Below are 72,089 nucleotides of genomic sequence, written 5' to 3' on the forward strand. Positions count from 1 at the left end.
TAAATGCCTAAACTGATTGCTGTTATAAAGTGCAGTGCAAATCCTTTGGTGACTTCCCTGGAGATCAATGCATAAAAACTGTCAGCTCATCCAAGTGGGTCGCAAGGTCTATTCGGAGTGAGTTGATATCCCTTGTACATGGCACAGAGTTCATGAAAGCATCTGTTTTCTCAAGAGATTTCTGGCATTCAGTTAGATGTTTGATTTGGAAGGGTTTACAAGTAAGAAAGCCTTAACTGAACATCTACTATGCTGTCAGGACAGTGCTAGAACCTTTGGGAGGTGCAAAAGATCAACCCTTTGGGAAGCACCGGTCGAAGAAGACAAAACACATATGGTATGAAAACAGTTATAAGTTTCTGGGGGAATTCTGAAGAGAGGGAGGAGGTTAATGAGAACAGGAATTATGAGGAAAGCCTTCTTGAAGGAGGTAGGAATTGAGGTAGGTCTAGAAGGTTGTATAAGATTTAGGGAAATAAAGATTAAAAACAGTGCATCTTAGGCAAGAGGAATCCTGTGTCTGCAGAAGTAGTGGCAAGGATGTGTGGGGCCCACAAGAATGATGAAGCAGGCCTCTGTGTGACCCTGAGCTCATTACATAACCACTCTGATCCTGTCTGATCATGTGTTTGATGGAGACAATAAGAATAAGCCGGCTGGGCGCAGTGGCTCACGCCTGTAATCCCAGCACTTTGGGAGGCCCAAGCAGGCGGATCACGAGGTCAGGAGTTCCAGACCAGCCTGACCAACGTGGTGAAACCCCGTCTCTACTAAAAATATAAAAATTAGCTGGGCGTGGTGGCACATACCTGTAATCCCAGCTACTCAAGAGGCTGAGGCAGGAGAATCGCTTGAACTGGGGAGGCTGAGGTTGCAGTGAGCCAAGATTGTGCCACTACATTCCAGCCTGGGTGACAGAGCAAGACTCTCAGAATAGTGTGTAAAACAGGGGCCAGGCACGTTGGCTTATGCCTGTAATTCCAGCACTTTGGGAGGCCAAGGCAGGCAGATCATCTGAGGTCAGGAATCCAAGACCAACCTGGCCAACAGGGTGAAACCCCATCTCTACTAAAAATACAAAAAAATTAGCTGGGCATTGTGGTGCGTGCCTTTAGTCCCAGCTTCTCGGGAGGCTGAGGCAGGATAATCGCTTGTGCCTGGAAGTGGAGATTTCAGTGAGCTGAGATTGCGCCACTGTACTCCAGCCTACGTGACAGAGGAAGACTGTCTCAAAAAAAAAAAAAAAAGAACAGTGTGTATCCAAGATAAGTATCCAAGAAAAAAGTGGAAATAACCATTGACTGTAGAATGTGGCTAGATTATAGAATGTTATAAATTTGAGAAGATGAAATCGTAAGGAATAGTAATGATAAGTTTTTGAACAGAGGGGCAGGTTAATGAAATGGAATAGTCAAGGAGGATCAGCCCTGGCAGTATGTTTGGGCTGTATTATGGGACAGGAAGGGATATTCTGACATTCTGTTACTGACCAAGTCATTCACGTAAATTCACCCTTTCATGAAGGCATCACCAACTGCAATGCCATCATGCACCCAGAAAGGGATTTGGGCAGAAATCCATGACTTTTCTCACCTCACGTGTTAAAAGTCATAAAAGTCCCTTCTGAGTTATTCTTAGAAAGAAAAATACATTTGCTAACAACATACTCATTAGGAACTGACAGTGCCTTCCCTGAACACCCGTTTTAGCAAGGAAGTTACAGTATTATGACATGCTGATATATCTATTTCTAGAGTTTTTGAGGGGTTTTTGTTTTGGATTTGGTTTGGTTTTGGTTTTTGAGGAGGGAAACAGGGAGTGACTTGACGGTAAAATACACTTTCATGACAGAAATAGACCACGTGGTTTTAATTAGGGAGGAGCATAGTGTCTCTTCAGCTTAGCAGTAAATCAGGGCTTTGTGGGGCCCAGTCGGCTCTGACAACTGAAGCTTAGCCTCCCCACGTTGCAGAGAAGTCAGCTGCTAGTCTTCACATTAACTGCAGACTAAACTGCAGAGTACAGCTTGGCTTTCCAATCACACTCCACCCTACTTCCACCAGCAAATGCAGAAAAATAGAACTGACCCCCAGGGAGACTGGGAAAGGCTCTGTATTACTTTCCGGCTTAATAATTCTCTCTACCCCCATCATTTCAATTCATCCAGCAGAAAGGCACTCAGATCAACATCTCTCATCTCCAGGGGAAAGAGTCTCAGAAATTACAAAGTACCCTAAACCAATTTCCTATACTACTTTTGTATAGAAAAAAAAAAAATTATCCTGGACAGAGGAGTGCAGACTGGGTTCCTGCCCAGTTATAGGTAATGCAATATTCCTAACGGAAGCCACGGAGGCAGAACACACACACATACACCAAGAATCCTCACATTTTTCCTGTCTCATCTGAATGCCTAAAGTGTACACTTTTGTTGATAGTCAGCATAAGAGGAATAAATGGCCTTTGTAGAAATGTTTTTAAAGGAGTAAAAAACCCAATATTTCAAATTTCCTGCTTTATTAAAATCTTTGAAAGTTTTAGTGTGGATGGAGGTCAAATGCATTTGCTAAATTATGTTTTTTGAATTCTACTGGTTGAATCATCTGTGAACTTGGGCATCCCTAATGCTAACTTTGCAGAGAGAAACTGCAGCTGACTCCTAATACGTTAAGGGTTACTAGAGAAACATAACATTATGAAAGGAAATGTATTCATCCTTTATGAGTCTGTGTTCTTACATCCAGTAAGACTTTCTTATTGTGGGATTAAAGACAAGATAAGGATAGACAGGAGTAGTTAATACAGAAGATAAGGTCTTAAACTCCACTCTGCAAAAGTATTGGCTGGGGAACCCAATTTCTGGATCCCAATCAGAGATTCTGAGGTGAAAAGGAATCTGCATTTTCAACATAAGTCCCAAGTAATTTTGTTTTTTGGTTTTTGGGGTTTTTTTTGAGACTGAGTCTCTCTCTGTCACCCAGGCTGGAGTACAGTGGCACAATCTCGGCTCACTGCAACCTCCGCCTCCTTGGTTCAAATGATTCTCCTGCCTCAGCCTCCTGAGTAGCTGGGATTACAGGCATGCACCACCATGCCCAGGTAAATTTTTTTGTATTTTTAGTAGAGACAGGGTTTTGTCATGTTGGCCAGGCTGGTCTCGAACTCTTGACCTTAAGTGATCCACCCGCCTCTGCCTCCCAAAGTGCCGGGATCACAGGCGTGAGCCACTGTGCCAGGCCCATCCCACATATTGCTGATGCAAATTGTCCTTGATCCACACTTTGAGAAATTCTGGTGGAGTTAAATCACTTTAGATGCTGGTTTTGAAAGACAAGACCACCTCCCAGCACATGGCCTATATTGCGGCATTTCAGGGGATTCAGCGTAGCTGAGGCCTCATTATGACAAGGCATGGATTAGCAGTATTTGCTTGAGTGAGGGAAAAAGCCTCAAAAAAATCCATAATTTGTCAAGTGCTGGGTGTTACATGACATCATATTAGGTATCAGGGAATTAATACACATTCTTCACACCTACCTGGCTCTTCAAAGGACAAACATTAATTTTCAACTAGAGCTACATAACCACTTGCCTTCCCGTAGGGCACATCAAAATCCCGCAAATCTATTTTTGATCGCTTCTCAGAATAAAAGATTTTTTACCTAAGAAAATTCCATGCTGTAAAGATTTTAAATTTGTAGTTACCAACCCACATATTTCTAAGAATGTTACGAGATTTCAGTCATGAAGCAAAAGGTATAATAAGATCTCTTATAAATAACAACAACCTTGGAAACTTAAAAAAAATAGGCATCAATGAGAAAAATCTATCCTTGACCATGCCTCTTGTTACTGCTCCCTAACTCCAAAGCACACCCCAAGAAATTATTGGGGATGATACACTAAAATCAACAAGCCAACAGGTGCTAAGGGAAAGAATCTGGAGTGTGAAGAGTAAGGTTTGAATTTTAATGAGCTTCATCATAAGCTTCCTTTAAACGTTCCTCCAGGAAGACACTTTTGTGCCGTCATGTTCAGAACAGGCTCACATCTGCGCTCTGCCTCATATGAGCTGTGTGACTTAGGGCAGGTGAGATGGCCTCTCTGAACATCAGTTTCCAGATCTTTAAATGTGAAGCTGATAATGTCCTACAAGTGTGGTTATTAAGAATAAATAAGATGGCTGGGTGTGGTGGCTCACACCTGTAATCCCAGCACTTTGGGAGGCCGAGGCGGGTTGATCACGAGGTCAGGCGATCAAGACCATCCTGGCTAACACAGTGAAACCCCGTCTCTACTAAAAATACAAAAAATTAGCTGGACATGGTGGCGGGTGCCTATAGTCCCAGCTACTCGGGAGGCTGAGACAGGAGAATGGCCTGAACCCGGGAGGCGGAGCTTGCAGTGAGCTAAGATCACACCACTGCACTCCAGCCTGGGCAACAGAGCGAGACTCTGTCTCAAAAACAACAACAAAAAAAGTAAATAAGAGAGAGAGTGGATGGTTACTAAATCCAATATTTTCCCCATGATAGTGTGAACATTTAATTCAGAAAGAAAGAAAAGAAAAGAAAGCAAGGGGGATGAAGTAATTTAATAAATTTAAAGTCTTTTTTTAAAAGTAGTTCAGAAAATGCAATATATGAGATCACAGTGGTTAAGACACAGCTTTTAGTCAAAGAAACTCAGTTTTAAATCCTGATCCAGTCCCTTAGTAACCCTGTGGCTTTGGGCAAGTGATTTAAAATCTTTAAGCCTGGGCTTCTCATCTTAAAAATGTGACTAAGATAGAAATACTGTTGAGAATTTCTAGGAGAAAGAGTATAAACTGCTTAGTCTAAGGTCTGGGAGAAGATAAGCCCTTGCTCTGTGATAGTCCTTATTCATATCATTGTTTCATTATTACTCATTAACAATAAAGGATAGATGGAGATCCTTGAATGTTCCTTTCCTTGCAAACTTATTTTGGTGCACGTCCCATAAGTTTGCAAAAGATCAAATTACATGATCTTGGCCTTCTGGCAGAACAACTTTATCAGTCTCAAAAGTAACCTCTAAACTCTTTTTTCCAGATAACTGGAGGCTGCCCACATAATATTTGGCTTCTAAGTCTTGGAATGATTGTCATTTTGCAGAGAGCTCCTGCCAGCTGAATTGGAGACCAGGCATGCTGGTTACAAAGTCAGTGAATCTTCTAACCCTTTAAATAAGAAAGTGATTTAATCTTTACAGTTTAAATCACAAAAAAATGCCTATATCCCTAAGAATCCATTGAATTCTGATAAAATGTGGGCCTTGCGTACCCTTAGAGGGATAAAAATGTATACAGATTCAATTCAATCATTCAGGCTAATAAAAGAAAGACTTATAAATGATATGCAAATTAGGTAACACATACGCAAATCATAAGCCAAGTCTTTCTGTGAATTAAACAATCAAGAATTGTCTCTACCAAGTATTTCTGAAGAGAATTAGGAGGAAAGTATAACTGTCATCTGGTAACATGCAGGTAAAATATCCAGGCGTATGGAGGAGGGGGAGGGGAGAAAAAGGATGTGGATGATTCTGCCGTTTCAGATCCTTGGAAAGTGTGTTTGGGGAGAGGAGCTGGGAGTTTCTGCTCCCAGCCAGACCGTGTTATTCCAAGCACATGTTGTCAAGAGTTAGTGGCAGCTCGTTTCTCAGAATGACTCTAGCTTTCAGAGGGTTCTGAACTCAACACTTGTTTTAGATATTCTGAGGTGTTCACTAGTCCAAGAACCTCTAATTCCTTGGAAAATAGCCATATTTACAAAACTTGTTTTCTCTTTTTTTGGAAAGACCATTTTCTACCCATGCTTGAAAACTTTATTTCATACATGTTTCCTGTGCCAGGCCCTATGGGAAGCACTCCGCATGCAGTATTTTACTGAATGTCCAAGACTTAGGCACATGAGCCCTAAGAGACCTGCAGGAGTAGGGAGACTATGAATCTCTCTCTTGACTCCAAACCCATGTTCGTTCTCCAAACATTAACGAAAAACTACAAGAGAATGATGCAGAGTTCCGCCCTCTACAGAGGCAGGCATTATCTAGCAGCGGAAATAGACCCGTCTGACGCCAAATGAGATGGAGAAAATAAACACTGCCAATGAAATACTGGGGGTGGGGCAATTAAAGAAAGGAAAATTGCATCTACTTGGAGCCATCAGAAGAGATTTCATGGAGGAGGTGGTACGTGAACTGCGCTTAATGTATCTGTTGCAGGGGGAGATGGGAGACATTCCAGAGAATAGAGCAACAAGAGGTAAAAACATGCAGAGGAGTTCCTGAACCACAAATAGTAGACTTTGGCCAGAACGTGAGTTTTGGACATTGGAAGGATAGGACTTTTTATAGTAGTTACTAAACACATGTTGTGCTAGTTAATTCTGTTGGTAAATAAGAGATTTCTTTTTCTTTCTTTCTTTTTTTTTTTAATTATACTTTAAGTTCTAGGGTACATGTGCACAACGTGCAGGTTTGTTAGGGACATGGATGAAGCTGGAAATCATCATTCTCAGCAAACTATCGCAAGGACAAAAATACCAAACACCGAATGTTCTCACTCATAGGTGGGAATTGAACAATGAGAACACTTGGACACAGGAAGGGGAACATCACACACCGGGGCCTGACGTGGGGTGGGGGGAGGGGGGAGGGATAGCATTAGGAGATATACCTAATGTAAATGATGAGTTAATGGGTGCAGCACACCAACGTGAATAAGAGATTTCTAAAAGCTCTTTATCAAGAGAAACGGTGACCTAAGAACTGTGCCTGAGGAAGATTACCCTAGAGCTGTGTATAGGAAGGAGTGGGTTGGAGGAGATGGTAGGCTGGAAGATTCATCAGATGGCTTGTTTAGGATCTGATGAGGATGGCAGAGAAGGTGGGAGAGATGGCTGGGTGGTGGGTGAGGGCCCCACGACCACTCTCTGTCTTCACTAATATTTCCAGCACATAGCACATCACCCGGTACTAAATGAGTACCAATGTGGAATGGATGGAAACCAGGCAGGAAAAGAGTGAGCAGGTGAGTGAACCAAGGAAGGAGGAGGAATAGAGCGAGGGAAAGTATTAGAGACATTGCTGACTAGGACTTTGGGAACTTGAGTTAAATATTCTCAACTTGTAAATGTCAATCCAAAAAAAAAAAGAGTGCATATAAAAACTGGTAAAATCTGAGTGAGATCTGTTGTCTAGTTCATTGTATTCTGTCAGTGTCAGTTTCCTCGTTCTGATAATGTGCTATGTATGTAAGATGCTAACATTGAGGAAAGTTGGATGCAGGGGACATAAGACTTCTCTGTACACTTTTGGCAGCTTCTTGTGCGTTCATAATTAGTTCCAAACAAAAAGAAATGTTAATTGTAAGTCAACATAAGTTGCAAAACACTTTCATTGCCTTGTTCTATCAGACGGCTGTCCTTGTTCTTGCTTCCTGTCTTTGGCAGCTTCCCAGGCTAAGGCAGGACAGGATAACCGGATGGGTGAGATGGCCTCTGTTAGGCACCTCAGACTCAGTGACATGCCCCTGAATCTCTGATACTCTTCAAAAACATTGCCTTAATCTCCCAAAAGAGTTGCTGTTTTTTCTGGAGGTATCAAAGTTTACAAGTTTTCCACTTCAAAACCTTTCTTATTCCGTGATCCAATACATTAAAAGAGCTTTAAAAATGTTATTGTCTTTCTATTAAAACTTTCTTTTATATTTCCTGCAACTCGGAATTGTTCAAATTATTAAAATTCCCCATGTCTTACTCTTCAGTCTACATAAGACATAATTCAATTTTTTTCTATTTACTTTTAATTGTTACCATGAAATAGGTCGAGCTTGAAGTACTCATACTTAATGAAAAAGCTTTTTAAAATTTTTAAAGTAAATGATTATAATGAAATAGTTAAATTCTGTCCTACAGTGAATCTATTACTCTGAAATAGCTCCAAGTATATTTAGAATAAAAGATGAGAAAGAAGAGGAAATTGTGGGCAACAGACATTTTTCATCACTGAGTTTGGAAGAACTATACACTAAACAAGTGCTACTCAAAGACTGGAAGTTTGAATATTATTTAACTATAAGGAGATGGTACACCATGTGTCTTCCTCTATAATAAATTTACAGCATCTAGACATACAGTAAACACCTAGTAGAGCTTTCCTTTCTCCACCTTTCTCCATCTCTTTTTCCCCCTTCTTCCTTCATTTTCTTATCTTAGAGAATGTGTCATCCATATTATACTGGACAACTTCCAATAAAAAACCTGCCACATTTTCTAGGAAATAGGCTTGTCTGTTTCTTAATTTCAAGAGGCACATATAACCTGTAGGAAAGAAAACACATTGAGCTTTCATGTCACTTGAGCTTCAAAACCTAAATGTAGAAAACATCTCTAAATAAATAGACTCCAGGTTTCTTCAAAAAGTTGTTACTATGGAAGGAGTTATGGTCACTACTCTTAAGTTTTCTAAATATCTTATGAATATAATTCTGTTCAGCATTTGTGTAACGCTACTGTTTTCCAAATGCTTCATTTAAACCAACTCATTTGGTTAAAAATGTCATATGACCATCTTTAAATATTAAAAAGGTATATTAGGATCTAAAACGTTTTTATACATTATCACTCAAACAGTATGAGTTAAAAAGTTTGGAGTGCCATTGATCATTGATCAATATTCATGAATTTTTTCTGAAGTTCATTTTTTTAACTGAATAAGTTATATAAGTTGACGTTTTATGATACTATGGTCTTTTTTTTTCTTTTCTTTTTTTTGAGACTGAGTCTCACCCTGTTGCCCAGGCTGGAGTGCAGTGGCGCAATCTCGGCTCACTGCAAGCTCTGCCTCCCGGGTTCATGCCATTCTCCTGCCTCAGCCTCCCAAGTAGCTGGGACTACAGGTGCCCACCACCACGCTCGGCTAATTTTTTGTATTTTTAGTGGAGATGGGGTTTCACCGTGTTAGCCAGGATGGTCTCGATCTCCTGACCTCATGATCTGCCCATCTCGGCCTCCCAAAGTGCTGGGATTACAGGCGTGAGCCACCGCACCCAGCCGATACTATGGTCTTAAACAGATCATAATACATTACTCTTTTCTGTGTGCCATTATTCCTCCCCGATTTTTTTTTTTACATCTGTGTGATCATTTCAACCATCTACTTTGCCACACAAAATCCATGTTTCTTAAAAACTCAGAATGCTGTTAATTCCTAATTACTACCCGCTTTTAAGTTTCCTTAATTATATGCTAAAATAAATGTATGCATATAAAATGCTTAGAACAGTGCCTGGCTCACAATCAGTATTTAATAAATTATAGATATAATTATTATCAATAAGTTATATTTGCTACCTCTGCTTTATGCCTTTTAGAAGCACGATTTTAAAAATTCTTTAGCTGAGACTTTTAATTTTTATTTTTTGGCATTATTTAATATTTTGCTTTGTTTGTAAATCTACCATAAGGAATATGTGCAAAGACAAAGAACACTAGAAAACAGAGAAAATACTGAGCAATCCCCCATGTTCAAAACTGGTTTTGAGAAAAAAGCATTTTAAAAATTCTCCAACCTTCATTGCCTACTGCCTCTATCTAACTGCCGGAAAGATGTGGTGTACCTCTCATTATTAGTCTGCAATCTATCAGGCTATGTACACTATATAGTTCAGCAGTTCTAGTTCAGAGAAAATTAGCTTACACAAACAAAAAGCTGAGTCACTCTATAAGAAAACCAAGCCTTCCATTTTTATTTTTGGCATTGAAGCCCTGTTGCCTAGAGATTATGTTTACTGTAGAGTTAAAGAACGTTCATTTTCTTGGAACATTTCAGAAGAGGAGGTAACTCTCTGGGATGATGAGGTCATTTCTGAAGTTAACTGGGAGAGAAGTGAGTCTCTTGTAAGGGAAACAAGAACTTAGACGGAGCCCAAGTGAGCCGCAGAAAGGATCTTTCTTGGGTTTTTTGTTGGTTTGCTTTTGTTTTTGTTTGCTTTTGAGATGGAGTTTTGCTCTTGTTGTCCAGGCTGGAGTGCAGTGGTGTGATCTCAGCTCACTTCAACCTCTGCCTCCCTTGTTCAAGCAATTGTCCTGCCTCAGCCTCCCCTGTAGCTGGGATTACAAGCATCCACCACCACATCCAGCTATTTTTTTGTATTTTTAGTAGAGATGGGGTTTCACCATGTTGGCCAGGCTGGTCTCAAACTCCTGACCTCAGGTGATCCACCCACCTCGACCTCCCAAAGTGCTGGGGTTACAGGCCTGAGCCACCGCGCCTGGCCATCTTTCTTGGATTTCACCATGTAGACAGTAGTTTCCAATAGTTCAGTTTAGGCCATTTGTTAACTAAAGGTCACAGATACGCCCTGAGTTTTTGGAAAACCTGCAGGTCAGCTTAACTTTGGGACTTTCACTGTTCCTATTTATGCCACCTAAACCACCTAATAGGCTGTGACCTAAATAACCAATCAGAACTCATCAAAGATCAAGCAATCAAAACTAAGCAAGTTTGAATCCTTCATTCACATAAGAGGACCTGAGAGGGAACCTAGGTGGGCACACTCTCTATAAAAAATAAACCCTTTTCTTATTATCTGGAATGCACTTCCAGTTAATACTGAAGCTACATCTCTGCAGTTTGCAACTTTTCACTGGAATAAAACCTCTTTTTTCTAAATCTCTTTTCAGGGAACTTCTTCACAGGGTTAAATTGTGTCCTCCCAAAAAATATAGTATACTGGAGTTCTAGCCCTTAGTACCTTAAAGTGTGACCTTATTTGGAGATAGGATCTTTACAGAGGTAATCAAGTTAAAATAAGGTTATTAGAGTGGGCCCTAATCCGATATGACTGGTGTCCCTATAAGAGAGAAAATGTGGACACAGAGAGGCAGAGAGAGAGATGTATTGACAGAGCATGATGTAAAGACATGCACACGGCAGAACATCCTATGAAGACAGGTTGTGCTGCCATGAGTCAGGAGACTACCAGAAGGTAAGAGGGACACATAAGACCGATCCTTCCCTGGTACTTTCAGGGAAAGCATGGCCCTGCCAACAGCCTGACCTCAGACTTCCAGCCCCCAAACCATCAGACAATACATTTCTGTTGTTTAAGCCACCCAGCGTGCAGTACTTTGTTACAATAGCCCCAGAAATACATTGGTGAAATTAGGCTGAGTCCAGTTCTCATTGTCACTGGCGTTAGATTCTACGGATCTTGCTTTCTTCACTGCAGTATCAACCACTGATCATCTGTGACCTTTATGGCTGATTGAATCAAGGAACTCCAGGCCTCAAAATATGGAAGACTGAATGGGACCAGATGGACATTTCAGAGAAGATCTGCACCAGAAATATTGATTGTGAGGTAGTAAAGAATGTCATAAAGCCAAAAATACAGAGATGACAAAATTATAGAAATGGAGAATAGATCAGTGGTTGCCAGGACTTAGAGAGGGAGAGAAGGATCTGAGCATAAAAGAGTAGTGCTAAGGAACTCCCTCATGGTAACGGAGCAGTTCCGTGTCTTGTTAGCTCTGGTGTTACACAAATCTATACGTGGGGTAAAATCATACAACTATGCACAGAGCATGTAAAAAAAAAGAGTGTATTCAAAATCTGGTGACATCCAAGTAATATCTGTAGTCTAGTTAATTGTACTGTTCTAATGTCAATTTCCTAGGCTTAATAACGTACTGTTGTTAAGTAAGATGTTAGTTACAACTGGAGGAAGCTGGGGGATGGGTACGCAGTGTCTCCTGGTAATATTTTTGCAATTTCTTGTGAGTCTGTAATTCTCTCAAAATAGAAAGTGTTTTATCAAAAAGAAAGGTTGGCTGGAACCTAGAAGCTAGAGGTCTTAGTTCATTAATTTCTACTATTTATGTGGTTTCAACCTTTGACCTTGATGGCCCTGGTGTAATCGCTTGTTAACTTAACACTATAGTTCAGAATGTGATACTTTAATAATCACAGCCAGTTTTTAAAAATGGATGTCAAGGGCAAAGAGAGCAAAATGTTAAGCATGCACCGTGGAACATGTTAGAATTTCAGTTATTAATCTGACTCTCATAATTTCTGATCTGATTTGAACCTGTTAAATAGCTAACACACTCCAAAGTTACATCTGTGTTTCATTGGTTGTCAGCTGGTGACTGCTGCAATTTTCACATTGAGATTATCTAATTCTGTACCAGCATGATTTTCACTTAAAAAAAATGAGTTTATGAAATGTAATCATTGATTCTAAGAAGTGTTCCAGACTTAATCATTAGTATCTTTTAAACTTCTCCCTGGTGCTTCTTTAGAGATGTAATCAAATCTGATGCTCTTCAGGAAAATTTTCAGGAAATATTCATATATTTTGTTTCCAAATTCATTTTTTAAATGGTGGTACTTAAAATACATTGGTAGCAGAATAACCAAGCTACAGAACAGGATTATGGATGATCCCATTGGTGTATGAAATATCTATGTGTGGGTACATGTGCATTTATTTTAATATATGAATAGGAAGAATAGACATCACACTGTTAACAATGATTACTACTGGAAGATTGAAATTGCAGGAGACTCATTCTCTAAGGAATACGTATATTTCCAAAATATTTAGTCAATAAAGACCAAAGTGATATTTGATGCCCTTCCCAATCATACTGGTCAACAATCAGCATGTGTCCACCTCATTCTTCTATCACTACACAAACAAGCACATACACAGTGTCTATTAGCAGATCACTAACCCTGCAGTAATGATGCTGAGGAAGTCTTAGATTATAGGGAAGAATCCCAGGTATTATTTTCTTTTGTTTCTTTACCTCTTGCATTTTAATCCAGCCTAACTGTAGCTGTACATCTCAATCCAGCTAAATCACTATATCCTGTTCCAAATTCTTTAACCCCCCCGCTTTTTTTGGCAGCCTCAGAACCCTTGGGTTTACAGCATTGGCCTCCATCTCACCTCTAATGTAGAGAATGTGGTGTTTACAAGTAGTCTGTTGTGTCTGAACCTTAACTTGGTTACTCCTATGGCACAGAGTCTTCTGTGGGAGTCCTTCCTCTCAGCTTCAACCTGATCCCTGTGTTCCTCTGTTCTGCTAGTGATGGCTGGGGCAAAGAATGCCCTGCTTAGCACTGCAGGTGAATTGTGAGGGAGAGAGGAGCCTAGGTGCCAGCAGCCTGGAAAACATGCAGCAGGGACTGAACATGGTTATACTTGGGCAGAGCATAACCAGAGCACAGTAACATCAATAAGGACATAAAGAAGATAGGAGCTTGCTGCCTGATGTGGTTTTTGTACATCCAGCTCCCATACACATGTATTCAAGTCTAAGAAGTAAAGGGAGACCCAGAACTCTCCAGGAATACAGGAAAGAGAAAGACAACATACATGATGAGTCACTAATCTCCTAAATAGGCATGTGTGGAAAAGGAGAGGGTTCTACCTTTGCAGATAAATCACGGCTGGGCAGGGGGTGGGCAGTGCTGCATCTGGAGAGGGTGCCACAAAGTAGCAGGGTCACAGAAGTCTTCAAAGACCGTGTCATACTGAGAAGTTGACCCTCTGAAGTCACTGACCCAGGACAGAAGATAAGTTTGTTGACAGTCTGAGCCCTCTTCTTTTGAAACCCTCCCTATATAGAGAACAGGGCCAAAGTCCAAGACACAATCATGACAAAAACCCTGGCCCTCACCCTTTATGCGAGAAGCTGAAGATCAGTTCATCAATTACCAGCGGGATTGCGGTGAGAGGACCTCAGCTCTGAAAGATTCATGCTTCATAAACTTGAACTCTGATGAGAGATATCATCCTTTCCCCTGGAAATTGTGTCTGGGAATGCTCATGCAGAAGTTTTCGCAGTCTCAGGGATTTCAAGAATGCATTTTAAGAACTTTGCTACATTTCCTCAAAGAAGGTTAAAACTCAGTGGAAAAACAGGAAGGTCTTAGTGTGGAATTTAGAATACTTAAGAAAACTATGGGGGAAATGAAGTTAGAAAAAAATTAATAACAAAGCAAATGCCAAAATTAATAGGCTTAGTAAAATAGCAAAATCTCTTTGGACTAGACTTTTAACAGAAAACTCATCTAGTGAAGCTCAGTGTTTCTCAAAAGAACAATAAAAAGATCCCAAGAGTTAGAGGTGGGAGATGGGAAGCTATCCTATATGAAAAAGTGAAGAAGGAGTGGGAAGAAGCCAAATTAATTATGTAAACATTCTAAATACAAATTAAAATTATAAGAAAAAACTTGGTCAGCTTACCCAAGAGAACACAATGAGATAGCAGGTAATTGTGCTAAAATGAAAAAAATAAACGCCAGAAATTAGATGCAAATTGCAAGCCACAAACAAAGACAAGTACAAAGTTCTTCAAATACATATGGGATGAGAAACAATAGAGAGATGTTGGCCTTTCAGATTGCTTTGTAATAAACGATAGAAAAATCTCTTAACTTATCACTGTACAGGGATCCAGTTGCAAAGTTTCTGGCAGTCAATAAATAGTAATAGTAATAATCATATAATCATAATATTACCAATATACCATAGGTATGAAATATAGGCCAGCCTTAGTCATAAAACTTTGTATTATTCCTTCATTCCCTCAACAACAGTTTTCTGAGCATTTTAGTGCACATCTTAAATGAGTAAAAGCCGGGTGCAGTGGCTCACACCTCTAATCCCAGCACTTTGGAAGGCCAAGGTGGGAGGATTGCTTGACACCAGGAGTATAAGACTAGCCTGAGCAACATAGTGAGACCCCATCTCTACAAAAAATACAAAAATTAGCCAGGCATGGTGGTGCATGCCTGTAGCCTCAGACACTTGGAAGGCTGAGACGGGAGGACTGCTTAAGTCCAGGAACTCAAGGCAGCAATGAGCTATGATTACGCCACTACACTCCAGCGTGGGTGACAAAGCAAGACACTGTCTAAAAACAAATAGTAAATCCACATAGATCACTGCATAAATATAAGTCATCAATATTGTTATTAATGTTTCTGCTTGCCCAGTATTCATTCCCCCTGTTCTGATAAGAGAATTCCTTTTCTCCCTTTAGAAATCATTGTCAATCTGTATGGGTCAGGTGGCATTGACCTCTGCTCCAAGTTTTTGGAATGTCTCCCAATCCTGACTAAGGTAGTCAGAACACCAGGCTCTTCAGCCATGGGGGGCTTATGGATGAGACCACAACCCAAGCAGAACAATGAAAACTCTCGTTGGAATATTTGCTGAATCGATACCCCTGTGAGACATGGGGTACCAAGGATCAGGTAAGCCTGGAACAACCAGAGTCATCTTGGCCACTACAAAGACAGAATATATCTAAGAGTAAGAGCAACAAGAGGAAAAATCATCCTAAGGACAAAACTTAAGTCCAGGAACACAGCTGTGATGAAACAACCCACTTTTATCTCCAGACGTTTTAGCTCCATGAGCCACTGGTTCCTTCTTCCTGCATAAGTTGGTGTGAGTTGTAACCTTGTAACCCAGAGTCCTGACGAGAAGAAATGCTTGCTATGTGCATGCTACATGATGGAGAGATATGGGGGTCCGCAACAGTTGGGGTCCCTGCCTTTATGGAGTCCAGAGTCTACCAAGGAAGACTGCCATGAACAATTAACTACAAATGTGTTGAGAGTTACAAGGAAGGAGTATAGGTTTCCAATGCCAAGGTTTAAGCACAGGTGCATCTCACTAGGTTTGAAAAATGAGGGAAGACTTCTCCAAGAAACTGACACTTATGAGACTTAAAGGATGAAAAGAAGTTCATCTAGTTTAAACAGATGACATTGAAAAAGCAAAATTCTTGCATACATACAAAACCTGTGGACAAAATCCTTACTCCATATTTTTAAAAGGGCAATTTTTAGCTCACTAATAAAACAGGCCATACAAAAAATGCAAAGTCAAATACACACATTACATAGAAATCAATGCACCTATAGATTAATCAAATATGAGATATATTAATTTCTTTATAGAATAAAAAATCATATATTAAAAAATAGCTAAAGAAATGTAGATGTCTTCATGAATGCACAATTTCAAAAAGTATTTCAGCGATGGGTACCATGGGGGAACTAACAGTACGGGGTCAGTTTGGATGGGAGGATGGTATTCTGCTCAAAGGTTGATGCATTAGTTCTGAGGGCTGAAAATTACTTCTCTAGTCTTAGTCATGTAAGCTTGAGCCATCAATATTTTAAATCCAAAAGATGATGGGATTGTAACTAGAGGATCTCTAAAAGCCCTTGCACTAATGAAATTCTATGACATGTCTCCAGTCTGATTTGTCAAAACTTAATTTTGACATATTAAAATATCATTCAGACACTAACAGCTCACTTTCCCAAGTTCATATTTCACTAAGCCCTTTATATTGCTTATTCTCCACTTGTAGCATTGTAACCTATCTACAGAACTTAATTCTTAAAGAAAGATAGAAGCTGAAGTCCATGTTTCGCATTGCGGAATGTAGAACATGGGCACAGTGTGATGCTTTAAAAAATCAAACCACACTCCCAAAGCTCCTAACAGAAGTGTATCTGGATTGATAAATTAAATGAATGAGGTATGATATAACATAATCTGTCTAGTTTCAAAGCACACATAACAAGTGGGTATGGTCTTTTCAAAGAAGCATCCTTGAGAGATGGCTCCCTCATCCCAGAAGTGTGCCTCAGCCATATACAAGTTATTTTTGGAAACTGCTTTTTTGAATTGCCATTAGAGACATTGCTCACTGCCCTTAATAGTGATAAAATTTTTCCTTTGTATGATTTTTTTAAAACAAAGAAAAGTCACTTAGCTCCAAGTCAGATGAGTTAAAGTGGGCAACTGAGCCGTAGAATTCCACTTTGATCCAAAACGTGAAACGGTGAGCTTTGTTCTCCAGTGTGCAAACTGACTCTAGGGCAGTTCCAAATAAGATCTAAGGAAAGTAAATGTTTTGAATAATGACAATATTATAAGAATAAGTATGTCACCTGCTAGGATGATTACTCAAGTACACACTCTAGGCTGACTGACACATAGATAATACTTTTTTCATTTTCTTTTTTCTTCTTCAACTTTTGTTTTAAATTCCAGGGTACATGTGCAGGATCTGCAGGTTTGCTCCACAGGTAAACATGTGCCATGGTGGTTTGCTGCACAGATCAACTCATCACCTAGGTATTAAGCCCAGCATCTATTAGCTATTCTTCCTGATGCTCCCCCTCCCCCCACATCCCCACAACAGGCCCCAGTGTGTGTTGATCCCCCGATGTGTCCACGTGTAGATAATTTTTTAACACCTACAATACCAAATTAAATATATGTGGAATTAAAACTGGGGGCCCCTCTGCTATGGTTTGAATGTATGCATCCTTCCAAAATTCATATGTTGGAAGCTAACCCTCAAGGTGATGGGATTACCTTTGGGAGGTAATTAAGCCATGAGGGTTCACCCTCATGAATGAGATTAATACTCTTACCAAAAGGGCTTGAGGGAGTGAGGTTGTCCCTTCTCCATCCCTTCTGCCATGTGAGGATGCAGCAACAAGGAGCCATTGTGGAAGCAGAGAGGAAGCCCTCACCAGACACCCAAGTCCACTGTCACCTGGATCTTGGACTTCCCAGCCTCCAGAACTGTGAGAAACAAGTTTCTATTGTTTGTAAGCTACCTCAGTTATTTTGTTAAGGCAGCAAAAACAGACTAAGACCTTCTCCATGACTATAATTCTCTGTGAAATTCATCATTTCAAAATGTTTTAAAGCCTCCATCATGAGCCATACCCTGCGTATAACAGGCACACAAAGAATAAAGACAATTACTACTAATAAAGCAAGACAGAAGCAAATAAAAAGTGGAGCCAGTCCTTGAGTTTAAATTGTTATTGTAGGGCCTCAAAAAGAAATGCTTTGGTAATAGACAGTGACAGCAGGCTGAAAATTCCAGAGTATGGTGACAGGGCTTTTAAGAAATAAAACTTAATTTCTGAACAATGTTTTGAAAAATTAATGGAATCTATCTAAATATATTAGTTCCATGATTAAGAGACAAGAAAAGTTTTCTAAATTATATTTGGAGTAACATCTTGAATAATTTGCCACTTATTAATACCTCTAAAGCCAAAATAAAAGCTCTATAGACATTTAAGAAATTTAGATGTTTATCTTTCTACATGTTTACTGCCACTAATTATAACTCTTTACACTTAAATTAATGTTCAAATCTCTCACAATCTATTTTTACCCTTGGGAGAAAAACTACTTTGTTAACCTAAGTTATTATAAACATTCAAAGGAACTGTTAGTTGTCAATTTTTTAAAATACGATAAAAATAATCTATTTTAGTATCCTAGCTTTCCCAACTTGAGAAATACTCAAAAATACACAAGGTGAACAAAAAGCTTCCTGAATGATTTTAGATGCTTAAAAGCTTAGGGAAATAAAACTGCTAATATACATTACAAGTTTTTCTTTTTTGAATCTTTGTGTGTACTGAGGCGAATTAGAGAAAAATATTTTAAAAGCAGGAGAAGACAAAAGAGAACAGTACAGGTGATTACATTTTACCTTTAACAGAAGTCTCTCAGTAACGCATTGCACACATTTACTCCGGCAAATATCTTTAATTTCCACTTAGGAGAATTTAAAGGCCCTCAAATAGAATTCACATTAGGTCAGAAGTTATCTAAAAATGTTTCTCTAAATATAACTTAACTTTAGTTACTAATGTTGAAGCCAACATTAGTCTTAAGTCAAATATGGAAAGTGCCAATCAATATGAAAAATTATTTTCCCTAAGACAAAGGAAAGCACATTTTAATTCATTCATTTCATAAAGTGACCCAACTCAAAATTGTAACTCCATTAACAAATTCTTCTACCCAATTGTCTATTAAGAGATTAGGGGCATGCATTGCAGGGTGTAACATCTACAAGGGAGCTTATATTGCTCTGCTCATATGGAATTGATTTAAGCCAAAAAAGATTTTACAAGACCACAATTCTCATATTTTCTGGGTCAGCACAATCCATACAATAGAGTGGTCCTAGAGGTGCGGGCAAGGTCTCCAAGAGGCTAAATATGGGCATTGGGAAATGGATTTCTTTCCATTGTGATTTTTATCATTCAATCTCCTCTCAACTCCTAAACTTATGTAGAGAAAAAAAATGTATTTCTAAAACAAAGATTGACGCTGCACTTGATATTTTCTCTTGCTACTTGATACTCTTCTGTGGTTAAAACATGATAACAATCTTGCACATTTTCACAGTTCATGTTTAATCAATTGAGAAATATTGGTCAAGCCTACCATGTTGCCCTTGCCTTTGCTGGATTTGTGGTCTAGTTCGGAAGACAGAAGATGCAAGGAAAGAATAGCGAAGCCTGCAAATAGGTGCTCATGTGGGCTCAGACTGCATGTTCTGGGGGAGTTAAGAGACAAGAGAGATGCTTGGGTGCTGTACTGTGCAGTGAGCAAGGAAGGTGGTCTATGCAGAGGGTGACAGAGGTCCTTGGTGAGGCAGAGCATGGTCAGACCCCACAGTCTCTACTCATGGAGAGATGGTTAGGCTAGCAACCTGACCTTGGGTTTCTCTAAGCCTTTGTGCCCTTGGCTGTATAATGGGGATAAGAACAGCACCTCCCTTGTGGGCTATCACGAGGCTTGTCTGAGTGATGCTTAGCACAGTGTCTGGCATGTAGTTACAAGCTATTATTTAGTCAGGAGGTAGGACTTGATCAAAGTTCTGACTGATGGATAGAATTTTGCTAAGACGAAGGGAAAGAACATTCCAGAACAGGGAGCAACATGTGTACAAACCCAGAGGCAGAAATGATGACACAGTGTGGAGACAAACGTTACTGAAATTTTCAAGCTTTATACCAACTTATACTAGGAAGACACATAGTCTCATATAATGAATATTTTGTCTATGTAACCAGAGAAAGAATGCAGTTTCTACTCCTGTTTCCCTGGAGATTCTGAGTCAGTAGGTTTATGGAGACCCAGGAATCTGTATATCAAAACATATCACATGTGAATATATTTATCAATTTTTGGGTACAGTAAGCCAATGAACTTATGTTCATTTTTTTGACAGAGTGTTATTTATGTACTCATAGCACTCTAACACTCTAGCTACTCCATGATTTATGAAAACATATTTTAACATAAATTGTTAGAGGTTGATATAAAAACATTTTTAAAAATAATTCAGGGAGGTACATGCTGGAGACAGAATTTGGAGCAGTAGGTGGAAAGCAGAGAGAATCCCAGAATTTGGAGGTAGTGATATTAGATAATACCCCTTTATTTTACATGTGATAAAATTCAGACCAAAGGAATTAAGTGCCCTGTTATCATTGTCACTATATAGTGCCTATGATATCAAGGCCTTGGGCAAGAAAAAGCTAGTCTTTCATTTTGCATAAGCAATTTAAGGAATTAAATATTGCTCCGTGGTGGTAGGTAGGTAAGCTATTCAATTGGAAAGCCTTGAGCCTGCAGACTTACTAAAAGGTGGGCCTTTTTCATTAGGCAGCATAGGCAGAGTTCAGAAATCTAATAAAGCAGACAGAAATTGATTTCCTTTGGACTCAACCAAAGGTGTATAAAAGGTGCAGAAAAGGAGTTGAGTCTCAGTGGACAAACGGGTGGCTTTGGCATCCACCTGAGATACAGGGACATCTGCAACCTTAGTCCATTGTGAGAACGAATCTGTGATTTCACCAACTCCCCCCGCCAAGTTGAAATTGGGCAAAATTTTATTTACTGGGCATAAAATTTTGCCCTCCCAAAAGTACAAAAAGGGACTTCAGCAATTCTGTACATCTACGTGAACCCAAACTTTCTTAACGCTGAACAGTGCATCCCATAAGGCAAGTTTGCTTTAGGCATTTATATTTAGTCTGATTTTGCTTGGAACATTTGCTCATCCAGTGTAGGAATTTGATTACAAATGCAAGTGTCTTATATATATCCTAAAGCTTAAACAACTCTGTCTCTACCCACTTTTGATTTATAACTCTAAAATAGGAATTTTTCTATTAGCTGCTTCATTTCTAGAATGTGTCCATGTAAAGGGACTACTTACTATGGTGTTCTGAATGTTGCCCTGTTTTTGAGGGTATGGTGACCCTACTAGACTTGGGTCATGTCTCACTCATCTTTGTAACCCCTGTAGTGCTTAGGAAAAGTAAAGATTGATTAAATGTAATTGAATTGTACTTTTTGTCAAAATTTGGACAAATTCATTCTAGTTATATAAGCCAAAATTTCGGGAATTATTCTTGACATCTACTTATTTCTCATACTGTATGTCCAATTCATCACTGATATTTATCCCCTAAATCTTTCTAAAATCTCTTGCCATCTCCAGAGCAGTATCCTAGTCCAAGTCACCATAATTTCTATGAAAGTCTGTCCCTTCATTTGTCTTTCTCCATACCAACTCCTCTCCAGTCCATCTCAGCCCAACAGCCAATCATCTTTTCTTTTCTTTTTCCTTTTTTTTTTTTTTGACAGAGTCTTGCTCTGTCACCCAGGCTGGAGTGCAGTGGCGCAATCTCAGCTCACTGCAACCTACACCTCCTGGGTTCAAGCAATTCTCCTGCCTCAGCCTTTTAAATAGCTGGGATTACAGGAGCCTGCCACCATGCCTGGCTAATTTTTTGTATTTTTAGTAGAGATGGGATTTCACCATGTTGGCTAGGCTGGTCTTGACCTCCTGACCTCAAGTGATCCACCCTCCTTCCTCCTTGGCCTCCCAAAGTGAGCCACTGTGCCCAGACCAATTGTCTTTTTAAAATGAAAATATAATTATGACACCCCTAACCTCCCCGCTTAAAATCAGCCAGCCACTTCCCATCTCATATTCAGCAAGGTTCGGCAGAGTCCTGCCTCCAACGGAAACGCTGCCTCTTGCTCTCTGCTCTCCAGCCACTGGCTTCCATTCAGTTCTTTGAATTACAGGGCTTTTGTCCTCGCTGCTCTCTCTGTAATAATCTCTGCCTACCTCCCTTCACCTTTATATAGATCCCATACATTAGAAGGCGGGTCAAGGGTCACATCCTTGAGGAAGTCTACTATCCTGCCTTCAAGCTAGGATAATTTCTTTCCTTTGTTCAAAATTTATAATATATATATATATTTTTTGAGACACGGTCTCACTCTATCATCCAGGCAGGAGTGCAGTGGCACAATCATGGATCACTGCAGCCTCCACCTCCTGGGCTCAAGTGATCCTCCTGCCTCAGCCTCCTGAGTAGCTGGGACTACAGGCATGCGCCACCACACCTGGCTAATTTTTTTTTTTTTTTGGTAGAGGTGAGGTCTCACTATGTTGCCCAGGCTGGTCTCAAACTCCTGGGCTCAAGCAATCCTCCTGCCTCGCCCTCCCAAAATGCTGGGATTACAGGGGTGAGCCGCCATGCCCTACCTAGATTTTTATAGAATCTTATTCATTCTTTTCTTAGAAGGTTTACCTTAGGTTGTACTTGTAATTTTAATTCTTTTTGTTGATATCTTATTTGTGTCCATTTACATGTCTATCAATTTCATGAAAGCCAGAGACTTTGTTCATTTTTTTCTTCCTGTTGTATCTCCAGTGCCTAGCATGGTGTCTAGGGTGAATGGATGGATAGATGGATAGATAGATGGATAGATAAATAGATAGATAGATAGATAGATAGATAGATAGATAGATAGATAGATAGATAGATAGATGTAGATAGATGGGTTGGGTGGATGGTTGATGGATGGATGGGTAAATGGATGAACAAATGGATCAAAAAGAGAAGGAAGGAAAATGAAACTGGGTATTGGCGAGTTCTGTGTATAAAAAAAAAAAAAAGGCATCTCCAAGTAGCGTGCTTTTCCAACAAGTCATTCTGCTTAATATCGAGAATAATAATGGTTAATCAGTGTCCACTTAAATAGTGAAGTTCCACAAAAAATGCAATTAATTGAGAATTAACTTTGGTATAATTCAATGCCTATGATAAGATGATTTTGATTAAAAATATTATTGAATTGAAAACCAGAGACCACAGTTAGTTCCTGGGTCTGTGATTTTGGGCAAAATCACCCAAACTCTCCGTTTTCTGGCATCATCTATAAAAACAGAGGCATAGCCAGGGGATTCTCTGAGTAGCTTCCAGGATTCTATGAATTTACTGATTATTATGAATTTTCTCTTAAAATATCCAGCTCTATGAAACATTTATTAATAAGCATATATTGTGATTACTTTAACCAATAAAATGTATGTAATCCACCTTTTAAGCTAGTTTAATGTATTCACATCTAGTAAGATAATAAAGTTTGGGAACACCGATGCTGCCAACACCATGGTACATCTTACCTCCTAGACGTCAAAGACAACTAATGACCAACTGTCAGGTCAAGATTCTTATGTCTTGGCAGTAATGAGATCCCAGTGAGTTGTCCTTTGGGAAGTAGAAGAAGGAAGAGGTAGTATTGGAGAGAGGGGACATTGGGCAAAGGTAGAGTTTTAAAAGCTCAGGATTTTGGAATGTCAGAAGAAATGAGAGTTGCTGAGAACTTTTACTTCGCTGTATTGCCCATGCCCTGGGAATAGATGTTGTGCCCCTGAAAATCTCCCCTCTGCTACCAGCCTGGGTTGCCAATGCCCAAGCTGGGATGTCAGAATTTGTCATTATGCCTGCAAACGCTCAGCCTTCCATTTCAACGGAGTTCTCCAGCCCATCTCAACCCAGCCCAGTCTTCTTCAACCTGACATTGATTCCCTTCCTTACTCCATCCAGGAGGAGAATGAAAAGGGGGAAAAGGAAGAAAAACATCAAAGAGTAAGAATATAAAAGAGAAAGATATATCTATGCCAGTTTTTATCGGTGGAGAGGAAAGCTTGAATTCATCCTGTTACCAGCTTTTTTTTTTCCTTGGCGGAATTACTTTTTCCTTTACTATGGTTACTTAATATTTAAGCCTTCCTTTTCCAGGGACTACATTTCTCTTGAATCTATCCCTACCTTTCTGTAATTCTTAACCTCAGCTGTGCCCTCGAATGTCTTGGTGAGCTTTCTGGAATGATGTCTAATCCAGTAGGTCTGTGGTGGGAGGAGTGGTATAGAGCTCTGTATTTTTAAAAAGCATCCCACAGTCCAATCCCTATCTAGGGCTGAGAATTGCTGCCTTAGTACCTCAAGGGTCTCTGGAATATTTTATTCCAGCCAGAACAAAGGAAAAGCTGGCAGAACAGAAAGAAAAAGGAGAGAGCATAAATGGTATTAGAGGAAAATAATAAACGAGGAGAAAAGACAAGACGGTTTCGTTTAGAGTCCTAGTAGAATTTAGAAAAGCAAAGCGCTTTGGCATGAGTGAGGCCTGGGCAGCATCTTGTTTAACTCCTGCAAGCATAGCCTGGCTCTTCTGAACCCTAATCCACTGCTTTTGAACCTTGAGGTCTTTGAAGGGTAAACCAAGCTCAAGTTAGATTCCAGGTCCAGAGCTTAGCAGGGCAAGGACTAGTGGCAAGTGGCTCTAATTTGGGAGCTTGGGTTCAGGAATCCCCAAGAGTTCTGGTCTCTCCTGTTCCACCCCTGCTGCGGGGGTTGAAGCCGACCACCCACAGCTCTTTGGGGAGGAGAATCTGCTCAGCCAGCAGGGTCATGAGCAAATGGGGTCATGGCAGCCATGCCCCTAGTGTGAGCAGTCACATCACGCAAGCCTCAAGACCACAGCAAATGGAATCTTCCCTGCAAGTCTCAGCTCACGCAGGGACTGCTGCCTGGACTAGCCTGGAGCAAACTGGCTTAGTGTCCCAGGAGATCCCTACGGGGGACAGCTGAGATCTTGAAGAACATGAACGGGAACGTGAAGCAAACTGAAAAGCTTGAAAAAATTATCGGAGGAAAAGTTAACTTAATATTAAAATATGTAATAACATGCCTCAACCTAATTCTGCAGTCTAAATGTAAAACGTGATTTGTGAGTGAAAGTTTGCAGACCTTCTTCCCCAATAGCATTTAAAATCTATAAACAAAAATCTAAATGATGTTGACCTGAAGGCAACACATGCCTTGACTTTGCATTGGCAGACAGTGTAGGTTGAGACAGTTTCCCATGAAAAGTGGTTTCATTGTTGTTGTTGTTGTTTTAGACGAAGTCTCACTCTGTTGCCCAGGCTGGAGTGCAGTGGCGCGATCTTGGCTCACTGCAACCTCAACCTCCCTAGTTCAAGCAATTCCCCTGCCTCAGCCTCCCGAGTAGCTGGGATTACAGGCACCTGCCACCATTCCTGGCTAATTTTTTTGTATTTTAGGAGAGATGGGGTTTCACTGTGTTGCCCAGACTGGTCTCGAACTCCTGACCTCAGGTAATGCACCTGCCTCAGCCTCACAAAAGGTGTTTAACCCATTCACACAGTCTCCTCCTGTCACCTTGTGGCCAAAGGTGAATGTTTAGAAGCCAGTTGCCTAATGTAGGTGAAGATGACAGTTATGCTCCCATCTCATCTGGATAATACCCAATCTAGACAATGCCATGACTGAGAGACCTCAATTATTTGATGAACTTACAATTAGCCTTGGCTTGTCTGCAAAGACATTAAAACCTTTAAGAATGACCTTTATTGTCCAAGAAAGGAAATTTGAGGAGATGGCACCCCCTGCTGGTAAATTTTATCATCATCAGAATTTAATTATTATAATATCTGAGAGCTAAGAAAGGTAAGCATGGCTATTATGAGACATTCAGGCAAGATTGTGATTCCTGCCAGCAGGTCTTCTGTCAGTTCCAGAGCTTCACTTCATCCTTCATTGATATTTGGCTTTATATATGGTTAATCCTGAGGCTATTACCACCTCCTTTCTTTGCTCTAACCTGAGCACCACTACAGTAAAACTGTGTAATGCCTTTGGATGCCTGTCTCCCAAAGCATATTTTCTTCCATTCTTCAAGGTAAAGACAAACACCATCATTTCTTATCTGTCATTTTAGGTTATCTTATTTTGCCAAATTCAGTTGCAAGGAACTCTCCTACTTTGGAAAAAAGAGCTTCCACCATTAACATGGAAATTTCTAGTCTAGATATTAGAACAACATAAACTTCCTTATTCAACAGCATGAGGGGGAATCTAAATCTAAATCTACTTTCGTTCAGTGCTTGAAGGGCTCCAGTGTCACATCGTGTCTTAGTAGTCCAAACCCTGTGGACAACATCAACATGATTTGGTTTGTGGAAATGGCACGCTTTCTTTTCAGGGTCCCTTCTCTTTGGTTAACCCTCCTTCTCCAGGAATAAATGCTTTTGTGGTGCCCCTTGGCTGCCTAAAAATCCCAGTGGTGACACTCATCCTTTTTTTTTTCCCTGCGAGCCTCCATCTCACTGTTGTTAAGATGTTGTTCCCACAGTTTTTTCCTTTAATATCCACTCCCATCATATTTTAAAACATCTGCAGTGATATTAGTCCCTTTCCTATATGATATAAAAAATGTAACATACACAATATCCAAAAAGAATCAAACTGTTCAAAATCTTCCTTCCTTCCCAGGTAAGTAGACACAAGACCTACTTAAGGGAAGGATGTTAATGCTGTAAAACTCAAGTAAACCTAGACCATTTTGGCATAGACCCTCTCACACAGAAACCAGTCTACTTACTTGAAATTGACTGTGAGCTTTGCAAAGCCTTCTGGATATTTCAGCCTCTCCACAATGATATCTGAGGTATCTTTCACTACTTTTGGACATTTGTTGGTTATGAGTGGCCAGAGACCTTTGAACTACTTGGAGGTATCCTGAGACTATAAAAAAATAATAATAATAAGCCAGTGCATTTAACATTGTTTAATTGTATTCATTTATACAATGCAACTCTTTTAAGTTTGCAGTTACCTCTCTCTTATAAAATGGCACATCTAAGAAACTGCACAATTAAACAATTTTGCCAGGATGGCAAGAAAAGTCAGTAGCAATCAGAGACTTACATGTTTGGCAAATCCTGATCAATAGATCAACTGGGACATGGCTTCACTCTTTAAAAGTGACAGAGAGAGAAGTTCTTCAATTTTCCAACTTTCAGAGTCAATAGACTAGATAAGGTTATATTAAAGTTATATAAACCTGAACTAGTAGGATAACCAAATACTTGTTCCCCTCTGAAAAGTTGAAATATTAAAACAAATTTTACCCAGAATGTGTCTCTGGATTTTTGTGGTTGTTTTCTCATGTGTGTGGTTTGGTTTGTTTGTTTGTGTTTTTTTAGACAAGGAAAACTTAATTGAGTAGTAGTTTTATCTCTTACTCATTTTAACAGGAGCATGTATGCAGAGGCCCAAATTGCCAATCACCAGTATTTATCCACATGGAAAAATCCTAAGGACATTAATTATAAATGATTTATCATCCACTCAAATAGCAGGAAGGAGAATTGAAAGGCAAATTTGAAACAGGAAATGTTATTCCTTAAAAACAAGGGCTTTTCCTCATTTCTTTGAAAATAGCTAACTCAAGGATTAATTTCACTATCAAATCAACAGCTAAGACTTACCCTACCATTTCTACCCATTAAGGAGCTATTACTAACAAAGTATCTGCAGATATGGATAACAGCTACTAACGGGGGGCATTTTAGGATTCCCTTATGAAATGGTATCATGGTGGTGCGGGCGAGCAGGGATCCATAAACCCAGCTCAAGTAGGGTGAACTGTGTGTTATAGGTCCACTTGTTAAGATAATTTACTCACTTACAGAAACTTTTTTTAGATTACATATACACTCAACATACATGTCAACTTTTGTATGGAGTGATGATTGCTGTCCAAGGCTGCAGGAAATAGGTGGGAATTTTTATCCTCAACCACTCTGCAAGGGATCCTGCATAAGAACCACCAACATGACCCACATATGGTGGTGAGCTCCACATCCTCGCTATTGCCACTTGGAAGGGGACAGCATCTGCCAAGGCTACCTGTGCTGAGGCAGTAAAGGCGGGCATGCTCAGATCGCCCGAAGTAAAGCATAAACAAACTCTGTTTATGAAAACAGTGCAATCAGCTTGACTATCCAATAAAAATGTGTATTTTAAAAGTATGTTTATACCAGGTTCAACTTGAAAATTTCATTAGGATAATCTGGATGACAGGGAAACTGAATGCAGGAGCTAGCAATAATCACTAGCATTTTTGCAGTCTCATTTGGATGATGGCATTTCCTTTTGTCACCACTGGGAAGGCAATTCAAGTGCCTGTCCCTACCCACAGGATGACTTTTCTCATACACTGAACTGAACCACAACCATCAAATGATCAACCCGACTGAGAGAAGAGCCTGTTTTTGAAAGGGCTAAAATGTCAGTGATTTAACTCTTTCCAAAGAATTAAGAAAACTCATAGTTGATTGTACTTGATGTTATTTTCCCGTCTTCCTGGTTTGCCTGTGACATCAGACAAAGCCATATTTGAGTCTGAGTTTTCTCAGTCATAAGAAAACTACATAAAAATTTGCTAGTTACTTTTCAACAGTTGTTTATTCCATAAAAAGGTTTCCTATAAAAGTAGGATTTTATAAAATCCTAATTACTGCAAAGAAAAATTTCCTCCTGACACACTCAAACCATATAATACTATAGCTAGCTAAATATTAATTTAATGGTAGACAAAGGACATAGGATATTCACAAAAAGAAATATGAATGACCAGCAAATACATGGAAAAGTTTAGCTCTTTTTATTGTCAAAGTAATGCAAATATAAACAGGATATTTTTCCCTCCTATCAAACTGGCAGAGACTTATTTTGGATGATAGTATTGGGTGTTGGCAAGGACGTGACAAGTGTGCAGACTCTCTCATGCACAGCTTAAGGAGGATTAAGCAGTAGAGACGTTCTGGCACCAGTGTGTCCTCATATATAACAAGGGCTTCAAACAGCAAAATTATAGCTTGGCTCAGGAATTCCACTGCTGAGAACCCATAGCTGAACTTGCTAATTTTCCCCTAATATCCATTGTCTCTTTAATTTTTAGGTAATTAAATTCTGAATTTTAGCTGGGCATGTGGCTGCCCAGAATAAACATTACATATCCCAGCCATCCTTACAGTTAGACAGAAACTGACTAAATTCTAGCCAATGGGATATAACTGAAAGTATTATGTATAAGCTCCCGAGAAATGTCATTAAAAGGCAGCTGCAGTAAGTCTTTTCTCCTGTTTTGTGCCACTTGGAATGTAAATGGATGGTGAGGCTACATCTTGGATCGCAAAGATGAGATCCTCACTCCATTAGTGTTAGATGAGAAAACTGGAAGTGGCTTGGGTCCCAGATGACCAAGGAGATGCAGTGCCACTCATGGTTCTATGGGATGTTTAAATGTAGAATTTCGTGTTACAAAGAAATAAAAAGCACCTGTCATTATGCCACTGTTGTTATTTTGGTTCTCTGTTGCTCACAACCAACATGAAATATATGCTAAAAATTCACCAAAATTTCATGTTCATGAATGTTTATGTTCACTATTGTGAAGAGCAGATAAATATCTGTATGTTCAATAATAAAAGAACAATTATATAAATTATGTTCATTTGATGCAACATACTTTACAATGCAGTCATGCAGTCATGAGAATCTTAGTTTTGAGGATATTTATTGACAGCTCATGACATATGCTAATTAGGGGAATGGAGAATAATACAGTCTTTCACAAGCACACACATCTTCATTTTAACTAAAACTAATGTATTAGTACTTATTCATGTTCATTCACATATCTATTTTGTAAACAAATTCTAGATATTTCCACTTTCGTATCCAGCCTGTAGTTTTCAGCTGCTAGATTGGGGATAATTCGTTATGTAGCAATATGTAACCAATGCATTTTATCTTACCTATTTTTATCCTTTTCTTTCTTGACTTCTTTTGAATAAATCAATTTTTTAATCATTCTGTTGTTTTTCTCTGGTAATTTAGAAATTATACGTTGTTCTTTTATTCGTTTAATTATTACCCAAAGTTACAACTTGTGTATTAACGTATCAATGTCTACAGTTAGCACCTTTATTTTCTGCAAAATATAAGGACCTTGAAGAAAACTTTTCAATTCAACTTATCCCCTTCCAACTTATATATTATTATGGGGTGTATTATAATTCATTACTATTATTATTATTACATTCCACAATTATTTTAGTTTGCTTTTTAATTCTTTGTTTATTATTACATCTCAACTCTTCCATGTAGAATCAGTTTTATCCTGATTGAAATAAACCATCTGTTACTTTTCTTTTTAATAGAGACGGTTCTCACTATGTTACTCAGGCTGGTCTCTTGAGCTCAAGGGATCCTCCCACCTCAGTCTGCCAAAGTGTTGGAATTACAGGTGTGAGCCACTGTGCCCAGCCTGTAATTTTTTAATGAGGGTCCACTTATAGAAAAACTCTTTCATTTGTTTAAAATGACTTCATTCAAAAATATATACAAGATAACATTTTTTTGATTTTCATTGTTGATGTTGGGAAGTTAGCTATGACTCTCTAAATATTGGCCCTTTGAAGATTATCCTTTTTCTCTTTTTCTTTGATTTTCTGAAGAGACGTTTATGATATGTCTAGGTGTGGAGCTCATTCTCTTATATCTCCTTCTGAAACTCAAGAAAAATATGAAACATATATCTTTAATCTCTCATTAGAATTGATTTTCCTTTTATTTTCCTCCAAGTTGTATTGTGGATTATTTCTACGGGGATTATAATTTTGCTTGTTACATTTATCTTATTTCTAAAATTATGTTTCTCATTCAAATCTGCTGTCACTTTTTATTTTTACTTTTCTATTCTAGTCACAGGTATTTTAGATGTGTTTTTTTTTTCTTTCTTTTTTTTGGGGGTGGGGGACAGAGTCTTGCTCTATCACTAGGCTGGAGTGCAGTGGCGATCTCGGCTCACTGCAACCTTCACCTCCCAGGTTCAAGCAATTCTCCTGCCTCAGCCTCCCGAGTAGCTAGGACTACAGGCACGTGCCACCATGCCCAGCTAAATTTTGTATGTTTAGTACAGATGGGGTTTTACCATGTTGGCCAGGATGGTCTCGATCTCCTGACCTCGTGATCTGCCCACCTCGGCCTCCCAAAGTGTTGGGATTACAAGCGTGAGCCACTGCTCCCAGCCCTAGATGTGTTTTATGTTTTTAAACATGGTAATCATAACTGATACATAATTTGTGTTGATAATTCCAACCTATGAAATCTTTGTGGCTCTGTTTCTCTTTGGTTTTTTGGTGGTTTTCACTCACAAGGTCTTGACTTTGCATGAGTTGCTATTTTTAATTGTGTAGTGGTCATTTACTTTAAAAATAATTTGTAGAAATAATTTAAAGTCAAGGATACAGATACTTTGTTCCAGAGATGAGTGTGTTTGCTTCTTCCAGTTACCTGAGGTACCAGTAATCTAGGATGACCTCAAACAAGTCCATAGCTCCAGATTCCCGTAATCATCGGAAGAAACGGCATACGTGAGAGCTTGTTTGCTTGGGATTCATTCATTCTTCCTCGCTTATAGTGAGGAAGTCTTTCCTTACACATTCCATCTTTATGCAAGCCCTGAGTTTTGAATTGTCTTGCTTGCCCATGAGGCTATCAAAACAGAAGTTCAAATTGCTCAGCACCAAAAGTGCCCTCAAGGAAAAAGCAGTTGCCATCTTTCCTCTCTTCCCCTTTTCCCATTTCCCCTTCAATTTTAGCCTTGCAATTTCTTACTACTTTCTAATCTCTTTGATGTTTTTAAGGAGATGTTTTTAAATCTTTTCTTCTGCATTCAGAGGAAAGATTTATCCAAATAATATAGCCCATTATCCCAGGAAATTATAAGTCACCTAGCCACCTACTTGATATCCATCTGCTAAACGTTAAAAAAGACTTTAAGAAAGTAAACAAATATTTTTAATAACAGCCTAGCCTCTGGTAGGTCAGAATGACTATTGTGTGTTTATGTATGGCTATTGTATGCTTATTCTCAGTATGGGTTTAAGCCTATAAGCCCTTACTGAAGAAATAAAAGATACTTGATTTTGTTTTTCTACCCTAAGGAATTCCCATTTATTTCTTTTGTGACAGAGACACTTGTCTTACTGGTGCTTTTATTAAGAAACTCGATAAAGGTTTGCCTTTTCTTACAGAAACTTTACTCTTCTTATCACTTATACTCTTCAGTGGGGGGGAGGGAAAGCAGAACTAATGGAATTCAAAACCAAAATTAGCAAAATTCTCAGAAATCCTTGAACTCCCATGTCCTAAAGCATTGCCATTAGTTTTAATATTTATAAGGTCAATCCCTTCACAACCCCACAGATTCTACTTCTATTAATTAATAACAGATTACCTCAAGAAATATAGATATTTCACCCCCAAACTTAAATTCTACCAAATTACAATGAAATATGATTAATTACTACAGGGGAGTCATACGATACACTCAGCTCTTTAAGCAACAGGTATGAACTACCTTTTCTAACTACCCACCTAAAGTCTCTGTGTAATCTACATTTTGGAGATTTAGTCTCCAAAAAAAGACACTACTGAAAAACTGCCCTTGGGTCCTGATGAAGATGACCTTATCAGGGACTATTATCAACTGACACAAGAGTAAAACCCCAAAATATTCCTCCTCACTCTCATGTTTCCCAGCTCAAAAAAGACATATACCTTTCCCTTGACTACTTGACATCGATTCCTTCTGGAAATTGTAAACTGAGGATTCTCAGGAATCTTCTAGAAGATGCTGATTTCTGAGGTGGACAGCTTTTGCCCAGGATAACTAGAACGAGTAGCAAACCTCAAAATTGAACACCTTCTGCCCAAGGTGGAACAAGATTAACTTTTGATTCTTCAACACCTTTTCCAGCCTATTGTTCCATGTTGGTGCCCTCTAAAACACTAGTAGGATTTTCCTTATTTTAATCCACTTATTTCTGACCCCTGATGGTCTCCTACCACTTAAGGAAAAATAAAACTCTCTTACACATTTTTCCTCGACTATAGTTAACCACTGAGTCAAACGGGTGCTGGATCGATCACTGTTTACCTGACGTGCCTGACAAAATTTAGTAACTAATCCTTTACATACTTCAGAAGGCAAATTCCCTTTAATAGGGCCTTTCTAGTATATACATTTCCCCAATATCATCAATCCCAATTTTCAGTCTTGCAGATAATAGACCTTGAACTCACATTGACAAATTGCTTCTGCTGACATTGACACAATCCTATCAGCAAGACCCAGTCAATCAAGAATAAGCACGAATATGGGGGCCATTCTGACTGCAATAGTCAGTTTGTTTTCTTCAGAGACACTTCAGCCTGTCTTGCAGGAACTGTTCAACCACACTCTAGGATTTGTCTAACTCAAGGGACACAAAATTGGCGCCCATCTCTTGTAATAAATAATACTTATACTCCCCACACAATCCATGCTCCACTAGGATATTGGTCCGTATACCTGACTACCACATACAATGTACCCTGTCTATTTTGTAGTCATTGTTAGAGATTTTCAGATATTTAAAACTACCATCCCTCCAGGAAATCATATTTCCTTAAAAATAATACCAGAAGCTTCCAAAATACAGCAAGCACAGGTTATTTGAAACAACTTCCAAGAAGGATAACAGATTCACGCTTCATGTGTACTCTATAGCTACAGTTCACACAGTAGGTATAACACAATTATAAAAAGTGACCCAGATCTTGTCTCTAATCTTGTCAGAAGACACGAAATGACACCACTTCTGCTCTGAAAGCCCAACTCTCTGGTCTAAATCAATTAACCACAATTGTCAAAGACCATCATAAAGTCTTTGATTTTCTCTTAGCCGGCCAATGGGGAATTTGTACTAGAGCAAATACTATTATCCCACCTATATAAATACTACAGAGCAAACAGAACAGTCTATCACAGAGCTTTCTTTAAAAAATCACCTGTCTCTCTAAAACAGACCCAGCTAGATTCTGGGATATGTTTTCTTGCCTTGCTATTATAAGGTAGGGCATAGTTTCAAGATCTATTACAAAGACTAATAATATTTTGTTTCTAAAATTGACTATGCTACATTTAACCAATATATCTGCTGCAGAGCTTTAAATGCTACTATACAGCCGTTGTCTCTTCAATATGTCAACAACTCATCCCACAGCACTATGAAAGATTGATCCTGGATCACTAGATTATGTTCAGTGAGCACTATTCTAATGCTAATTAACAAAACTTGGCAATGCTGAAAATCTGGATATCATAGGTCAATGTGTTATACTGTGACTTCATCTGTCCTTGGCCAAAAGAGGAATGGAGAAATTAAAAACAAACAAAAACAAAACAAAACAAAACAAAACAAAACAAAAAACTGCCTCTGACATTTAGAAGCTGGCCTGGCACTTACAACTATTCCATGTTTTCTCCTGGGTAAATAATCTCCTAAATAATCTCACAGAAATTCAATCTCAGACAAGGTTACCCTGAAACCATGATAAAAAGGGACCAAGAAAGGCCACTTCATAATTTCTTAATTTTGTCTAACCACAGAGAAAAACAAGGTCATCATGTCACCTACAAAATACCAAGCCTACTCCCTTTGAATCAAAATGAATAACTGCTGTTTCTCCCCACCATGTGGATAAGGTTTACTGAGATACCCAAGTCTCCCCACTTCCTTAGACTCCCCCCAAATTACTCCATCAAGGTGCAAATTCCATTGTAGATTCTAACACCTTTTTACTGAGATGCCCCATTACCCCTATGATGTATGTTCCCTTGGCTGCAATGAGTAATAAATTTTATTTATTTAACTACAGGTATATTCCTGGTAGTCTTTTGCTGAAGTACATTCACATAGGTAATGTCAAATTTGTTTTGCCAAACAAATTGATTTTTCTAAAACAAAACTGTTTGTTTCATGACCAGCATAACTCATAGAAAACCCTATCGCGATTTCAAAGCTAGATCAATGAATAAAGACTTGTAAATAGATCAGTGGTGGGGTGGTGAGCCACAGGACAATTTTGAAGGCTCCATGCTCGTGGCTAAGTCAAATTTACAGACACATCATTTAACAGTCAGTGGTAAGAAATTTCATTCTTTATTGACTCCTCTCAAAAAAGATTAAAGCGATTCGAGCCTAACCTAAATTAAAAACTTCTCAAAAGCCTCTGCTTCCATTCCCCTGCGCTCCTGCTTGGAAATCTTGTATAAGACAAATCCTAGACTCTCTTCTACAACCCAAACACGAGGGCTTCTTCTCCTTCTGCTCCCAGCCTTTTATTATGTAAATCAGCTTAGCCTCTTCCGCATTGGTCTCAAAAGGGTCAGGAAAAAGGAGCCAGGCCAATGAAGAATTTCCATTAGCATTCGGGGGAAAAGGGGGATGTGCAGAACATTCAGAAGTTAATCCTCTTTTCCCCCTCCCTAAACAACTGATTGAAGGATAATGAAATCAAGAAATTAAGTCTGGCAAGAGTTTTCAACCTCATGAAGATGATCTGTATGGCAAACTGCTTTAATTTCACTCAACATAAGTTATCCCATATTTGAAAATTATTTTGTTTCCTTAGAGAGATTAAGAAAACCCAGATTTAAAACTATTTATAGGATATCAATTATTGTTAACACCCACACACAAACCTAAGTTTCAAATGAAGAAATGTAGCCATGATGACATTACTAGAATGTCACCTCCCCATCAAAAGTTAAATGACTTAGAATCCAAAATCACATTTGTGGAGTCACAGCTAGAAAGAGGTTGGTGGAATTTTAAGTAATTATTGGACTGTCATGATAAACAGTACCAAGAATTATGACTCATATAATAAAGGTATCACTTCACTGACACTAATCACATTCTCAGGGTTGTAAAAAGCAATCCTTACTTCTTACTTAAATGGGAATAAAAGACTTTGACATTACATTGGATTTTTCATAACCTTCAGGGGTACTTTTTAAACTTCATTTGATTTGCTTGACTTTATGGAATGAACAGTTTATAAACAAGAAAACAAGCTTTTCGATACACCATCTGCAGTGGAACCACCATCAAAATGCAGATTTTTACAAAAACTCTTACAGAGAAGACCATCACCCTGGAGGTTGAAACTTCAGATACAATAGAAAATGTAAAGGCCAAGATCCAGGATAAGGAAGGAAATCTGCCTGGTTAGCAAAGACTTATCTTTGCTGGTAAGCAACTGGAAGATGGATGGTATGGTTTGGCTCTGTGTCCCCACCCAAATCTCATCTTGAATTGTAGCTCCCATAATTCCCATTTGCTGTAGGAGGGACCTGGTGGGAGATAACTGAATCATGGGGGTGTTTTCCCTCATACTGTGCTCATGGTAGTGAGTAAGTCTCATGAGATCTGATGGTTTTATAAGGGGTTTCCACTTTCGTTTGGCTCTCATTCTCTCTTGCCTGCCACCATGTAAGATGTGCCTTTCACCTTCCACCATGATTGTGAGGCCTCCCCAGCCATGTGGAACTGTGAGTTCATTACACCTCTTTTTCTTTACAAATTACCCAGTCTTGGGTATATCTTTATCAGCAGCATGAAAACACACTAATAAAAATGGGCATCCTTTGTCTAACTACAACATTCACAAGGAGTCTACTCTTTGTCTCATGCTGAGACTTTGTAGTGGCTCTAAGAAAAGGAAGAAGTCTTACACCCCTCCCAAAAACAATAAGAAGGTGAAGCTGACTGTCCTGAAATACTATAGGATGGATGACAATGGCAAAATTAGTAGCCTCCGTCAGGAGTGTCCTTCAGATGAATGTGGTCCTAGAGTTTTTATGGCCAGCCACTTTGACACATTATTGTGGCACAGGGTGTCTGACTTATCGCTTCAACAAACCAGAAGACAAGTGATTGTGTATGAGTTAATAAAAAACATGAACTAACAACAATAACAAAAAGAAAACTAAGTATACATCTTTCAACTGACAAAGCCAACAATGTAGGGAGCAAGAATAAACTATCAAGGCAACAATAGTCCTCATTTTCTTGCTTCTCAATCTCCCACTGCAATCTGCACTTTAGTAGGGCATCTGGTTACCACTGATGAGTTGCTTTAACAAAAAGTCACCCCTGCTTCCTTGGTGAGAGCAATTTTCATGATTTAAAATTCCATTGGGGGAAAAAATATTACTAGGTATATCATGTTGCTAAATATGTTCAGTAAAATCCATGGAATTGTTGTACAGAAGGACTACATTTTATTCGAAAGAAACTTCATGTGAATCTTTTCATCAAGAAAGTTGCCCCATCCCCATCCTCTACCTACAGTTTTTCTTTTCTTTTTCCTTTTTTTTTTTTTTTTTTTGAGATGGAGACTCGCTCTGTCACCCAGGCTGGAGTGCAGTGGCGCAATCTTGGCTCACTGGCTCACTGCAAGCTCTGCCTCGTGGGTTCATGCCATTTTCCTGCCTCAGCCTCCTGAGTAGCTGGGACTACAGGCACCTGCCACCACAGCCAGCTAATTTTTTGTATTTTTTTTTTAGTGGAGACGGGGTCTTACCATGTTATCCAGGATGGTCTTGATCTCCTGACCTTGTGATCTGCCTGCCTTGGCTGCCCAAAGTGCTGGGATTACAGGCGTGAGCCACCACGCCCAGCCTACCTACAGTTTTTCTTTGTGATAGTTGGAATTTTCAAATATTCAGCTTTCTGAAAGAGAGGTATATTAAGAATTAAAAGTGCATGAAAAAGAGACAGAGAGAGTATAGCAACAGCAACAAGAACGGTCACTGTCAGGCCTCTGAGCCCAAGCTAAGCCATCATATCCCCTGTGACCTGCACGTACACATCCAGATGGCTGGTTCCTGCCTTAACTGATGACATTCCACCACAAAAGAAGTGAAAATGGCCTGTTCCTGCCTTAACTGATGACATTGTCTTGTGAAATTCCTTTTCCTGGCTCATCCTGGCTCAAAAGCTCCCCCACTGAGAACATTGTGACCTCCACTTTGCCCGCCGGAGGACAACCCCCCTTTGACTGTAATTTTCCTTTACTTACCCAAATCCTATAAAATGGCCCCACCCCTATCTCCCTTCACTGACTCTCTTTTCGGACTCAGCCCACCTGCACCCAGGTGAAATAAACAGCTTTATTGCTCACACAAAGCCTGTTTGGTGGTCTCTTCACACAGACACGCATGAAATTTGGTGCTGTGACTCGGATCGGGGGACCACCCTTGGGAGATCAATCCCCTGTCCTCCTGTTCTTTGTTCCAAGAGAAAGATCCACCTACGACCTTGGTCCTCAGACCGACCAGCCCAAGAAACATCTCACCAATTTCAAATCCAGTAAGCGGCCTCTTTTTACTCTCTTCTCCAACCTCCCTCACTATCCCTCAACTTCTTTCTCCTTTCAATCTTGGCACCACACTTCAATCTCTCCTTTCTTTTAATTTCAATTCCTTTCATTTTCTGGTAGAGACAAAGGAGACACGTTTTATCTGTGGACCCAAAACTCCGGCACCAGTCACGGACTGAGAAGGCAGCCTTCCCTTGGTGTTTAATCATTGCAGGGACACCTCTCTGATTATTCACCCAGGTTTCAGAGGTGTCAGACCACGCAGGGACGCCTGCCTTGGTCCTTCACCCTTAATGGCAAGTCCCGCTTTTCTGGGGGAGGGTCAAGTACCCCAACCCCTTCTCTCCATGTCTCTACCTCTTCTCCGCCTTTCTGGGGGGCAAGAAACCCCCAACCCCTTCTCCTTCACCCTTAGCAGCAAGTCTCACTTTTCTAGGGGAGGGGCAAGTACCCCAACCTCATATCTCTGTGCCCCATCCCTTCTTTCCGCACCCCGAACCCTTATATCTCTGCACCCTAATCCCTTATTTCCCTTCCCCAACCTCTTATATCTCTGCGCCCTGATCCCTTATTTCTGTACCCCAACCTCTTATATCTCTGTGCCCCAATCCCTTATTTCCACGCCCCAACCTCATATCTCTGTGCCCCGACCCCTTTCCCACTTTTCTGGAGGGTAAAAACCCCCAAACCCCTTCCCTCTGTGTCTCTACCCTCTCTTTTCTCTGGGCTTGCCTCCTTCACTATGGGCAACCTTCCACCCTCCATTCCTCCTTCTTCTCCCTTAGCCTGTGTTCTTAAGAACTTAAAACCTCTTCAACTCTCACCTGACCAAAATCTAAGCATCTTATTTTCTTCTGCAATGCCGCTTGACCCCAATACAAACTCTACAGTAGTTCCAAATAGCCAGAAAATGGCACTTTCAATTTTTCCATCCTGCAAGATCTAAATAATTCTTGTCGTAAAATAGGCAAACAGTCTGAGGAGCCTGACGTCCAGGCATTCTTTTACACATCGGTCCCTTCCTAGTCTCTGTGCCCAATGCAACTCGTCCCAAATCTTCCTTCTTTCCCTCCTGCCTGTCCCCTCAGTCCCAACCCCAAGAGTCACTGAGTCTTTCTAATCTTCCTTTTCTACAGACTTATCTGACCTCTCCCCTCCTGGCCAGGCTGAGCTAGGTCCCAATTCTTCCTTAGCCTCCGCTCCTGCACCCTATAATCATTTTATCACCTCCCCTCCTAACACCTGGTCTGGCTTACAGTTTCGTTCCATGTCTAGCCCTCCCCCACCTGCCCAGCAATTTACTCTTAAAAGGGTGGCTGAAGCTAAAGGCATAGTCAAGGTTAATGCTCCTTTTTCTTTATCCCAAGTCAGATAGCGTTTAGGCTCTTTTTCACCAAATATAAAAATCCAGCCAAATTCATGACTCCTTTGGCAGCAACCCTGAGATGATGCTTTACAGCCCTAGACCCTAAAAGGTCAAAAGGGCGTCTTATCCTCAAAATACATTTTATTACCCAATCTGCTCCCGACATTAAATAAAACTCCAAAAATTAAATTCCGGCCCTCAAACCCCACAACAGGATTTAATTAACCTCGCTTTCAAGGTGTACAATAATAGAAAAAAGTTGCAATTCCTTGCCTCCACTGTGAGACAAACCCCAGCCACATCTCCAGCACATGAGAACTTCCAAACGCCTGAACTGCAGTGGCCAGGTATTCCTCCAGAACCTCCTCCCCCAGGAGCTTGCTACAAGTGCCAGAAATCTGGCCACCAGGCCAAGGAATGCCTGCAGCCCAGGAGTTCTCCTAAGCCGCGTCCCATCTGTGCGGGACCCCACTGGAAATCGGACTGTCCAACTCACCTGGCAGCCACTCCCAGAGCCCCTGGAACTCTGGCCCAAGGCTCTCTGACTCCTTCCAAGATCTTCTTGGCTTAGCAGCTGAAGACTGACGCTGCCCGATCACCTCGGAAGCCCCCTAGACCGTCACGGACGCCGAGCTTCAGGTAACTCTTACAGTGGAAGGTAAGTCCGTCCCCTTCTTAGTCAATACGGAGGCTACCCTCTCCACATTACCTTCTTTTCAAGGGCCTGTTTCCCTTGCCTCCATAACTGTTGTGGGTATTGACAGCCAGGCTTCTAAACCTCTTAAAACTCCCCAACTCTGGTGCCAACTTAGACAATACTCTTTTAAGCACTCCTTTTAATTATCCCCACCTGCCCAGTTCCCTTATTAGGCCGAAACACTTTAACTAAATTATCTGCTTCCCTGACTATTCCTGGATTACAGCTACATCTCATTGCTGCCCTTCTTCCCAATCCAAAGCCTCCTTTGTGTTCTCCTCTTGTATTCCCCCACCTTAACCCTCAAGTATATCTCTACTCCCTCCTTGGCGACCGATCATGCACCCCTTACCATCTCATTAAAACCTAATCACCCTTACCCTGCTCAATGCCAATATCCCATCCCACAGCATGCTTTGAAAGGATTAAAGCCTGCTATCACTCGCCTGCTACAGCATGGCCTTTTAAAGCCTATAAACTCTCCTTACAATTCCCCCATTTTACCTGTCCTAGAACCAGAGAAGATTTACAGGTTAGTTCAGGATCTGCGCCTTATCAACCAAATTGTTTTGCCTATCCACCCCGTGGTGCCAAACCCATATACTCTCCTATCCTCAATACCTCCCTCCACAATCCATTATTCTGTTCTGGATCTCAAACGTGCTTTCTTTACTATTCCTTTGTACCCTTCATCCCAGCCTCTCTTCGCTTTCACTTGGACTGACCCTGACACCCTTCAGGCTCAGCAAATTACCTGGGCTGTACTGCCGCAAAGCTTCACAGACAGCCCCCATTACTTCAGTCAAGCCCAAATTTCTTCCTTATCTGTTACCTATCTCAGCATAATTCTCATAAAAACACACACGCTCTCCCTGCTGATCATGTCCGATTAATCTCCCAAACCTCAATCCCTTACAAAACAACAACTCCTTTCCTTCCTAGGCATGGTTAGTGCGGTCAGAATTCTTACACAAGAGCCAGGACCACACCCTGTAGCCTTTCTGTCCAAACAACTTGACCTTACTGTTTTAGCCTAGCTCTCATGTCTCCATGCAGCGGCTGCTGCCGCCCTAATACTTTTAGAGGCCCTCAAAATCACAAACTATGCTCAACTTACTCTCTACATTTCTCATGACTTCCAAAATCTGTTTTCTTCCTCATACCTGAAGCATACACTTTCTGTGCCCTGGCTCCTTCAGCTGTACTCACTCTTTGTTAAGTCCCACAATTACCACTGTTCCTGGCCCGGACTTCAATCCGGCCTCCCACATTATTCCTGATACCACACCTGACCCCCATGACTGTATCTCTCTGATCCACCTGACATTCACCCCATTACCCCATATTTCCTTCTTTCCTGTTCCTCACCCTGATCATGCTTGATTTATTGATGGCGGTTCCACCAGGCCTAATCGCCACACACCAGCAAAGGCAGGCTATGCTATAGTACAAGCCACTAGCCTGCCTCTTAGAACCTCTCATTTCCTTTCCATCGTGGAAATCTATCCTCAAGGAAATAACTTCTCAGTGTTCCATCTGCTATTCTACTACTGCTCAGGGATTATTCAGGCCCCCTCTCTTCCCTACACATCAAGCTCGAGGATTTGCCCCCACCCAGGACTGGCAAATGAGCTTTACTCAACATGCCCCGAGTCAGATAACTAAAATACCTCTTAATCTAGGTAGACACTTTCACTGGATAGGTACAGCCCTTTCCTACAGAGTCTAAGAGGCCACCGCAGTCATTTCTTCCCTTCTGTCAGACACAATTCCTCAGTTTAGCCTTCCCACCTCTATACAGTCTGATAACAGACCAGCCTTTATTAGTCAAATCAGCCAAGCAGTTTTTCAGGCTCTTAGTATTCAGTGAAATCTTTATATCCCTTATGGTCCTCCATCTTCAGGAAAAGTAGAACGGACTAAAGGTCTTTTAAAAACACACCTCACCAAGCTCAGCCACCAACTTAAAAAGGACTGGACAATACTTTTACCACTTTTGCTTCTCAGCATTCAGGCCTGTCCTCAGAATGCTACAAGGTACAGCCCATTTGAGCTCCTTTTTATTAGGCCCCAGTCTCATTCCAGACACCAGACCAACTTAGACTGTGCCCCAAAAAACTTGTCATCCCTACTATCTTCTGTCTAGTCATACTCCTATTCACCGTTCTCAACTACTCATACATACCCTGCTCTTGTTTACCCTGCCAGTTTACACTGTTTCTCCAAGCCATCACAGCTGGTATCTCCTCGTGCTATCCCTAAACTGCCACTCTTAACTCTTAAAGTAAATAAATAATCTTTACTGGCAAGGCTATGCTGAGCCTCCTTAGGCACTCTCTAATTAGATGTCCTAGGTCCTCCCAATTCTTAGTCCTTTAATACCTGTTTTTCTCCTTATCTTATTCCGTTTAGTTTTTCAATTCATACAAAACTGTATCCAGGCCATCACCAATAATTCTAAATGACAAATGTTCCTTCTAACAACCCCACAATATCACCCCTTACCACAAAATCTTCCTTCAGCTTAATCTCTCCCACTCTAGGTTCCCATGCCACCCCTAATCCCGCTCAAAGTAGCCCTGAGAAACATCGCCCATTATCTCTCCATACCATCCCCCAAAATTTTCACTGTCCCAACACTTTACCACTATTTCATTTTATTTTTCTTATTAATATAAGAAGACAGGAATGTCAGGCCTCTGAGCCCAAGCTAAGCCATCATATCCCCTGTGACCTGCACATACACATCCAGATGGCCGGTTCCTGCCTTAACTGATGATATTCCACCACAAAAGAAGTGAAAATGGCCTGTTCCTGCCTTAACTGATGACATTGTCTTGTGAAATTCCTTCTCCTGGCTCATCCTGGCTCAAAAGCTCCCCCACTGAGTACCTTGCGACCCCCACTCTGCCAGCCAGAGAACAACCCCCCTTTGACTGTAATTTTCCTTTACCTACCCAAATCCTATAAAATGGCCCCACCCCTATCTCCCTTTGCTGACTCTCTTTTCGGACTCAGCCCACCTGCACCCACGTGAAACAAACAGCTTTATTGCTCACACAAAGCCTGTTTGGTGGTCTCTTCACACGGATGCACATGAAAGTCATGAAAAGAAAAGCCTTCAGGTTACCCTGCTGGTTGGCTGTGCCCTTTAATTCTGTGTTCTGGAAGTAAGCAGAAGGCCTCGAGTTCTCTGGGTATAAGTAACGCAGGGGACAGTCAGGACATTGAGTTTCTACTGGCAACTGTCACCCTTCAATCATTAGAAACACTTTGGGAGGCCGAGGCAGGTGGATTACTTGAGGCCAGGAGTTTGAGACCAGCCTGGCTAACATGGCGAAACTCTGTGTCTACTAAAAATACAAAAAATTAGCCGGGCGTGGTGGTGCGCACCTGTAATCCCAGCCACTCAGGAGGCTGAGGCAAGAGAATCGCTTGAACCCGGGAGGTGGAGGTTGCAGTGAGCTGAGATCACACCACTGAACTCCAGCCTGGGTGACAGAGCAAGACTGTCTCAAAAAAAGTCACTGTTAATGAAATATCTCTGTAGAAAGAAAAACATGCTTTTAGGTCATTAATTTGCCATGCCCTGAGATTTGTTTGTGATTTGTGATAACTGGGTGGCAGCATAATTTGGTTTGTCAGAGCAAAGATTTGGATGAAGCAGGTTCACTGTGCACTGATGACCAATGTGTCTGAGTCCAGCGAGGTGGAACACCCAACGTACAAGTTACATGAAGCAGGTCTTTACTTACAGGTAGACAATTAGGGATAGCAGAAGGCTAGGAGTCATTCTGAGCTGGCCCCTCAAACTCAGGAAAGCTGCTCATTTGTGTCGCCTCATTTGCACAGCAGCTCAGGAACTGTGAAAGTTGCATACTTCCGAGCCCGTGTCCTGCTGGGCTAAAGGGCTGAAGGCCATCCTGTCTCTAAGGGAGAGACGAACAGAGCTCAGGCTGTCCTGGCCTGTTCCTTCCCTATCTCAGAATGTTACATTCCCTGCATATTCTACAGTTATTCTCGAGAACTTCAAGTAAGAAAGTGGGGAGAACCGGGTCAGTCCAAAGCCACCTGGAGAAATGTCCTTAGATTATGGGTCCTGAGAGCCCCCTAAATCAATGACACTGCACAAGCTACTATGCGTATACATTGGGCACATTTATTTTTTGCTTTTTAATTTAAAAATTTTCCAACAGATACTGTTATCAGAACGGGGTCCTGATCCAGACACCAAGAGAGGGTTCTCAGATCTCCTGCAAGAAAGAATTCAGGGTGCGTCCACAGAGTGAAGTGAAAGCAAGTTTATTTGGAAAGTAAAGGAATAAAAGAGTGGCTACTCCATAAACAGAACAGCTCTGAGGGCCACTGGTTGCCCATTTTTATAGTTATTTCTTGATTATATGCTAAACAATGGGTGGATTATTCACACATCCTCTTTTTAGACCATACAGGATAACTACCTGACATTGCCATGGCACCCATAAACTGTCATGGTGCTGGTGGGAGTGTAGCAGTGAGGATGACCGGAGGTCACTCTCATTGCCATCTTGGTTTTGGTAGGTTTTAGCTGGCTTGTTTACTGCAACCTGTTTTATCAGCAAGGTCTTTATAACCTGTATCTTGTGCTGACCTCCTATCTCATCCTATGACTTAGAATCCCTAACCATCTGGGAATGCAGTCCAGTAGGTCTCAACCTCATTTTACCCAGATCCTGTTCAAGATGGAGTTGGTCTGGTTCAAACACCTCTGACAACACTACAGTACAAAAACCAAAATAATGAATCTCCATGTGCTCATCACCCAGTATGGCAGGTTGAAAAATAGCTCCCAAAGATATCCACGCCCTAATCCATGCAACCGTTGAATGTTTCTTTATATGGAAAAATGTTCTTTTCAGATGTGATTACATTAAGGATCTTGAAATGGAGTGAGTAGCCTGGGTTATCCAAGTGGGTCCTTTTATGTAATCACAAGTATCCTTTTAAGAGGGAGGCAGAGGGAAACTTAACTTCAGACAAAAGAGAAGAAGCCGTTTGATGGAAGCAATGGGAAGCAGAGTCGGAAGATATTACGTTGCTGGCTTTAAAGATGGAGCAACGGGCCATGAGCTAAGGATGCAAGGAATACAGCTCAGGATGCAGGAAAAGTCAAAGAAATGGATTCTCAACTACAGCCTCTAGCGGGATCAGTCCTTGCAGGCACCACAACTGCAGACCAGTGAAACTGATTTTGCCCTTGACCTCCAGAACTGTTGGAGAATAAATAAGTGTTGACTTAAGTCACCAAGTTTGTGGTAACTATTGCAGCAGTCATAGGCAACTAATACTCCAGTTTCAACTATTACCAAATTTTGGTGTCACACACACACACACACACACACTCACGCCCCAACAGACACCCTATTGTATTATTTGAAGCACATCACATGCACAATAATACTTTATCCATAAATACTTCATTTTGTTTTATGAAACAATATGGGCTCAAACAAGTAAATAAGCATGGCCACAATAACACAAATAAAAATAATTAATAAAAAGTTATTAATATCAAATATCCCTTTGTGTTTCAAACTTCCAAATGCTCCCATCATTGTTTTTTATATTTAAACATCATGTTAGTTTGTTTAAATCAGGATTCAAGCAAGGTCTACACATTGCAATTAGTTGATTTATCTCCTAATTATTGGATTTGTGGTTTTTGCTATGCTATCCAATATGGTAGTCACTAGTCATATGTGGCTATTTACATAAATCAATATAAATTGAACAGAATTTAAAAATCAGCTATTCAGCTCCTGGAGCTCATTAGCCACATTGCAATACTAACATGTGGCTCATAGCGACCTTAGTGAACAGACAGACATATGGAATATTTCCATCATCTCAGAATGTTTGATAGATTCTCCCTTGTTTTTTTTCTCTCTCTTTTTCTTTACTTCTTTCCTTTTTTCTTTGTCTCTGGTTTTCTGTCTTTCCTCACTTTTTTGGCCCAATAAAATCTCCTATGGTCTGAATTTTGCGTAGAGTATTTCCTTGATGTCATTTAACATATTTCTCTATCCCTTGTGCTTTTTTGTAAATTGTAGTAGTTATATCTACGGGTTTGATATCATACTTTTCCTTTTTCTTTCTTTTTTTTTTTTTTTTTTTTTTTGAGACAGAGTCTTGCCCTGTCACCCAGGCTGGAGTGCATGGCGGGATCTCTGCTCACTGCAACCTCCACCTCCAGGGTTCAAGTGATTCTCCTGCCTCAGTCTCCCAAGCAGCTAGGACCACAGGCAAGTGCCACCACTCCCAGCTAATTTTTTGTATTTTTAGTAGAGACGGAGTTTCGCCGTGTTAGCCAGGATGGTCTCCATCTCCTGACCTTGTGATCCACCTGCCTCAGCCTCCCAAAGTGCTGGGATTACAGGCATGAGCCACTGCACCTGGCCTTTTTTTTTTTTTTTTGGCAAGAATACTTCACAAGTGAAGTTGTGGATTTCCTATTTCATCAAGGCAGGGACACAAAATGTCTGGTTATCTCTCTTTTTGTTGTAAAGTTGATCTATTAAAACTAACAGTTTAAGTCCGGGTGTGGTGGCTCATGCCTGTACTCCCAGCACTTTGGGAGTCTGAGGTGGGTGGATCACCTGAGGCCAGAAGTTCGAGATCAGCCTGGCCAACATGGTGAAACCCTGTCTCTAATAAAAATACAAAATCAGCTGGGTGTGGTGGCGGGTGCCTGTAATCCCAGCTACTTGGGATGCTGAGGCAGGAGAATCGCTTGAACCCAGGAGGTGGAGGTTGCAGTGAGCCGAGGTCACACCACTGCACTCCAGCCTGGGTGACAGAGCAAGACTTCATCTCAAAATAAATAAATAAATAAATATATATATATATATATATATACACATATATATAATGTTAATATAGCAAAAGGATTTAAGACAGCGCTGGGCACATAATAAGTCTTATATGGTATAATGTTCCTACTATTTTACTTACATAGAAGACTAGTGCTTATACTTGAAGTTTCAGACATGTTCCCTTGACAGTGAATCTAGATCTTCTGAAATATATATTCAGATATCAAGCCTTCCCTGGAGATAAATGTAACTCAAGAGCAGAAATAAATGCTTTCTCCTTGAGGAACTCTGACTCTTCTATTATTTGGTTTTTATTGTGGAGCAGTGAAATAATTTGCATCTTCCTCGTTTCCACACAGGCTCAGATACTCACAGAAGCTGGGATAAGGATTTGAGAATTGATCTCAGCAAAGTTTCTCATCCTAGTCTTTTAAATTTTTTCCCCCTGAAGTTCAACGTTACATAGCTGTTTGAAGAGAGTTCAGCCTAAAATTTCTGACTTTTACAATCATCGGATCAGGGAATTCTTCCTTCTGAAAACCAAATAGCTCTTATTTTTCCCCCAATAATAATGCTGGGGCCAGACATGGTGGCCCACGCCTCTAATCTCAGCACTTTGGGAGGCCAATTGCTTGAGCCCAGGAGTTCAAGACCAGCTGGGCCAACACAGTGAGACCCCATCTCTACAAAAAAAATTAAAAATTAGCCTGGCATGATGACGTGTGCCTCCAGTCCTGGCTACTCAGGGCAGTGAGTGGGGCCTGAAATGGGAGGATGGCTTGAACCTGGGAAGTTAGGACTGCAGGGAGCTGTGATGTGGCCACTCCAGCCTGGCTGACAGAGTGAGGCCCTGTCTCAAATCATAATAATGATGCTAGAAAATAAGCAATGATATTAGAGTTCTCAGTAATTTTTTTACTCCTTCCAATAATGCTAAGAATATCTGAAAAAGTCTATTATCCGATATTTTACTGTTAAAAATAGAATGACTCAGTGTCTCCCACCTACCCCTTTCATGCTTGGCAAATAATATTTCTTGTCAATACTAGAAGTTATTGTTTAAAAAGTTATGGGTGCTATAAGGGCAATCTTGGGGTAGAGAGAATGTTCTAGGTCTTGATTATGGTGGTAGTTACACAACTGTAACCATTTGTCAAAACATACAGAATTGTGCACTTAAAATGGCTATTTTATTATATGTAAATTATTCCACAATAAAGTTGATTTTTAAAAACTCATAGAAAATTGTTCTTAAAATGTAAGCATTTGATTGGATATAAATTATAGCTCAGTGAAGTTAATATACAAATCACAAATCATCGACTACCAAAAAAAATTTACAGATGCAAAGTCTACACTCACTCCATCCCCAACTTAACAATGGTTCAACTTAGAATTTTTCAACTTTATGATGGTGTGAAAGCAATATGCATTCAGTAAAACAGCAGTAAATTACATGAGATATTCAACACGTTATTATGAAATAGGTTTATGCTAGATGATTTTGCCCAACTGTAAGCTAAAGTAAGCATTGTGAGCATGTTTAAGCACATCATAGCTAAGCTAAGCTATGATGTTTAGTAGATTTTTGTGCCTGTATTAAATGCTTCTGTAGTGCATTAAGGAGAGAAAAGTATAATAAAAAGGGTCAAATTTGGAAAAAGAGAAAGAGCAGGAAGAATACTTATAAAGTCAGCAACTGCTGCCACAAAAATTGTGACCACCACGGAGGAAAGTTCACTGTGAGTCAGGCCTTACACCAGGGGTCCGCAATCCCCTGGGCCACGGACCATTACCACGTGGCCTGTTAAGAACCAGGCTGCATAGCAGGAGGTGTGCGGCAGGCGAAGGAGCATTATGACCTGAGTTCTGCCTTTTGTCAGATCAGTGGCAGCATTAGATTCTAATAGAAGTGCGACCTTATTGTGAACTGTGCATGCAAGGGATCTAGGTTGCATGCTCCTTATGAGAATCTAATGCCTGATAATCTGAGGTGGAACAGTTTCATCCCGAAATCATCCTCCTATCCTATGCATGGAAAAATTGTCTTCCACAAAACCAGTCCCCAGTGCCAAAAAGGTTGGAGACCTCTGCCTTACACATCACAATGTCAGAGGCAATGTCAGCAACAGACAAGAAGAATTTAGCATGCCTTGAATAGGGGCCCATGACATAAATAATATTTAGTCTTTTATTACATGATAAATCCCTGGCCCAGATACTTTCCTCAATATATAAAACATTTATACTGCTTTTAGGATTAAGGTGACATTATTCCTGTGAAAGGCATATTTGCATGTTTGTTTCACTTTCAGCTGGTGAGGGAGGGTTAACTTCAGATGACCTTTGCAAATTAGTAGCTGAGCTTTGGCATAAACCTGACTCACAAAAGAACTGCTATGCCGAGTTTTTGGTTTTCTTACTTAAGAGAAAGAAGGAAGCTGCAAATAAAATTCTGGTGATTTCCCAAAAGGATATTTGAAAGATGTGCTTGTTAAAGAACTTTACAATGGATTTTTTTTTAACATCTTGAGGGCTTGACAGTTTGCCTGAGACTTATCAAATCAGAAGTGGCCTGTCAAAGGGTGAGCAGGTGAACCCTGATCTGTGAGAGGAACAAAGTGGACAGGTAGTCCATGAACTCTATTTTCTGTACACGTCTGACCTGCTCAAGGTTTGTTTGGTTGGTTGACCCTTTAAGGACAATAAAGTCCTTGAGTTCTTAACCTAAAGGCTTGTAAATTCTTGCAGAGAACTAAAACAAGAAAATGAATAAAGGACAGCTAAGGAGACAGGATAATATGTATTTTAGGCAGGTATTATACAATGACCTATCCTTGGCTTATAATGGTGCAGTTCTCTCTTAAAATGGATGAACCCAATCCGAAGGGAATTTGTAAAGGTTAAATACTACAAAATTGAGTTGAGAGTACTGATTATAGTGAGAATAGAGTGTTAAACATATATGACACATTTTTCTCATTGAACTTTACATTTTTCAATGTAATCAAGTTAATGGAATGCATTTTGGTTAGAAGTCTAAGGGAGGCTCAGTGAGGCTTGGTTTGATGTGGTCCTTTCAGACTGGCCCTCGACCCAACTGACACAGGCTCATAGCTTCAAGAACAAGGTCAAACCTACAGAAAGCACCTGGGATGGTTTATGGCTGAAGTGGCTTGAAGTTCCACAGTAGGTGTGGTCTGGGAATTTTTCTGATGAATGTCATCTAAAAGTTCCCTTCTTTTTCCCAACAAGCTACTATTGCAAACCACAGTGTGGTCAGGAACATTTCTGCTGTAGTGTTCTCCAGGGAGTGGTCTGGCCTCATACTGCATCCAGCTGGTTAAACCGACCCCTAATTCCTCAGCCTGCGCTGTCCAATGCGGTAGCCACCAGCCACAGGCAGCTCTTGAGAACTTGAAATATGGCTAGAGTGATGCTATAAATACACTGGATTTGGATGCCTTAGCAGAAAAAAAAAAGAATGAAAAATGTCTCATTATATTGATTGTATGTTGAAATGATCCTATTTTGAATGCAGTGGGTTGAATAAAATATATTACTAAAAATAATCTCATTTGTTTCTTTTTTGTATTTTTAAATGTGGATATTAGAACATTTTAAACTACCTGTGTGCCTTGTATTATATTTATATTGGACAATACCATCTGTCCTAGTTCTCAGCCTGGCCAAGGCTCAGTTCACTCACTTCCCCGTGCAGTGCCCAAGTGTGATCTTCAGCACCTTTTCTCTCTCTCAGACTTAGGAGGCTCTATCTTGGAATAGGGGTTGTGCCTCCACAGGGATTTGGGTTGGGGTTGCCAGCCCCTTTCCACTCATTTGCGTCCTCCTGGGTCCCAGCCCTTGATATGTCTCTGTAGCCTCCAGTTTTCTCCCGAGCCTGCTCCCTCCCTCCTTCCTCACGGCATGCTCTCGGACTGGGGCAGCACAGCAAGCCTCTGCTGATTCCAGACTCTCATGCCATCTTCCTTCAAGAAATGGATCTAAAGGAAAGTCATTAATTGGAGTCCAGTTGAATAAGTACCAAAATAGAAGGAGGTATCTTTTTTTGTCTAGATAAAAGTTTTGTGCTATCTATATTTCCCTTAAATACACTGTTTCATTTTCCTTTTGACAATGAAGAATACGTCATGATATTTTGGATCATGCCTGTAATCCCAGCATTTTGGGAGGCCGAGGCTGGCGGATCACCTGAGGTCAGGAGGTCAAGACCAATCTGGGTAACACGGTGAAACCTCATCTCTACTAAAAATACAAAAGTCAGTGGGCGTGGTGGCACACGCCTGTAATCCCAGCTACTCAGGAGGCTAAGGCAGGAGAATCGCTTGAAACTGGCAGGCGGTGGTTACAGTGAGCCGAGATCGCACCATTGCGCTCCAGCCTGGGCAACACAGCAAGACTCTATCTCAAAAAAAAAAAAAAAAAAAAGAATACGTGATGTTTTCTAGATCTGCTTTCTCAATACATTCATTTTCTCCAGGAACCACATTTAAATCCCTTTTCAGTGCCTGCCAGGACCTTCATGCTCTGGGTGCCTGACTGTCTCTGCAGCCTCTTTGTAGGCCACTTTCCTTGCCCATCAATCAAGGCCAAGGCCTTTCTCCTTCCCCAAATGCACCACACCAAGCATCCAAACTGTGTTCTTTGCTCTCCTGGAATACTTGACCTTCAGAACATCACCCCATTCGCCCTCCTCTCTTCTCCACCTGCTTATATTAGCCACACACAAATGTAGCTAGTAGAGCAAGTACTTAGAATTTTTGTACAGTGAAATAAATAAACCAATAAAACCCTCAAAGATATTACAAAATTTGATAAGTGAGATTCATGGCTAGCGAGTTAAAAAAACTATACCTGATGCAAAATGCCATCCTTCAGAAAGGACAGAAGGGTGGCACCTTGTATTTGGAAGTGTTTTGTCTATAAATAAAGCAGAGATCTGAGAAAGGAAGTTAGACGTGGAAGTATTTTTAAAAGGGAGGAGAGAAAGATACACACACAGTGTTGAGGGTGTATTCCATTAACGGACTGGTTTTGGGTGGTTTTCCAAAAGCGTCTTGTTTATTTACATATTTTACTTAGTAAGGGATTTGTATCATCCTTTATACCTTGTTTATCTCATTTATTTACTTGCTAAATAATTTGTGTCATGGTCTGAAAGTATCTTGCTTATTTCTGTATTTGCTTGTTTATTGCAGATCAGATTGTGGTGCTCCTTTGAAGAAAACCATCCAATTAGTCCCTCAGAAGCACCATAAATAAAAGCCATTTCCTCACTCTGACTCACCAACTTCTCACATGTCCCTTGCCAGCCACACCCCAGCTACACACAAACTTCGTTCAATCTGCGGAACACTCAGAATTTATTCCCAACTAAGACTCTTTGCATGGGCTGTTCCCTCTGCTATTGATAGGAGAAGTCAGCAAATTTGCAGGATACGGAGATTCGCTTACAAAAAAATCAATTATTATATATTCTGGCTGGGCATGGTGGCTCACACCTGTAATCCTACCACTTTGGGAGGCCAAGGTGGGTGGATCACCTGAGGTCAGGAGTTCAAGACAAGCCTGGCCAACATGGTGAAAACCTGTCTCTACTAAAAATACAAAAAAAACAAAAATTAGCCAGGTGTGGTGGCGGGTGCCTATAATCCCAGCTACTTGGGAGGCTGAGGGCAAGAGAATCGCTTGAACCGGGGAGGTAGAGGTCTCAATGAGCCAAGATTGCACCATTGCACTCCAGCCTGGGCAACAAGAGTGAAACTCCGTCTCAAAAAAAAAATCATTTATTATATATTCTATCTTCTTACAACATACAATTTAGAAATGAGGTTTTAGAAGATATCATCTAAAATAGCATGAAAATAAGTTGTGCAAGTAATGTGTTTTGTGATTAATAACGTGATACAATCCTGTGAATAATCTGTTTTCTATTAGTAAGATTCAAAGTCACCCCTATGACAACATCATTTAAATGCACTTATTTTCTGATGTTTCAAGAGATAGACTAGTTCTCATTTACTGAGGTGTGACATTGCAGTTGTCTGTCTTTTTTCTAATCACTCTAACCATGGATAAATTTACATTAAGTAAGAAGATCAGGGATAGAACAAACTATGGACAGTGCATATACCTCTCCATGTTAGAAGTACAATAATTATGCTGTGAAAATCCTCGTGAATAAGAAAATGATTGGTGTGAGCCTGCCTTGGAGAAGGGAGGCCAATCACCAATTTTATTGTATCTAAATTTGCATTATTGAAGGCAGGACGTTGCAGAGTTTCTTCCCACTGTAATTAAATGGGTAATTTTTTTTGTTTTTTCCATGAAATTACCTTTGAGATTGTGGATACACACACACACACAAATGAACTATATTAATGTACTCCTTGACTTCCCCCCAAAAATATGCAACACTGTATACTTCATTCAATATGTGTGTGTTGGGGAGTGAGTAGTATCAATTTCAGATATGTCCACAGATCTCTGGGGTTCCTCATGTGAATGCCATCTGTCATGTGTCCTGTGCTCAAATTGTGGCTTCACCCCTTAGCAGCTCTGTGACCTTGTGCAAGCTAATTAACCTCTCTGGGCCTCAGCTCTGCATCTGAAAAGAGAGAGTCAAAATAGTCCCTACTTCACAGGTTTGGTGTAAAGACTAAACAAGTGAATGCATGTAAGGTCTAGGACACAGCCTAGTGCATAGCAGATGCACAATAAATGTTAGGTATGACTATTACTGCACTGGAAATTTACACAGCCTCAGGCTTCGAGTCTCATGCCAGACAATTCTGCCACTGAGCTTCAGGGAACATTGGTTGGGTGATTTGCCATCTATAAAGGAGACAGCTGCTGTGGCTATTGGTCACAGAGATTAGCAGTCTGACTAGGTACTTTTTCCTTCCTCCATAACTTTATCCCCCGGGAACATGGAATACAGGATCACTCATCCTTTCTCCCTCAGTGCATCACCTCACCCACCTAAGAAAATCGCCAGGCCAGAGACTGAATGCTTCTTTGTCCTGACATCTCCCACATAGAGAGAACTGAACCAAAGGGCATTGCTGCCACCTCTCCATCATTCATCCTGGCACAGTGGACCTCTCCAGACCTTCTTACAACTATAATGAAGCACGAACTAGGAAGCAAACACCGAACAGGATGGAAACTGAGCCACTGTGACACATTTTTAAACACCTTCCCCAGCTCTCCCGTATCTCTGAGCTTGTTCCCCTTCACAATCTCCATTAGTAGCAGCGATCTTATAATCACAGTCGTATGTGTCAGTAGAGAGGAAACACTAATTTATTAAATCTGTCATGCTGGTTTTCTCTAACAAAACAACCAGGGGTCAGTTCTGTAGGTGTGAACACATGCACACACATAGATACAAAGATACAGACACAACCACTGCCTAAAATCTAAGACAGTTATAAACTCAATTTTAGTATGTGGTATGATAGAGCTATGCAGTTTTTAGGACAACAACATGGTGTCCTCTCTATTTATATCAAAAGGAGGTAGGTGTAGCATTTTTTAAATTAATAGAGATGATTCAGATGACAACAATACTTAAGCATCTTTTCTAAGTGATAGGATCATAAGTAAGGGAAATGTCTTCGGAAGCAAACTTTATCTGTCGCATTGGAATGTCCCCTTTCCATTTGCAAACTGTAAATATTCGCGTAGCTAAATTATGCGTTAAATTGCTTTTGCTCCAGACATACCGACGCCTTCACAGGTGTAACTGAAAACCAAATTTGGCCCATCACAACTGATGAGAATCAACTCAAGTAGGGGCTTTGCTCACAAATGTACAACCTTCCCCAGAGTCCTGATCCTGTGCTACATTTTATTCTTTAAGATCATTATGTTAGGACTTCTTAAGTGAGGTGTACAGAAACAGACGTGGTTTTGCACGTGGCGATCATTTCCATGGTGTCTATGGGGCCGTTTAAAACTCTGCTCCTTTAGCATGATATCCAAAGCCATCAAAACAGAGTTCCCCAGGAACCCTGTTTTGGAGAGTTCCAGGAAAAATGTCCCTTTTTTTCTGAATTTATGAGACATCTTCTCTTAGGAGGAAGTCACAGAATTTAATTTAACACTCCTTAGTCCTGAATAGAGGAATATTTCAAGTGTGTGGCACTGTACTGCTTGCCTGATAGGAGCTCAAGAAACATTCCTTGATAGGCTAGTTGGAACCTAAACATTGCAGCATGAGGATGGACACACGCAAGCTCTCAAAACTTCTGGGGGACTGCTGCTGTGATTTAATTGTCTTTGCAGCTGTAGAAGTCTAAATGGAAACTATCACATTAATATCAATCCCCAGTAAGCATTCTAGATGGATGAGGCAGCTGCACCGGTAGCAGATTCCTAGCTATGTGTTAATTATTCTTTTTTTTTTTAATTTCTTGATTTAGGGCAGTGAAAAACAAATTTTAACTCCCTACTTTTCCGTTTTAATTAGAGGCAGTTTAGTGTTTATCTGGAATTTATTTTTTTATGCCTCACCTATTCGAGGCCAAAATTAAGAAAATGAAAATAAATTCAGGATGATGACTGGCTTGAAAGCAGAGAGCAAACTTTGATGACAGTTTCTCAGCTAAAGATTTTACATTCAACCTTTTAAAACTTAAATAATCAAAGAAAATTTCTACAGACTCCAACAGCCCATATCTACCGTTGTGCCTACATCCCTCCTGTTAGGATAAATAATTGAGATTACATTATAAAAGGCATTGAGACTTCTGTCTTAGTTTCTTTCTGTCTCTGTCCCTCTCATTCTCCCACTCTCTCTCACTCTGTGTCTCTCTGGAGCAGTCCTATGGAGGTCCATATAGAGGGAACTGAGGCCTCTTGCCTACAGCCATGTGAGAAAGCTTGGAAGCAAATCCTCCAGCCCAGTCAAGTCTTCAGATTGCCTGTATTCCAGGCTGACAGCTTGACCTTCAACCTGGTGAGACATCCTAAGCCAGAATGACCCAGCTAAGCTGCTCCCTGATTCTTGGTTTTCAGAAACTGTACAATATAATCAATGATTGTTGAGTTAAGCTGCTTTTCTTTGTGAGTTCTTTGTTGAGGAGAACAGAAAACTCTCACAGTGCCTTTAGACCATTAAGGTTTAATGTAATTACTGTTGTAGTTGGGTTGACATCTACCATCTTGTCCCATCTGTTCTTTGTTCACTTTTTCCTTGTTTTCCACATACTTTTGGATCCTTTGCTGACTTAGCAGCTATAACTCTGCATGGCTATGTGATGGTTGCTTTAGGGTTCATCGCATACTCTTTAACTCATCACAGTCTACATTCAAGTAGATTTCATGTATTGCATAAGAACTTTAAAGCAATTTAAAGTTTCACGTGTTGTGTAAGAACTTTCATTTCTCCTGTCTGTCTTTATGGCATTGTTGTTATAAATTTTACTTCTACCTATATTTTAAACACCATACTATATTTGATGTTTTTGCTTCAAACAAGAAATTTAAATAATAAAAAATTATATTTGTATGCACAGTTACCATTTCCAGCATGCTTTGTTTCCTATAGAACTTCAACATATGCTTTATACTATATAAAACTAAACTCAAAATGGATCATAGACCTTAATGTAAAATGTAATATTATAAAACTTCTAGAAGAAACATAAAAGAATTTTTATGACCTTGGGTTAGGCAAAGAATTCTTAGATATGATCAAAATGATAATCCATAAAGGAAAAATTTGGACTTCATCAAAATGAGTAACTTCTGCTCTTTGAAAGATACTGTTAATAAAATGAAAAGCATGCCACAGTCTGGGAGAAAATATCTGCAAATCTCCTACCTGATAAAGGAATTCAATGTCAAATATACCAAAACTAATAAACTCTAATGAGAAAGCAAACCTAATAAACAGATGGGCACAAGATTTGAAGAGATACTACAGAAAATATATGGATGGCAAATGAGCACATTACAAGCACTTAGTATCACCAGTCATCAAGGATGTGCAAGTTATAAGAAAACCACAAGGAGACACTACTACATACAAACTAGAAATACCACTACTTACAAAATAGACTCACCATATCAAGCAGTGGTAAAGATGAGCAACTGAAACTCTCATTTGCTGCTGATAAGAATGTAAAATGGTACAACAATATTGGAAAACAGTTTGTCAATTTCTTTAAAAGTCAAACAAAGAAACTACCATATGGCCCAGCTATTCCACTTCTAGATACTTTCCCAAGACAAATGAACGCATATATCTATACAAAGACTTTTACAGAAATGTTCCTAGCAAATTGTGGTATATCCATATAACAGAATACTACTCACTGATTAAAAGCAATGAGGCCGGGCACAGTGTAATCCCACACCTGTAATCCCAGCACTTTGGGAGGCTGAGGCAGGCAGATTGCTTGAGGTCAAGTGTTCAAGACCAGCCCGGCCAACATGGTGAAATCCTGTCTGTACTAAAAATAAAAAAATTAGCCGAGCGTGGTGGTGCATGCCTGTAATCCCAACCACTCAGGAGGCTGAGGCAGGAGAATTGCTTGAACCCGGGAGGCAGAGGTTGCAGTGAGCCGAGATCGCACCACTGCACTCCAGCCTCAGCAACAAGAGCAAAACTCCATCTCAAAAAAAAAAAAAAAAAAAAAAGCAATGAACTGCTGATACATGCAACATCATGGATAAGTCTCAAAATAAAATAATGCAGACCAAAAAAGTATATATACTAAATGATCCCATTTATGTAAAATTTTAGAAAATGCAAGCTAATCTACAGTAAAAGCAAATGAGTGGATGCCTGGGGACAGGAGGGGTAGTGATATGAAGAAAGGCAGGAGAGAGGAATTACAAAAGAGCCCAAGAAAACCTTCAGGGGGTTCACGTTCATTATCAGCACATTCTTTATCTTGATTGCAATGGTGGTTTCATATGTTGAAACTTGTCAGATGATACCTTTTAACTATATGCAGCTTGTTGTTGAGCTTAAGTCAACAAACACTGGTTATTTATGCTATGTCAGTTACACCTCAATAAAGTTGTTAAAATAAAATAGATACAGATCTTTGCTCTTCTGCCGCTCACATGGGAATGGGAACAGTGAAAGATAACTATATTTTTGAGTCCAGGAGTTCGAGACTAACCTGGACAATATAGAGAGATCTTATCTTTAAAAACCTGAAAAAAAGTTAGCCAGGCATGATGCACACATGTAGTCCCAGCTACTCATGAAGCTGAGGTGGGAGAATCGCTTGAACCCAGGAATTCAAGGCTGCAGTGAGCCATAATCATGCCTCTGCCTTCCAACCTGGGCTACGGAGTGAGATCCCATCTCTTAAAAAATTATTTTAAAGATAAGTATATTTTATTAAGTTGAATGATATGAAATTGCCATTTCTTGTGGGCAAAAAAATGAACAAATATGAATGTCGTATGACTCCAACTAATAAATGTTATCGTATGGTAGAAGTTGGTAAGTGCTATGGGTAAATGAGAAGTCAAGCCTGGTAGGGCAATCAGGATTTCCAGGTGGAGGCACAGTTTGCGAATTTTAAAGAGGGTGTAATGTGACTGGGGTAGGTCTCATTGAGACCGTGACATGGAGCAAAGACGTGAAGGTGTGAAAGGGAGGGCCATCTGGTTTTTTGTCCTTGCGATAGTTTGCTGAGAATGATGGTTTCCAGTTTCATCCATGTCCTCACTCATAGGTGGGAACTGAACAATGAGAACACTTGGACACAGGAAGGGGAACATCACACACAGGGGCCTGTCATGAGGTCGGGGGAGGGGGCAGGGATAGCATTAGGAGATATACCTAAAGTAAATGACGAGTTAATGGGTGCAGCACACCAACATGGCACATGTATACATATGTAACAAACCTGCACATTGTGCACATGTACCCTAGAGCTTAATTATAATAATAAAAAAAGAAAAAAAGAAAGCGAGGGCCATCTGGATTTTGGGGGGAGAGAGCCATCCAGGAGGAAGGAAGCACCAGGAGAGAGACCCTAAGAATGCTATACATGTTTACAGAATAGTGAGAAGCCTGCTGTAGGTAGAACCTGAAAAACTTTTTTTGTTAAGATATTGAGGAGCTCATGGAACAGCTGATAAGGCTGGAAAACAAGACTGATAAGGCACAGAAACAAAGCGAGGAGACACAGCCAGAACCAGAGACAATATCAGGCCTAAGGGGCATCATCCTGGCTGCATACTGGAGCTTGCCTGGGCCTGGGCTCAGCACACTGGCACTCACACCGCTGCTACCAGCTGCTGGAGGGCTATCCCCTCACTCTAAGTCTTCCATGATTGGCTCCACAGCTACAGTTCCAATGGATAGATCTGTTTTGCCAAGGGTGTCTCCTGTCCCCAGCCCTCACTGCCAGAGAAGGGAGGCAAACATCTGGAGTTTCAACTTGCACAGTGGGAAGCGGCCCCCTGCCTCCTCCTATCCCCGCACAACCTCTCAACCTCCCTCCCCACACCCGCCCCAATATACTCATAGGGGTGGGGGAGTTACTTCCCCGCACATGAGAAAGGAGATAAGACAAGGTCCAGGAGAAAAGAATAAAAGAGACCTAACTCACCCTCTGCAGTGAAGAGCCATCAGGAAGAATTTGCCTTGGCTTCCCTTGCCTAGATGCCACCAACAGTGACAATTTTATGGTAGAGGGGAAAACAAGGCGGACATTTATATGGTCTATAAAACGTCCTGCTGAAAATAGTCTTTTGGAGTCTGACAAATGACTGCATAAGCCAAAAGGAAATAAAACTCAAAATTATCTGTGAATATAAAATGCACGATAGCTTCCAGTGGATCTGCAGACTGGAATCAACTACCACAGGGGTCCCCAGGAATTCAAACAGCTGCTTTGCTGTTGCAATGACAGAGTATGGTTGGCTGTTGCAATGACAGAGTATGGTTGCATCTCCTGACCAGAGAAAACCTGCCTCTCTGCAACCCCCTGTCCCAGGCAGCCTTGCACTGTGAGCATCACAGTCTGAGGATAGTGGCGCTGCCCTCCTTCCCTGCCAGGCTGCCAGCTTCTTAGAGTCAGGAGGTGTGACTTGAAGAAATGAGGAACCCAAAACACTGAAAGTGATTTTCAAGTGTGTGACTTCACTGTTCACATCGAATCAAATGGAAAGGAGAGGAGAGGAGGGGAGGGGAAGAGAGCAGAGGAGAGGGGAGGGGAGGGGACGGGAAGGGAGGGAGACTTTGAGAGCTAAGTACAAAACAAGGGTGGCTTCATGGACCAGGGACTAGGGCTGTCACCCAAGGTGCCACACTCAGAAAGAGGGACCCTGAGCTAAGGGTGTAATGCTCTGGGGTCACTGTCTTGAAATGCTTAATAATTTTATCTTTGAATTTCTCTACAGTCCTATGAGCTACACAAGGGCTGTAACCTCTACTCACGTGTATCCCACGTCCTGCCCCCTCCCCACCTCCGGCTCCCTCCCCACCTCCCGAGAGAGGCCTGGAGTTGTCCCCAACCGCCCACCTCCAGATGGAGGCTTGAGCATGCTCACGGGTGGGGCCTAGGGTGGACACACACTTCCTTCAAGAGTAGCCCAGTGTAGAGGAATTGCAACACTAACTAGTGAATAAAACACAACACGGCAGCTCAAGAGAGACCAGGGAAAAAAGTATTCTCTTTTTAAATCAGAAAAAAGTGTTCTGATTTTTTAACAAAGAGCCCTACATTTTCACTTCGTCCTGGATCAGGCAAACTGGGCATCCAGCTCTGCACAAAGCTAATAGGAAAGCAAGAAAAGTGCAGCCTTGGGAATGGAGAAGGAGCAGGTGCAAGTGAGGGAGGGGGAGGGCTGACAGAGCTCCAGAGCCCAGGCAGCTGTGGACATGGTTCCCGGTTCGCCTTTGGCATCCAGGGTGCAAAGCCTCGTTTTTGCCCCACCTTAGCTGTGCATGAAGGAAACAAAATATTTAAAAAGCAATTGCAGGCCAGTTCAGTGGCTCATGCCTGTAATCCCAGCACTTTGGGAGACCAAGGTAGGTGGATTGCTTGAGGTCAGGAGTTTGAGACCAGCCTGACCAACATGGTGAAACCCTGTCCCTATTAAAAATACAAAAAATAGCCAGGTATGGTGGCGGGTATCTGTAATCCTAGCTACTCAGGAGGCTGAGGCAGGAGAATCGCTTGAACTCGGGAGGCAGAGCTTGCAGTGAGCAGAGTTCGCACCTCTGCACTCCAGCCTGGGTGAGAAGAGCAAAACTCCATCTAAAAACAAAAAAAAAAAAAGAAAGAAAGAAAAGGCAATTACGGCATGCCATGTACTCAGCTGGGAACTGGAGCTGCTTATATAAGATGTGAAGGGTCAATGTCTTTTAAAAAGTAACATTTGATCTGAACCTGCAGTGACATCTAATCTGAAGCCAGCCTGAAAGAGTGTGGGGAGGAATATTTCAGATGGAAGGAACAAAGCCCCGAGGTGGAAAAAGCCTGATTAGCAGTGGTTTACCAGTGCTTTACCAGTGATTTGTGCAGAAATAATTTTTAAAATAATGACCATAACCCATGATATCAACTGAAGGAATGTCTCCTCTCTTTTGACCTTAAAGTAGGAACTATCAATGTTTAATCCACTAAGTTACAGGCTTGACCAACTGCTGATGGATATTACCATTTGCCATTGGAGAATATTGATGAGCTGTTGAACATTAGCTGTGACCTCCATTTACTACCATGAGTTGATACTAAGTGCCTCTTTATTACCTCCAGCTTTCCCTAAAATACCATTTAGAATAAATGTGCTCATTCAACAAATCTTGCTTAAGCACCTCTTATGCTCAAAGGCTCGGTAGGAGAAACATTGAGGAATAAAACCTCCAGATTCTTTGGAATCTAACCTAGCAGTGGGAAAAAGGCACTTAACCTTGAGATGTGATAAATACTAAGAGAGGTACTGAATTAGTGCAGTGGGAGTCTAGCTGGGATAGAATCCCTTTTAGCTGAGGTTTAGTGGAGGGAGGGTCTGTGAGCTGAGCCAAGAATCAATGTTTTTTTTATGTCAAGGTATCAGTTAATATTAGCCTTAAAACAATCATATAAATACTTAAAAACTCAGCATCTTGTGTATCACAAGTTTTACAAATTTTTTCTTAGCTAATTAGAAGCTTATCAAAGCACTTTTTAAAATTAGATTCCAACTATGCTCATTTATTTTACCAAACTTCTCTATGAATCAGTTTGCAGAGTACGTGAGACTAAAACAGAAGTCATCAAGATGATTAGCATTTTTTAAGTTTCTAGTTCTCTGAAACAATGCAATTTAAAACTCTCAAGGTGACTAAATCATAATCTTTATAAAGTCTTATTCTTACATTATGCTTAAAGATTCCTAGATTTAGACCTCAACATACTTTATAGAATACCTAATTCCATCCTTACATTTAGAAATAATAAAACCTGGCTGAGCTCAGTGGCTCACGCCTGTAATCCCAACATTTTGAGAGGCTAAGGTGGGCAGATCACTTGAGGTCAGGAGTTCGAGAACAGCCTGGCCAACATGGTGAAACCCCGTCTCTACCATAAATACAAAAATTAGGTGAGCTTAGTGGTGCGTGCCTGTAATTCAGCTACCCAGAAGGCTGAGGCATGAGAATAGCTTGAACCTGGGAGGCGGAGGTTGCAGTGAGCCAAGATTGTGCCATTGCACTCCAGCCTGGGCAACAGAGCGAGACTTTGTCTCAAAAAAAAGCAAGCAAGCAAGAGAAAGAAGAGAGAAAGAGAGAGTGTGAGAGAGAGAGAGAAAAGAAGGAAGGAAGGAAGGAAGGAAGGGAGGGAAAGGAAAGGAACTGGGCTCCAAAGAGTCAATTAGCTTAAATAAAGTTATATTCTTCCCTTTCACTGTCCTTCTAATATTTTTTTTCTCAGAATATCTGTTGGCATGTAATAAATTAGATAGGTTTGTAAGCAGTCCTGTTGTCAGTTGTTGGCAATAAGGTGAAAGACATAGAAATTGATGTCTGGAAGGCACATCTGGAGGAGAAAAGACCCTGGTTACGATGCTTCTGTGAGCAGAGGCCCATACTTACGAGGAACCTGTGGCAGAATAATGGTCCCTTCAAAGATTCCTGCAACCTGTGAATATATCAGGTTACATGGCAAAAGACAATTAAGGCTGAAAATGGAATTAAGGATCCTGACTTATCTGAGAGGAGATTTTATCTTGGAAGGAAAGTCGGGTAAGCCCTCCCTGAACAAGAGATGTTTGAGGTGGGATCTCAAAGGTGAATGGGAGATAATGAGGTCACAAAAACCAAGAGAAACCATCCAGGTGGTAAAAATGGCATAGGCAAAAGTCCTGAGGCCAGCAAAGCATGAAGAATGTGAGGGACTGAAGAAGACAGTGTGGCTGGAAGGGAGAAACGGAGAAAAGTTGGTCTAAAACGAGGGTAGAGAAGCTGGTAATGGGATGACTTACTCAGAGCCCTGGAAACCGGATGAACCAAGTCCATCTTCACCTTGAAAGCAATGGCAAGCCATTGAATGACTCTCGCAGCTCAAATGGAGGTTAAAAGCAATTCATTTTCAGGATAAAAATGTACTTGGACAAAATGCATCTTTAAGGAAAGCTGCAGAGTAATCCAATAATGTGCTTATGCATTTTGTTTCAGAAGGCTTTCTCTTGAATCTTGAATTTTGAATAAATATGACTAACAATGACAGAATTGCTCTCTGTAGAAAAATATGTGCTATAAAAATCCAACTTAAAAAATTTTTAATTCATGGAATTTTGCTAACCGAGTCTATTTTCAGAACGAAAATAAACTAGTCTGGACAGAATTTTAATGAAATGTTCCCATTAGTATTATTGTGAGTAGATGACAGACTCCAAGTTCCAAGAGGATTAGGAACCAATGTTTCCTAGGGATTCTAGTATGCTTTACAAGTTCCTTTCTGACTGGCTGATGTAGGCACGGGACGTTGATGGCAAAATTCCCCGGTATAAAAAATTCATAAGGAGACACCTGGGCCCAGAAAGTTTTCCTAACGAAACACACACACACACACACACACACACACACACACACAGATGGCTTACAAAATGATTTAATCAAATCACATATGTGCATTTCATAAATGGGCTTTTTTGAAAACAACAAGATTACATGAAATTGACATAGTTCTAGGAAATCCAGTCTGTTTCTGTAGCAACCAATAATTAGCATGCACATGATCCTCTAGTACAATTAATTTCTAAGTGTTGGAATGGTTTGATGCTTCTAAACATCACAAAGGAAGAACTTGATTTAAAAAACTATTTAAAATATAAAACACACACACACCATTTAAATCTAAAAGTACTGTCCTTCCATCTCCTTTAACTTCATCCTTGCTGAGGTTTTGTGTTTTGGTGAGAAAATGGAGGGCAGACTTTGCATTCCATTGAGCTTTCCTTTCTCATCGATCACTTGGGTTAGTTAGCCACTTTTGCAGAAACTCAAAAGATTTTTTCTCGTCACAAGTTAGTTCAGCTGAATCGGTAGTTTGGGCTGGATACAAATTTGCACAGTGAGCTTCACCTAAAATGTGAAAAGGAAAGGTCAGAATACCTCTACAGCAAGTATTCTTAACTCTGGTTGCACATCAACACATCTGGGGAGCTTTTAAAAATACCTATGTCCAGGACAATTCCCAGAAATTCTCAATTAATCGGTCCAATATTTATTTAAAACACGTATTGCTTGTTATCAATTATCAAGTGATACAAATGAATGAACACTACAGGAAATTGCCTAATCTTGTCAATTTAGAGATTCATGTTTTTAATAATCTCATCCTTCAACTCAAAAGTATGACATAAATTAAGCTCCCAGGATATGAGTTTATTCCCTGGAAGTTACAAATAGAAAGTTAACAGCTACTAAAATAAGAACAAAAGCACGATTTATAGTTTTGTAGAACTTTAAGCTACGTTTAATAAATATTTTTGTTTCCTTTCTTTTTCAGGTTAAAGAAAACAAAACAAAACTGAAGCTCAGATAGTTTACGTGACTTGTAAAGTCACGTGTTGATGAAGCCAGGTCACTGGGACATGTATTTTACCTGTCCTGACTTAACAGTGATCTAGAAATACATATGGAAGCCTCCTCCATGCACATATACCTGACTTTTCTTTGATTTCCAAGGATTTGGGAGGACTTTGGGCTTGAAATCGAGGTGATAGCTTTGCAAATACATTAACATAATAAACTGAAGATTTTCATTTTGCAAGTGGCATAACACGTGAACATCTCAATACTAAAAATGGATTATTTTGAATTATTTTAAAGCTTACTTCAATAATTTCCAACAAAGAAAACTTAATTTTCAGTCACAGGTTCCTTGCATCTCTCATGAATTTATTGCACTAAAAACTAGGTAGATACATCATTGGGTACATCATTTGCCTTCAAATCAAATTTATGTAGACAAAATAGCTCAATTTAACGAGTAACAAGAGTCCTGAAAGAATGTGACCTTACGTCACATTATCTGAAACTGCGTAAACCACTTATCGAAAAACCTTTAAGCCCAACAGTTGACAAAGTCGTTCATTTTGTATCCCTACAAATACTAACAACTGTGTTACCCTCAATGTAAACAGCAGGCAAATCTTTACTGATATCTTTTATGACTCCCAAAGCATGCCAAGGGTCAATGAAACCTTTGGCAAAGACAGTTTTGCTTCCTGTCACATTCAGGCCACCGTAGAACTAAGTGTGGCCTGAACAGCCTAAGCCACTGAAACATTATTGAAGTCAGGGCCCAAGATATCTGAACATTGCTGAAGAAAAAAAATCTGCAAAAAAAAAAAAATTATAGTTTTGATCAAGCAGGAATGAGGAGTTCAAGAAGGGTATAAAGAGAAAGATGGTGGAGATTAATTTTTGTGCTTTGTTTTCTTCTGATAATCTGGATTTACTGGAATTACTAAAGAAACTTCTGTAACTAAAAAAAAAAGTTATTGGATGGGTACAGTGGTTCATGCTTGTAATGTCAGTGCTCTGAGAAGCTGAGGTGGGGGGGATCTCTTGAGGCCAGGAGTTCGAGACCAGCCTGGGCCACATAGCGAGATCATATCTACAAAAAATTCTTTAAAAAGAAAAAATTAGCCAGGTGTGGTTGTGCGTTTGAGGTTACAGTGAGTTATGATCATGCCACTGCAATTCAGCCTAAGCAACAGAGCAAGAACCTGCCTCTCTAAAAGATAATAATAAGAATAAATTATTGAAAACCCAATGATCTCAGGTTCATTATTTCTCATGGAGACATCTCTTCCACATGCTAAATTATTAGTTTCTTGCCAAACACCTAAAGATACTGTGATACAGCAAGGTAGCTTTTCATTTGACCCATGCATATATTTCCATGAGAATGTTTATAAACATGATATTCTTTCTTACTCAGATGAAAGCATGTGCTGAGATCCTATTCTCTAAACCTTAACTTCCTATGTACATAAGAAATGCTGGCTTCATACTTAGAGAAAAGTATGCATTTCTTAATCAAAGAACTCATACACAACTCAAGATAAATCCCTAATACTGAATGAGTTCGTATTGGAAAAAGGTAGTACTACTTTCTTTCTAAATTCAGTTGTGATAGTGACCCTCCTTTAAAAGAAAAAGGGTGAAGAGAGGTAATAATCTTATGCAGTATACCTCTAAGTCAAAAGTGAACTTCTGGCTTCTTTGACTTTTTTTTTTTTTTAAGATACAATTAGCCAGAGTTTGGATACAAGAAATGGAAAAAAAGTTAAAAGAAAGCAAGTAAGGTGTAAAAGCAAGATAACAATGGTTAGTTGCAAGAATTTGTCATAACAATGAAAAATTGAAGAAAGAGAAAGGAAGGAGGAGAGAAACTTCCCTCCTGAATCCTGGGCTGGAGCTGGATGGGCAGTGAATCCAAACAAAACAAAAGGAGAAAAAGAGGCCTGGGCTCCTCACACCCAGCAGCCCAGAATGAAGAGACACACAGAGGTGCTGGCCCCTGTCCAGGCTCTTCATGCCTCCACCGAGGCACCACTCCAAAACAGGTGGCCTGGTGTGGATCTTTTGCCTTTCTAAACCAGGGCTGCATTCCTCCTCACTGGGGAGCTGAGAGGGTTGTGGAGCCAGAAAAGACAAACTATGTGCTTCACTTGGACATTTGGTAATTTTGTGTTATTTTATCCTCAAAATTTGAGAGAGAGACAGACATAAAAAATGGAGGTACATGTGCACCACACACACACACAGAAAATCCTTCTGCTCCTCATATCAAAAAGAAAGAAAGAAAAAAGGAAAGGTAAGAGGAGGAAATAGGAAATCATTCTCCATGTCTAGCAACCTCAATTTATAATGTGAACTTCCAAGAGCAGGGGTTATCCTTGGCTGAACCAAACCAATAAATAAGAACAAAAAAACACTAACAGATGAAGTGCAAGTTGGAGGCCTGGTGTCATTTCTCCAGCAAATCTTGCCTAATCTATAAAGGTAAAATATATAGATATCTTGCATTCTTTGATAAGAATGTGTATTTTACTTACGTCTTTGGTGTAGCTTATGATCCTAATTTGGATTTTTTTAAATCAACACATCAAATATTTTGGGGAAACAAGTTTTAAATGAAGTATCTCAGTAATGCCAGCCGTTAGGACAGAGAATGCTAGTGTATACCCTCTCTTGTGTCACAGAGAGCCATTAATGTTTCTGATTCTCTGGAGTTTGATATCAAAATAGAGTGAGTTAGAGAAACTGAATTTTAATTTTGTATTGTGACTTCTCAAACTTCCATCTGGAAAATTTCTCCATTAATTTTTCATTGATTTAGGCATGGCCAATCTGATGAATATAATTATTCCTTTAAACATAGAAACAATTTGCAGTTGTGGATTCTAGTGGCAAACAGAACTCAAATTCTTACAGGGAATCCAGAGAAGGGCTGGTTCTTCGAACTCGTGCTCTGCTAGAAGCCAAATTCAGTGCAAGTCTGATAAAACCATTGCCTGGCTAGAAAGCAAAACGTCAATTATCTTAAGAATGATACTATTTCGCTGGTGACCAGAAAAAGACCTAAAAACTTTAAAGGATTCCATTTTACAACACTGTCACACCCTAGAAGAACAATTTGGATCTCCATTTTCCTCGACATTTTTTAGTCATGTCCATACATAACCACAGCAAGGTGCTGAAACTGTATCCTGTGATCGGGCATGCTATCATGGCGCCCACATGCTCTTGAAGGAGCCCCTTCCCTTCCTCTCAGCACCTGGGGTCTGTCCACTCCCCTTCCTCTATTCCCAATCTTTCTAGGTCATGCTCCACGCCCTCTGCATCCCTCCCTAGCTGACTTCCCCTCAAGATCTCCATTGTTTCACAGCAAAGTTTCTTTCTTGAATGAGTGATGCACACTTGATCCATTTGTTCATCCCCTTCTCCATACCTCAGTCACACTGTGACAGGATGCCGTCCTCCCCAGGTGTCCAGGACCTCTCAAGTGCAACAAAGAAACTTTACACCCGCCTCCTGCTTCTATAGCTGACCTTACCCCCCAAGCACATCTTCTGAGCTTTGCGCTTGGCTTCTGGGACACCTCCCTCTCAGATTCCCTCCTGCCTTGCCCAGGCTCAGCTCCTTCTTCTGCCCATTGTTTACATCTTGGTGTTCTCTTCATCCTCCTCTCTCTAGGACCCAAATCCTAGCTGCTAACTCCCAAATCGCTCCTCTAGCCCAGCCTCTCTCTCGCTTGCACACCATACCCTCCAGACACCTTCACTGGAGCCTCAAAAACTAGATGCTTAAAACAGAGCCAAATATCACCCTTACCAGACTCCTTACTCAGACATCTTCTCCACTTGTACATCCTCTCTTCCATCCACCTGGGCCAGAAAAAAAATGAACTCCATCTTGAGGTCCTTCTTATCTCTCACCTCCTTACATAGATGGTTCACTGAGTCCTGCCAATATTATTTGCCAGCGTTCTTGTCTCCGCAGTCACTGCCCTTGTCAAATGCTGGGTCCTCATCGTTTCATAGGTCAACTGTCACGAAGGACTCTCAACTGCATTCCCTGCCTCGTTATCTCTTGTCCCGTCCACCCTGCAAGCCCTTGGGAAAATATTTCTAAACCTCATACATGCTCTTCCCCTCCCTCCCCTCTTATTGATTTGTATGGACTATATGATCAAGTTCAGGCTTCTTAATGGGATGTAAAACTCTTTCTGATCTGGCCCCGCCCACTGGTCCAACCTCATGTCTTGCCACCACACCACCACCTCCCACACTCCCATTTCTCAAGCTGTACCCCACTTCTGTGGTCTAGACCCAGGTTTGCTCCACATCTGTGTGCCTTTTCTACTTCTACTCCTGCCTACATAAAAAAACATGCTTTGTCTTCTGATTTGAAAACTTCTGCCCATCCTGCCGCCTGAACTCAGAGGTTACTGCTTCTGAATTTTTCCCTTACCCTTTCTTCATACTGTCTTCCTGTTTCATTTCCAGATCTTCTCCGACCTTCTTGCACATGTTCCTATGAAAGTACCCATCCTCAGCATCTAACACAGTGCCTGGCTGGAAACTAAACCCAGGAATTAGAATTATGAGTAACCATCTGGAAATGTCATTCATGTAAAGTCTAGCAGTCATGTCAAGAACCTGGGCATCATCCTAAGAGTTTGTAGCTCTTAGCAGATAGGGAAATAATATAATAAAAAGCGACCCAGAGTGCCTGGAAGGGGGGTGAGGGACAGTTTACAATTTTAGATGGAGAGAACAGGGTGGGTGCCACTGAGAAGGCAGTTTGAGCAAAGATTCTAAGGAGACGAGGGAGTGGAGAAGATGACGTCCTGGAATGTTGCAGAGCCAGTGTGGCTGTCCCAGAGCAAGCAGGGTGAGGGGAGTAGGAATGGTGTCAGACTGGATGGGATTCTGCATGGCACTGTAAGGACAATGGCTTTTCCTCTAAGAGAAATGGCCATCATTGCACCATTTTGAGCAAAGGATTCAATTTGTTCATTAGGGATCACTACAGCTGCTGAATTAGAATAAGTGTAGGGGCCAGCACAGAGATGCAGAAACAGGTTAGGAAGCTGTTCTAATAATCCAGCGGAGAGGAGGTGGCAGCCAGGGAAGCAGAGCCAGAGGAGTTGGATTCTGGAGAAATCTAGGCCCAAAAACTTAAAAACAGTCTTGGAAATAGACTTGGAATTTTTCCAAGTACATATTCTGGAGTCATAATCTCAAGAAAATTTCTAGCACTGACCTACCCAAGACATTTGGAAGATTTGCTGTGTGTCAAGTATAACAGGAAGACTAAAGTTTCTCTTATTTTCCTGTCAATCTCATTCTCCATAATTATCTTTTTATATTTACATATGGACATTTGATAGGGAAGTGCAATCAGACTATTATAATGCAGTTCTTAAGACTATTTCCCCTCCTACAGGTGGAGTTTTGCACATATATACCTGAACTATGCCTGTATTACACATAATTACACCTGCAGGTGTATCTAACTTCTTGAAAATATGAGTTATGGACAAATCAATGCATCAGTAATCAGATACTGAAAGTTAATTTTAATAGGCAATGCTTTTCCCAAGGCTATCAATCCTTCCATAACTCCATCAACATTTGTGAGCCCTTATTCGCACCAAGCATTATCCAAAACACTAGAGAAACAAAAATGAACAAGCCACAGTCGTCTTTGGCTTCAAATCGCTGACAGTCTAGTAGAAGAGGCAAACATACAGCACAGCTTTAACTTCACCCTCTCTAAGACATCTTGCACTTAAGCCTACTCCTTCTGCAAACTGGCAGCAGTTGTAGCCCTCACACTCTGGCTGAACACCCTCTCGGGTTCTGCCTACAGCACCCCTGGAAGCAAATTTAAAACTTGCTAACAGAGGAGCTGGATGCAGTGGCTCATGCCTGTAATCCCAGCAACTCAGAGGATCACTTGAAGCCAGGAGTTCAAGACCAGCCTGAGTAACATAGCCAGACCCAATGTCTACGAAAATTTAAAAATTAACCAGATGTGGTGGCACACGCCTGTAGTCCAAGCCACTCATCTCCGGAGGCTGAGGTGGGAAGATTGCTTGAGCCCAGGAGTTTGAGGCTGCAGTGAGCTATGATCACACCACTGCACTCCAGACTTGGCAACAGTTGAGACCCTTTCTCTTAAAAATTTTAAAAAAAAAATTTAAGCTTGCTAGCAAGAGGCACTATCCACACCTTTGCTGCAGCATTTTAGGCAAAGGACTCTTCTAGTCTATTTGGGCTCTAGTTCACCCCTGGGGGTCCCTGGGCAAAAATAAAAAATAAAAATGAAAAAAGCACAGAAGAAAGCATAAATACCTCCTCCTAGGGAGATGTTAAATTCGGATAAATACTAACCCTCAGGCATGGGGCCAGGGCATTGGTGCTGTTCAAAAGCTCTTTGGGTGATTCTCAGGTCCAGCCAAGGATGAGGAACCCCACAAGGAACTGCAGGTAGAGCACTTTCTTGCTACTGACAGCTCTTCTTTCAGGTGGTTAAAAGATAACAGCATGCTTCTGAAAAGCACTGTGGAGTATCTTTCTTGATTCTGCTCTTTAAACTATGGGCGTGTGAGAATTGCCCTCTTTCCCATGTAAAGAGAGTTGTTTGTGATGTCCAGCACCCCCTTACTACTTGTTCAAGGACATTTAGTTCCTAGTTCCTTGGTAATTCCTCCCTGTGCTGAATTCAATTTTTGTAATTTGGCTACCAAGAATGTTTAATGCTGGTGGTCTATGCTCACATTTCTCAACCCCCAAATGCAAACTCCAGATGTCACCAGGCAAC

General features: G+C 40.6%; 1 long non-coding RNA gene and 1 pseudogene across 1 annotated transcript in view, besides 1 other annotated feature; one reads left to right on the plus strand and one right to left on the minus strand.

The window, feature by feature from the left end:
- Nucleotides 796–1,296: an enhancer, noted in NCBI's record as "H3K27ac hESC enhancer chr2:225124367-225124867 (GRCh37/hg19 assembly coordinates)". NCBI's record gives its function as "activates a minimal SCP1, AML or CMV promoter by ChIP-STARR-seq in primed H9 embryonic stem cells {active_cell/tissue: H9 hESC(primed)}" and the evidence as "EXISTENCE:reporter gene assay evidence [ECO:0000049][PMID:30033119]".
- Nucleotides 36,076–36,234, plus strand: LOC100289117 (ubiquitin A-52 residue ribosomal protein fusion product 1 pseudogene; annotated as a pseudogene).
- The window catches only part of LOC124907992 (uncharacterized), a 10,092-nt gene continuing 2,340 nt past the window's right edge, over nucleotides 64,338–72,089 (minus strand). The window contains exon 2 of the long non-coding RNA XR_007088104.1: nucleotides 64,338–64,826. This is a non-coding gene — a long non-coding RNA (uncharacterized LOC124907992). The remainder of the gene's footprint in view (nucleotides 64,827–72,089) is intronic.

Source organism: Homo sapiens, chromosome 2 (assembly GCF_000001405.40).
Source record: "Homo sapiens chromosome 2, GRCh38.p14 Primary Assembly".
Classification (NCBI taxonomy): domain Eukaryota; kingdom Metazoa; phylum Chordata; class Mammalia; order Primates; family Hominidae; genus Homo; species Homo sapiens.